At 37.3% G+C, this 60,918-nt stretch overlaps 1 protein-coding gene and 1 long non-coding RNA gene across 2 annotated transcripts; both read right to left on the reverse strand.

Moving 5' to 3' along the window:
* Window positions 1-23,568: 23,568 nt before the first annotated feature.
* Window positions 23,569-25,415, reverse strand: LOC127098470 (purine-uracil permease NCS1). Its single transcript, XM_051037079.1, has one exon. The coding sequence runs from the start codon at window positions 25,398-25,400 to the stop codon at window positions 23,661-23,663; it is 1,740 nt and encodes a 579-aa protein (XP_050893036.1). The 5' UTR covers window positions 25,401-25,415; the 3' UTR covers window positions 23,569-23,660.
* Window positions 25,416-33,828: 8,413 nt separating this feature from the next.
* Window positions 33,829-35,745, reverse strand: LOC127098471 (uncharacterized). Its single transcript, XR_007793365.1, has 2 exons — window positions 34,610-35,745; window positions 33,829-34,207 (listed from the first exon to the last, which is right to left on the reverse strand). It is a non-coding gene; the product is annotated as an uncharacterized LOC127098471 (long non-coding RNA).
* Between the last annotated feature and the right edge of the window lie 25,173 nt (window positions 35,746-60,918).

Here is a 60,918-nt window from a genome sequence, read left to right on the forward strand (position 1 = left end):
AGCCCTTCTCATGGAAGATGTCTTGGTTTAAGGATCCATGCTTGTGAATGGATGGTTGAGTGTTCTCCAAAGAATGACTTAATCAATTAAAAAACACCACTAACACTTTACTAACCCTTTATTAATATTTGATTAGCTCTTGTTAATATTGCTTTACTTTCAAGTCATTTACTTTATGTAATTTAACTTTCAATCATTTATCATTCATTTCCATTTACATTTCATTTAACTTGTTTATGTTTATGCCATTTTCACTTTGCTCATTTGAGCCATATCTTGTGATTGTATATATTGTTTGTGCATTTTGATTTTGTTTGTGGTTTTAGGACCTTAAAACACTTAATAAACAACAAAAACCCTAAAAAATATTTGGTGGACTGTTGATCTTGATCTAAACTTTTGGACTTAGGATTAGGCAACATTCCCTGTGCAAAAAGGACTTGGCCAATGCCAACATTTTGAATTCATCTGCTACTTTGTCTTGGCGCTAATTGTTATTTTGACCTTGTGTCTGATGCTTTGTTCTGAGTTGATCAAGGAATATTTCATCTGGTACATGAGAAGACAAAGAAGACTGCTAGCTATAGGATTTGCTTGCTTGAATGTGGCTATCTTTATTTGATGCCTTGATATTCATGATGTTTGGATATTGCTAATTTCTTGTTGATTATTGCTTGATTCAAAGTCCAAAGGGAAAGTGGATTTTCTATATGACATTCTTATCTGTTGGATTGCATCCCATTGGTCAGATCTTTTCAACTCTTAACTTTTAATTTTATGCTTAGGATAGTCTCTTCATCTTCTCCCACTTCTTAAATTTCAAAATCTCTCCCCCTTTTCAAAAACTTTTTTTTCTTGTGATTTCAAACATAGACTTTATTTCAAATAGAAACTTGTGCCTTATGCCAATGGATTTTTAAACCTTTTCTTAAATCAAATTTGTAAATAAACTTAATCATATTGACTTAAAAATTCAAAAGACAAAAAGAACTAACAATCTCATTCAAATTTTTGGCCCTTTGTGCCTTTTTTTTATTTAAACTTTTGTTAAAAGCAATTCACCAACTTTGAAATTTTTACCACGAACTACGAGGTTTTGATCCCTCATTTTTATGTTGGTACGTAGGCACAAGTCCGAAGGTCTTGTCAAACACAAAACTATAATTATTTAATTCTTTTCTCATCCCCACACTCTATTTTTCTCAAACATCTTTTATGCCAAAAACACATACACACATAAAAAAGGGCTCCCTAGAAGTACCTAGGACACTTTGGGTGCTAACATCTTCCCTATGTGTAACCAACCCCCTTACTTGTAATCTCTGGCATTTTATTAGTTTTGATTTGAAAACTTCTTATCTTTGGGTTTTGCTCGTACTTTCCCTTTTTCCTTTGGAAACAATAAAAGCGCGGTGGCGACTCTAGTTTTATTGATGTTAAGCTTATCCATTTCTTGATGGTCGTGAATTTACCACTACAAAAATTAAGGGGCAACTCGGCTGGGGAGTAGTCCTCAGTGGGTTTAGCCTACTTTTTGGTGTGTATATATTTGTATATTTGATTTTTGTATATTTGTTTGTGTGATATAATTTGTCTGTTGTCCTTGGTGATCTCTGAGTGGTGAGATAAGTTCTAACCCGAACTTGAGTGCAATTAAGATAGGAGGATGGCATAGTCATGTTCAACTTGTGTGAAGTAGTCCTTAACAAGTTGGCTTGAGACACATATGCTTAGTGGAGATCCTTTTGGAGTTACTAATGTCACACAAGTCATTTGTGGTTAGGCATTACTTTCTCTGATTTGGGGTCCGAGAAGCTGAGGACCGTAAAACATTTAACCCAACTTGGCCTATTTAGGACGTAGTGCGGAGACTGTTCAGGTGTAGACCAGATAACAGTTATTACACAATGCTACACTCATACGAGTTTCTCTTTAGAATATTATGGGTTGATGAGTCAGTCATCCTAACCTGTAATATCCGATAGATGGAATTAAGACTCTGGGATATTTTTTAGAACATGATCTACATGTTTTTATCCTTAGTACACTCCTTCGGGATAGTTCTTAACCTGACTCCATGCTCGTGACTCACAACAAACCCTTCGATTCTTGGCTGATTCGATCAAGTCTTGTCAATATCAATAGAACTTGGATGTTGATAAGGTGAAAACCATAATCCACCAAAATGGATGATTGATCTTGATGATGACTTGATCCATCCCTTGACCTTTGTTTGTGTTTGCCTTGTGTGTGATCCCTTGTCTATGATTATTGCATTCATGTATACATGCGCATCATAACATTCATTACAGAAAAATAAATTTCATGGAACTAAGGTCTTATTTGCAAATATTTTCAGACCATGGATTATAGACGAAGGAACACTAAGAAGTATGGTTTCAGATGTCCTGATTTGAAAGAGCTAAAGAAGTTATCATCCTTTGTATTAGATCCATTGGACTTCAAGCAACGTCATGGGAAACTCTTGTCTGTCTTATCTACTGATGTGGTTGAAGGACTTCTGAGTGTTCTGGTTCAGTTCTATAACCCTCTCTATCGGTGCTTCACTTTTCCTGGTTATCAGCTTGTGCCTACGTTGGAGGAGTATGCTCATCTCTTGGGTATGCCCATATCTGAAAAAGTACCTTTTAGTGGATTGAAGGAGATTCCCAGATCTCATATCATAGCTGAAGCTCTTCATTTGAAGAAATCTGAGGTTGATGCTCATTTAGTGAAGAAAGGAGGTATTCTTGGGTTGACTTCTGAGTTCCTCATTGGTAAAGCTATTGTCTTTGCTCAAGCCGGAAGTATGGATGCTTTTGAAGCCATCTTTGTATTGCTCATCTATGGTCTAACTTTGTTCCCTAACATTGACGGTTTTGTTGATGTTAACGCCATTAGAATCTTCTTGATTGGGAATCTTGTTCCTACTCTGTTGGGTGACATGTATTTCTATTTGCATTTGAGGAATTCTAAAAGTGGTGGGACTATTGTTTGATGTGTTCCTCTTCTGTACAAGTGGTTTATTTCACACTTGCCTCAGATGCCTGCTTTCCTGGAAAACAGACAATGTCTACGGTGGTCTTAGAGACTTCTGTCTCTCACTAATGATGATATTGTTTGGTATGATTCTGCATTAAGTAGTGTGGATATTATTAACAGTTGTGGTGAATTCTCTAATGTTCCTCTCATTGGTACACAAGGGGGAATAAACTACAACCCCGCTTTGGCTTGTCGTCAACTTGGGTTCCCCCTGAGAGATAAACCTAATAACACTCAGTTAGAAGGTCTTTTCTATCAAGAGGGTAAAGATCCCCAACATTTGAAGCAATGGATGATACATGCTTTGCATAAGATGCATAGGAAAGGAAGATTCGAGCTTGGTCTGTGTAATTGTGTAGCTTTGGAAGCTTACACTATTTGGGTGAAGAAGAGAGATTTGGAGATGAAGATGTCGTATGCTTGTGAGATACCTATGTCTTTGGTTGTGGTTGAGCCATCAACTCTCCCTAACCAAGATATAGAGGAGTTGGAAGACGCACTCACCAAGATGAAGGAAGAAAGAGATACGTGGGAAGAGCGGTTCCATGCTTTGAGCCGAAAGCACAAAGAGTTGCAACTTGAGTCAAAAGATAAAGATGCGCTTATTGAGATTCTTGAAGACCGAGTAGTGAAGAGATAGAGAGAGCTAGAGGTTTTATCTTCCTCTAGCATGCCTCAGCCTTCCGTTGCTTGGAAGAAGATTGTTGACCAGCTAGTCTTTAAGAAGGCTCAAATGAAGACATTCTTTGAGTCCGAGATTCGACGCATTCAAAGGAAATATGCGCCCGTAGCTAGATCGTCTGATACCGTTGCTAAGGTATCCTTAGGATGATTAGTTTCCTTTTCTCTTGTATTTGTACTTTGGTTTCTGAAATTGTACTCAATGTAATCCTTCCAAATATTATGAATAAAAGGATATTTTTATGATTATTCAAATTGTTATTATTGTTATTATTTAAATATGTATATTTGCAAATAGGATTTCATATGTTCCTTGAAATTAAATAAGAAAAAACATTGCACTTCATGCATCATTTGCATAGCAGGTTTTCTTCAGCCAGATGTCTTATCGGTTCTTCTTTTGTGCTTCAGCCAAGCTGACTCACCGATACAATACTCGTGCTAATCAACCAAGGATAATGGAGTGTCTAGAGCAAGATAACAGAGAGATAAAGGACGAGATTGCCAAGTTAACGGAGTTGATGGAATCTGTCATTGCTGCACAAAACCAATCTTCACCAACTCCTATAACTCCTCCCCAGAGGACTAGTTATTTCTGAGGTTGCTACCTCAACCGTTCCTGTTGATGCCAGCCAATCTGGTCCTTCTATGCTTGCTGGATTCCCTTGGAGAATTCCACCCAACTTTATGTCTGAAGGGTATGCACCCACTTTTGTTTCTCTGTCGGCATCTAGCCCGATCATGTCAGTGCCTCCTCCAGTTATTCACAATATTTCTCGTGTTGAGCACACTATCTACCATTCTGAGCCATCTGAGGGTCCAAATGTGCATGAGAAAATGGACGAGATGAAGGATCAGTTCCTCGAGCAGCGCAAAGACTTGAAGACTTTAAGAGGAAATGACTTGTTTGGGAAGAGTGCTTGTGAGCTCTGCCTGGTACCTAATGTAAAATCCCGACGATGTTCAAGGTCCCCGACTTTGAAAAGTATAAAGGGAACACGTGTCCGCTAAGCCATCTTGTGATGTATGCCAAAAAGGTGTCTACTCAAATTGATAATGATCCGTTGCTGATTCACTATTTCCAAGACAGTTTAACTGGTGCCGCTTTGAGATGGTATATGGGTTTAAACAGTGCAAGCGTTCGTACTTTCAACGACTTAGGCGAGGCCTTTGTTAAGCAGTACAAGTACAACATGGATATGGCGCCCGATATAGACCAGCTGAGGTCTATGTCTCAGAAAGATAAAGAGACGTTCAAAGAGTATGCCCAAAGATGAAGGGAATTGGCTTTCTAGATAAGTCCACCGTTGGAAGAGAAAGAGATAACGAAGATCTTTCTGAAGACGTTGAGTTCGTTTTAGTACAAACTTATGATCACAAGTGCCCCAAATGACTTTATGGAAATGGTAAACATGGGATGAGGTTAGAAGAAGGAGACCGTGAAGGGCGTCTATCTAAAAAGAAGCATCGTCTAGTAAGAAATATGGTGGGAGTTTCTCCAAGAGGAAGGAGGGAGAAACTAATTCAGTATCAGTGGGGAGGCAAAGGAGGCCTCATGTCATAAATAGTTCTCAACCTCATCAACATCAACATCAAGTTTCATCAGTGATTCCTGTATTTTCCAAAAATCAATCAGTTCTGATTCAGCAACAACAACGTCAACAACAACCGCAACAAAGAACCAACTACAACAACAATAATAACCAGCAAAGCTCTGAGAGGAAGAAAGTCTCCTTTGACCCTATTCCTATGTCGTATGCAGAATTGTAACCATGCTTGGTTCTCAAGAACCTCATTCAACCCAGAAATCTTCCGCAAATTCCTGAGCCACTTCCATGGGGGTTCAAACCTGAACTTCGTTGTGCTTTTCACCAGGGAGCCCCTGGCCATGACATAGAGAATTGTTATCCATTTAAGTATGAAGTCCAAAAGCTTGTGAAGAGTGGGATGATGTCCTTTGAGGATAGAGCGCCTAATGTGAAAGCTAATCCATTGCCTGCTCATAGTAATGCTTCTATCAATATGGTAGATGGTTGTCCTGATGAGTACAAGGTTTATGACGTTCTCTATATCAGACAATCTTTGGTGGCAATTCATAAAGATATCTATTTGGTCAGTGAATGTGAGAATAACCATGGTGGTTGTGTGATTTGCAGTGTGAACCCTCGTGGATGTGTTATTGTCAAAAGGGATATTCAGAGGTTGATAGATGAAGGACTTATTCAGATTTTCCAGTCAAGAGATATAGATGATGTGAATGTAATCATACGTGTGTTTAAGACCCCTGAGTGGGTAGTTATCTAGTTTGATAACAGCAACAACAACAATGTGAACAAATCGGTATCACCGTTGGTTATACAGTTAGCGGGCCATGTTCCGTATGCATCTGATAAAGTTGTGCCTTATCAATACAACACCACAATGATTGAAAATGATCAAGAGGTTCCTCTACCAGTTGCAGACTTCGTGGTGAACATTGTTGATATTGCAAAGGTGACCCGTAGTGGTCGTGTGTTTGGTTTGGTTTTTCCGAGAGAGGTAGAAGATGTTGCAGCAAGCAAGAAGGCAGAGATTCCAATAGCGAATCCAGGTAGTACTTCAGTGTGTCAGTCTAGTGAATCCAGCAAACTGAAGGCTAATGATGATGATGAAGTTTTTAAATTGATCAAAAGGAGCGAGTTCAACGTTGTGGAGCAGCTGCTCCAAACTCCGCCAAAAATCTTCGTGATGTCACTGTTGATGAACTCTGAGGCACATAGGGAGGCATTGCAGAAGGTGCTCGAGAAGGCTTATGTTGAGCATAATGTGAACGTGGATCAGTTCGACCACATTGTTTCCAATATTACTTCTTGCAATAACCTTAGCTTTTGTGACGAGGAGCTTCCTGAGGAAGGCAGAAATCACAATTTGGCGTTGCATATTTCAATGAATTGCAAGGAGGATGCTTTGTCCAATGTATTGGTTGATACTGGGTCATCTTTGAATGTACTTCCGAAATCAACTTTATCAAGACTCTCCTACTAGGATTCCCCCAATGAGATACAATAGCGTAATTGTTAAAGCGTTCGACGGTTCTCGAAAAACTGTCATTGGTGAAGCGGACCTTCCAATGAAGATAGGTCCGAGTGATTTCCAGATTACTTTCCAGGTAATGGATATCCACCCGACCTACAGTTGTCTATTGGGAAGGCCATGGATTCATGAAGCAGGAGCCGTAATGTCTACTCTACACCAGAAGTTGAAATTTGTGAAGAACGGCAAGCTTGTCATTATTGGTGGAGAGAAGGCACTATTAGTAAGCCATTTGTCATATTTTTCATATGTTAAAGATGAGGAGGAGGTTGAAACGCTATTCCAAGCCTTGTCTATTTCTGAAGAGAAGAAAACTGGGGCACCCATGTCTTCTTTAAAAGATGCACAAAAGGCTATTGAGGTCGGCATCATTGATCAGTGGGGCCATATGATAGAGATTGTTGAGAACAAGAATAGGGCCGGATTGAGATTTCAACCAGGGTCGTTCAGTGTTAGGACTGAAGTTATGCAACCAAGTTTCTGCAGTGGAGGATTCATTCATGAGAATGATCAACACTCAGCTGCTATGATTGAAGACAGGGATGATGAAGACGAAGCTTGCGCCAACTTTGTGACGCATGGCCATATTTGAAACAATTAGGTTGTTGTTGATGTTCCTACTGTTATTCATCGCTCTAAGTAATTTGTTTTTCATCTTAAAGAAAAATCCTTCTCCTATGCCTAAGGGAGAAGTGAACGTTGTTGGGCATTTCTATTATTATCATCAATAAAATACAATTTTATTCATCCACATCTATGGTGTTTTATTTTTACTTTTTGCTTTTCTGAAAATGGTAATCACAAAAAACATGAATAAATAATAATCTTCCATCTGCATAATATTTTTTCACACTCCACTTTTCTAAAATCAAAATATCAAATCATTATGCAGGTTGGTTCTCAAACCCATTAAATACAATGATTCTACTCCCTCTCCAAACTTTGATTTCCCTGCGTTTGAAGTTGAGGAAGAGATTGATGATGAAGAAGTATTTGATGAATTATCTCGTTTACTTGAGCATGAGGAAAAAGCCATTCAGTCGTTCGAAGAGCAGATTGAACTAGTTAACTTGGGTTCCGAAGATAATGTGAAGGAAGTCAAGATTAGGGCTCAACTGTGTCCAGAGGCTAAGAAGGGGTTGATTGATCTTCTTCGGGAATATTCAGATGTGTTTGCTTGGTCCTATCAAGACATGCCTGGTTTGGATTCTGAGATTGTGGAGCATAGATTGCCGTTGAAGCCAGAATGCCCGCCGGTCAAGCAAAAGTTGAGGAGACCTCGTCCTGATATGGCAGTAAAGATCAAAGAGAAAGTGCAGAAGCAGATCGATGATGGTTTTCTTGTAACCTCCGAATATCCGCAGTGGGTGGCCAATATTGTGCATGTTCCTAAGAAAGATGGAAAAGTCTGCATGTGTGTTGATTATAGAGATTTGAATAAATCTAGTTCGAAAGATGATTTTCCTCTACCACACATTGATATGTTGATAGAAAATACAGCTAAATTCAAAGTCTTTTCGTTTATGGACGGATTTTTCGGTTATAATCAGATTAAGATGGAACTTGAAGATATGGAAAAGACCACATTCATTACACCCTGGGGAACATTCTGTTATAGAGTGATGTCTTTCGGTTTAAAGAATGATGGTGCAACATACGAAAGAGCTATGACTACTCTTTTTCATGATATGATGCATAAAGAGATTGAAGTCTATGTTGATGATATGATTGCTAAATCAAGTGATAAAGAAGAGCATGTTGACCATTTGTTGAAGCTATTCCAGCATTTGAGGAAGTACAAACTCCATTTGAATCCCAATAAGTGTACGTTTGGTGTTCGTTCTGGTAAGTTGTTAGGCTTTATTGTCAACGAGAAGGGTATTGAAGTTGATCCTGCCAAGGTCAAAGCAATACAAGAAATGCCTGCGCCCAAAACTAAGAAGCAAGTCAGAGGTTTTCTCGGCCGCTTGAATTATATCTCGAGATTTATATCGCATATGACATCCACATGTGCGCCTATTTTCAAGCTTCTTCGGAAAGATCAGTCTTGTGATTGGACCGAAGATTTCCAGTAAGCTTTTGACAGTATCAAATAATATCTGCTTGAGCCTCCAATTCTGTCTCCGCCCGTTGAAGGAAGACCATTTATCATGTATTTGACTATGCTTGATGAGAGTATGGGTTGTGTTATTGGTCAGTAAGACGAATCTGGAAAGAAAGAATATGCAATTTACTACCTCAGTAAGAAGTTTACCGACTGTGAGACTCGGCATTCTATACTTGAGAAGATATGTTACACATTGGCTTGGGTTGTTAAGCGTCTGCGCCAGTATATGTTGAATCATACTACTTAGTTCATATCCAAAATGGATCCAATCAAGTACATTTTTTAGAAGCCTGCTTTAACTGGGAGAATTGCCCGTTGGCAGATGTTGTTATCTCAGTATGATATTAAATACCGATCTCAAAAAGATATCAAAGGTAGTGTCTTGACTGATCATCTGGCTCACCAACCAATTGAAGACTACCGATTAGTGCAGTATGATTTTCTTGATGAAGAGACTTTGTACTTGAAGATGAAAGATTGTGATGAACCATTTCTTGAAGAAGGGCTAGAGCCTGGTTCCCGTTGGGGCATGGTATTTGATGGAGTTGTTAATTCGTATGGTAATGGCATTGGGGCAGTGATTATTACTCCTCAAGACACTCATTTTCCATTTATAGCTAGGTTGACTTTCAAGTGTACAAATAATATGGCTGAGTATGAAGCTTGCATTATGGGGCTTGAAGAGGCCATTGATCTCAGAATCAAGTATCTCGACGTCTATGGAGATTCGGCTTTGGTGGTGAATCAGATCAAAGGTGAATGGGATACGAATCAACCCGGTTTGATACCATATATAGACTATGCGAGGAGGATTTCAACTTTCTTTACAAAGGTTGAGTTTCATCATATCCCTCGAGATGAAAACCGGATGGCATATGCTCTTGCAACGTTGGCTTCAATGATTATGGTGAAATTTTGGAATGAAGTTCCCAATTTGACTATAATGCATCTTGATAGGCCAGCTCATGTGTTTATTATTGAATAGGTTAAAGATGAAAAGCCTTGGTATTTTGATATAAAATGTTTCCTTTAAGGTCAGAGTTACCCATCAGGGGCATATTTGAAAGATAAGAAGACTTTGAGAAGATTAACTAGCAACTTCTACCTGAATGGTGATGTACTTTACAAGAGAAATTTCGGTATGGTTTTGCTCAGATGTGTGGATAGACACGAAGTAGACCTATTGATGACTGAAGTCCATGAAGGTTCCTTTGGTACTCATTCCAATGGACATGATATAGCAAAGAAGATGTTGAGAGCAAGTTACTATTGGTTGACAATGGAATCCGACAATTGTAAGTTTGTGAAGAAATGCCACGAGTGTCAAATATATGCAGATAAAATTCATGTTCCTCCGACACTATTGAATGTCATTTCCTCTCCATGTCCCTTCTCCATGTGGGGAATTGATATGATTGGTATGATTGAGCTAAAAGCTTCGAACATGCATCGTTTCATTCTGGTGGCTATTGACTACTTCACAAAGTGGGTTGAAAGGGAATCGTATGCAAATGTAACTAAGAAAATTGATGTGAGGTTTATCAAGAATCAGATTATATGCCATTATGGTGTGCCAAGTAAGATCATTATTGATAATGGATCTAACTTGAATTGTAATATGGTGGAAGCTCTTTGCAAAGACTTCAAGATTGCACACCATAACTCTTCTCCCTACAGACCCAAGATGAATGGGGTTGTTGAAGCTGCGAATAAGAAGATCAAGAAGATTATTCAGAAAATGGTTGTGATGTACAAAGATTGGCATAAGATGCTCCCATTTTCTTTACATGGGTACCGTACATCCATCCGCATTTCAACAGGGGCAACCCATTTCTTTCTTGTTTATGGCATGGAAATTGTGCTCCTAGTAGAGGTTGAGATCCCATCATTACGTGTCTTGATGGAAGCCAAGTTGACAGAAGTTGAATGGTGTCAAACCAGACATGATCAGTTGAATTTGAATGTAGAGAAGAGGTTGTCTGCCATGTGTCTTAGTCAGTTATATCAGCAAAGAATGAAGAAAGCTTTTGATAAGAAGGTCAGGCCTCGTGTGTTTAGAGAAGGTGACCTCATGCTCAAAAAGATTTTATCCTTCAAACCTAATGCCAGAGGAAAATGGACTCCTAATTATGAAGGCCCATATGTTGTTAAGAGAGCCTTTTCAGGCGGTGCTTTGACTCTTACAACTATGGATGGTGAAGAGTTCACTCGTCCTGTGAATGTCGATGCAGTCAAGAAATACTTTTCCTAAAAAAAAGAAAAGAACAGCTCGCTAAGTTGAAAACCCGAAAGGGCGACTTAGGAAAAAATTAGTGTCTCGGTGGATTGCAAACCCGAAAGGGCGATCTAGGAAAAAGTTAGAGACATAAAATAGAAAATTTATCCCGATAGATTGAGTACCCCACCTTGGGGAAATCTAGGCAAAAATTAGGGATTATGGCGAGTAACAGCATTCGGTTGGTCCTAGTCCTTTAGACAGTTTGGAGCAGGTCAATTGGTTATGATTCATTATTCTCAACCAAAGCCAAGAGCACAGCGGATATTGAAGTTGGTAGGAGGAGTAGTGATCATTGTATTCAATGTAGCCCTTTTCCATGTAAATTACCATTTTTCAACTTTTGTAAAGATCTATGGAGTCTTGTCATTTACAGACTACCATTCTATTAAATAAAGTTGAGCTTTTTATCCAATTATTTCTACTCTTATTTATTTCAGCTAAATAAAAATGAATTTTTATGATCATAATTTTGAAATAAATTAATAAATAAAGATCATTTTTCTTAAGAATATGAAAACAATTACTTTAAGAATAATCGATTTCAGCAAGGAATATCGACAACAGTCTGAGAACAGGTAAGTCTTGAAATGCGAAGCCTTGTTGGTCTTCCCCGAGCGGTTGGTTTAGTGTTTTTTCCCAACAGTTCATCAGGTATTCCCAGCTGAGTTGTAGGTTCACATCCCCAACAATTAGCTCAGGTCCCCGTGCAGAGTTTTATCTCTTGTGTTTTCCGGCGGAGTTCATCTTCAGATATTGAAGATCTCTTGTTCTCGGCAGTGTTTGGTTCTGAGTAACGTTTGGTCCTCCTGCGAGGTTGTCTCCCATTTGATATGGTGTTGACCTAAAAATCCCCGCAGAGTTGACAATTTAGATCCTTAGTAGATCTTCTCTCTCTCCCCAGCCAAGGTTGAGTTATTCAGAGTCAGATGATTTATGTTCATCCCTAGCATTTTTCTCCAGTTGGTGTTTCCATCTTGTTGAGATTAGCCGAGTGTTGCAGCGATAATTCAAATCTGTGATATTTGTATCCTTTGTGTTGTCTTGTCAGTATAGTTATAATCATATACATACATATTTATACATTAAACACAGCATCAGATATTTCATTATGCATTTGATTGCATTTGATTCCTTATTTCTGATCCCCTGCTACGGTGATATGATTTCCCCATACAAGTTTGGTGTGTCTGTCCTCCTTCAAATGTAGAGTGTCAACCCCCTTTAGGAAGAAAGAGTTTAACCTTTCTCATTCCCCACTGAGTTCTTTCCTCGTGGATGATCATTATTTCAGTTTTCTCCCCAGTTAACTATCTATTTGGAACCACTCCCCTTGATTTATATCCTCATTGATTTGAGTCTTTGTTTGACCGTTTATTTCTAGTTACTACCTAGATGGATATTTTATGGTTCCTCGAGAGTCTATTGCCTAATAACTGGTAATATTCTTCTCGATTTTTGAGTACTTTACTTTTTGCCCAATACCCAGTAAAGGTAATTTACTTTCTTTATTTTTCCTTAGCGGATTCGTTTTCATGTTTCCCCCAGGCAGTCTATCCTTGATATGTTCATCCTAACCGGTGACGGATATTCTTCTTGTGTTGGTTTTATACCCAGTAAAAAGGTAGTTGTAATCCCTACTTTTATTCCCCAAAGAGTTAATCCTTGATATGTTTATCTTAATCGATGATGGATTTTCTCCTCTTTGTGTTCTTCTGCCCAGTAACAGGTAATTGTAAATCATGCTTTCCCTTTATGAGTTTATCCTTGATATGTTAATCCTAACCGATGACGAATTTTCTCTTTGGTATTCTATCCAGTAACTGATAGATATAATTGAAGGAAAATTGCGATCCAAAACGCAGCGGAAATTAAAATTTTCTCCTTTAGAGATCCTTACGAATGGTCATGATCAGTGATAGAATATTTACCTCTTGTGACGATTGAAACCTTAGGTGCAGATCTCTTGTGACGATCAAAACCTTTGGTGCAGATCCACGGAGCGATCACGAACGTTGAACGAAGACAACATCTCTACTCAGTCCACACGAACGGATTCCTTCAATCTCAGTGCTAGCTGGTACGAATGAAGGCTTTGAGTGAGAGAGAGAGAGAGAGAGAGAAAACGAAAATAATGCAACCGCCATTAATGCTTCTACACAAGGGTTCTATGTATAGAACCACTTGTGTGGGCTTCAAGCTAAAAAGCCCACTTAAGTGTATTTTGGCCCATATCTTATAATATGCCCAAAATCACTTAAGCTCATGGTACCTTACCATATTTCGTATTCTACTTAAGTACACCGTACCTTTACGATGTTCTACAATTCACTTAAGGGCGCCGTACCTTATGGTGTTCCTTAGTTACTCTATCTCTCATCAATCCGTCCTTTGTGTGTGACCCTGTAGGTTTTCGCGGCATTGGCAATTATATTAAATCATGTATTTAACATAATAAACAGTGAGCGGTATCTAGCAACACATCACTGCTACCCAAGACACGAAAATGTCATGTGATCTGACAATTCCTTCTGTGATAATACTTATGTGTATAATTACCCTTTTGCCCTTATGTCTATATTGAACACAAGGCATAAACCATGTCATCCTTGTCCAGTTCAATATTGGGCCCATAGACATTTATCCTGTTATGCAGGATGGGAAAATTCCATCTAGGTCACTCATGTCCCTCAGCATGCTTCGTGGAGTACCCATCAATTGTCTTTATGGTTATCCAGTTACGGACAACGTTTGATCAGCAATAAAGCACTCGACTCTACATCTAGGGTCCATAGTGGTTTCAGGTTGAAGAGTGGTATACACCATTATCACCATGAGAATAACTTATGACACTTTGCATAACTTTCTATATAGTATTGTCATAGCGGGTCAATCCGGTATAAATATTACTCTTAATATTCATACCTATGTTTAAGACTTGATAACTCCTTATCCATGATCCATGAGATGTGATCATCAGTCTATATACATAATAGTCTTAATGCTTTAATGTCATCCCACTTCACAATAAAGCTCGACTACGGATACTTTAAGAATAGTGTCCTTATGTTTAATGTGATCTCATGATTAAGTCATACTTGATACATTAAACAGACTAGCTATTCTAGGGACTTTATTAAACAAACGTAATAAAGAAAAAGCCTTTTATTATTAATAAATAATTCGATACAAGTACCAAAAGTATTGGCCTCTAGGGCTTACACCAACAATAATTCCTATTTTTCTCTCCGACAGTCTATCCTTGATATGTTCATCTTAACCAATGACGAATTTTCTCCTCTTTATGGTCTTTTGCCCAGTAACAGGTAGTTGTAAATTCCATTTTTCCTTTCTGAGTCTATCCTTGATATGTTCATCCTAACCGATGACAGATATTCTCTTTGGTATTCTATCCAGTAACTGATATATATAATTCCTATTTTTATCTCCGAAAGTTTATCCTTGATATGTTCATCCTAACCGATGACGGATATTCTTCCTTTGAGTCTATCCTTGATATGTTAACTTTAACCAGTGACGAATATTGTCTCTTTGGTCTTCTGCCCAGTAACCGGTAGTTGTAAATCCTATTTGACCTTTTTTCCCAGCAGGTTGTTCTTACCCAATATCCGGTAACGAATACACCATTTTTCCTCAGCAAGTCATCCTTGATATGTTTACCCTAATCGGTAACGGATGTCCCTCTGTTAGAGTACATTATCTTCCTGTCCAGTAACCAGTAATAGATAATATACTTCTGGTACTCCTGTGGTGAAGTTCATTCTTCCCCAAATGAGTTTTAGTGCATATTTCCTCAGTGAAGTCGCCAATCTCCTGTTTGGTTCAGGTATTTCAGCCTTGTTCTAATTTACCCGTGTCCGCTGAATATTTTCCCTTATCCCTAACTGAGTCTGTCCGTTGATTTATTTTCATGGAAATCCCCCCTCGTGTCTCCAGTAGTTTTTAAGACATAGCCTGGCCTATGCATAACCTTTTATCCCCAGAATCTATGTCTCCCCAATGAGCTTTCCTTATGGAATGAATTATGCTCCTGTGGACTTTCAGTCTCTCCGGATTCTTTTCTTTTGTGACAATATTTTCCTCACAAAGATTACTTTTAACATTCATATCATATGCATCATGAGGTATCTTAGGGACCAAAATTTGTTTCTAGGTGTTGTTATTTAAGTCCATTCTTCCGAGTTGATATGAAAGTTTTAACCTTCACATCCTCAGTTAGAATGTCCTTAAATAGGGATTGCTGTAAGACCCCAATTTTGACCATAAGGTCCCTCATGTTATCTCATCATATGCATTAGCATTGGGATCACACCATGGCATCCTCCTTACCTCTAATTCACTGGGTTTTCATTGAGAGAGATCACCAAGCACATTTGATTGTAACATGCTTTGTTTTTAATTATTTACTAACCAAAATGCCAAAAATATGTCAATGCATAGTTTACCTCTTTTGTAGGTAGTGTATGCATCCACCTATGCTTCATCAAGCTCATATTTAGGGTTTTAGACCCTTAGTGCAAGGATACTAATTAAGAGATGCTTCACATTTACTCTATACATCATATATGGTTCCCCGTGATCTTCACTTATCCATTTGATCAAGAAATCATCAAGAGTTTGAAGCTTGTTTGCCTTGGAATCCCTAATTCATCTGGGTATCTTATGTGACTTCCTCAACAAGTTTCTTCACCATTTAATCAAATATTGCAAAGGATACTTCATATTACATCATCTTATGCATATATGATCCTTCATGAGTCCCAAATATCAAGAGAATTTCAATTTAGCAAGATGGTCCAAGGTGGTTGACCAGAGAAAGTCAACTGGTCAAAACTGGGGTTCACTAGACCCTATCTCCTACAATATTTGTCATATGAAAATGATTCCAATAGAAAAGTTACTCCTTATGACATTCCAAATAACTTGAATGTTGAAGTCAAGATCTAGTTTTTCTTGGAAAGTCATTTTTTATGATGGAAGATTATAGGTCATTTTGTTTGAACCCTAGTTAGGAGGTCAACTTCCAAGGATCATAACTTGCTCAATTTGTATGAGCTGAAATGATTCAAGTTTCATGATGAAATTCAAGATGTCCTCTATAACTTTTATTCTTGGAAGAAGTTTAAATTTAACTTGCAAATCCATATGCCAAGAGGAAACATTATAGGTCATTTTGGGCCATTACCATTGAACAAGTGATTTTCCTCAACTTCTAAAATGCATAACTCCTTCATGCTAAATACAAACAAGTGATTACCATTGAAGCGGTTTGAAGGATCTACAACTTTGATGAAGGAAATTTTTCCATTTGAAGCCCTTAGCAAAAGTTATTCAAGGTGGAAGAAGTGAACATTTAACTTGGTAGAAAATTTTCAAATATGTTTGATTTATCAATCTTCCACCTCAAAATTCATCATGATCCAAGCTTAAAATGGAAAAGTGTTCAACATGAAAGTTTATCCCATTGATCTCACCTTTCCAAAAAGTCAAATATCATCTCATTTGGCCAAGAAATGAAGGACTTGCGCATGGGTTCTTTTCAAAGGATCATTTGGATGGATTTCACATTCACTTTTAAATCTCCTTTGCATGAGTATATGACATCATTTCAGCATTGCACATTGGTGATTTTGGACCTGATATCATCATTTCATGGGCCTATCACACACCCATGCAAGCATGCAAGGGAATTACTAATTTTGGCCAATTTTGGAAGTGTGTGAAAATCAAATGCAATGCCTATAAATATAACCCTTTTGGCTCAGAATTAAGGACCTCGTGCCCAAGCTTTGAACCTGCAATCCAAACCCTCGCCATTAAAGGATAATCTTGAAGGTTTTCATTTGAAATCAAGCTTCAAACCCCATTCAGTTTTGAGATTGAAACTCCAAGAGTCCAAGCTTTTCCTTGATCCAATTCATATCCTACAAGCTTCTGAAGCCAAGCCAAGGTCAATTGGAAGCAAGATCAAGCAAATTTGAAGCTCACTCGAAGGTGATTTTTGTAGAATTTTCATCTCTTCGATTCTCTCTCAATTCTTCACTATTCTTTGTGATTTTTGGTTGGCTGAAGTCCTACCAATATAGGAAACAAGGTTGAGTTGCTTTGAGGTCAAATCGAAGCAACTTAGTTCATGATCCTCAAAATTCAAATCCCTGTATCTTTTTATATAACTCGAATTGGAGAATATTGAAGCCAAATTCGAGCTCCTGAGCATTTTTCCTTTAAATCCATGTCTTTGTTTTTCATTTTGGTGGTGGTTGGTGGTGAACCAGTCTGGTGAGATCCACCGAAGAAGAAGATCGGAGCCCTAGCTCCGATGGTGTGTTGACACGCCTCCTGACCATCAGATCATGTTCAAATGTTTTAATCTCAATTTCCCATTTTGATTACCATGCATGTGATGCTTTGACTGAGGTGCATCGTGGATAGTGCGCGTGTGACCATCAGATATGCCACCTCAATTAATGAGGGAGATCTGATTGCCCTTGTTTTTTCTATTTTTATTTTAATTTATAATTTTATGTTTAATCCTTTAATTTTGCTTAATTCATAATAATTTCATTTTTAATCCAAAAAATATGGGACTCTCACAAAAAATCTTTAAATATTTTTCTCTTTCATTTTCTAAATTAAAATTATTTTTTGGATTAATTTTGATATTTTTCATGAATTAAATGTTTTTGTGCATATTTTTAATTATTTAAAAATACTTCTGACTTTTTAAAAATCATGAATTTTTTTGTCTAAGGTCCTTTGACCTTGACTAACATTTAACTAACTCTTGTTAATATTGCTTTACTTTCAAGTCATTTACTTTATGCAATTTAACTTTAAGTTATTTATCAGTCATTGCCATTTACATTTCATTTAACTTGTTTATGTTTATGCCATTTTCACTTTGCTCATTTGAGCCACATCTTGTGATTGTATATATTGTTTGTGCATTTTGATTTTGTTTATAGTCTTAGGACCTTAAAACACTTAATAAACAACAAAAACCCTAAAAAATATTTGGTGGACTGTTGAACTTGATTTGAACTTTTGGACTTAGGATTAGGCAACATTCCCTATGCAAAAAGGACTTGGCCAATTCCAACATTTTGAGACCAAGTTATTGTGAACTGAGCCTTCATATGATGCAAGTCTTGGGATTTATTTGAATTCATCTGCTACTTTGTCTTGGTGCTAATTGTTATTTTGGCCTTGTGCCTGATGCTTTGTTCTGAGTTGATCAAGGAATATTTCATCTGGAACATAAGAAGACAAAGAAGACTGCTAGCTATGGGATTTGCTTGCTTGGATGTGACTATCTTTATTTGATGTCTTGATCTTCATGATGTCTGGATATTGCTAATTGCTTGTTGATTATTGCTTGATTCAAAGTCCAAAGGGAAAGTGGGTTTTCTATATGACATTCTTGTCTGTTGGATTGCATCCCATTGGTCAGATCTTTTCAACTCTTAACTTTTAATTTTATGCTTAGGATAGCCTCTTCATCTTCTCCCACTTCTTAAATTTCAAAATCTCTCCCCCTTTTTCAAAAAAATTCTTTGCTTGTGATTTCAAACTTATACCTTATTTTAAATAGAAACTTTGGCCTTATGCCAATGAATTTTTAAACCTTTTCTTAAATCAAATTTGTAAATAAACTTAATCATATTGACTTAAAATTTCAAAAGACAAAAAGAACTAACAACCTCATTCAAAATTTTGGCCCTTTGTGCCCTTTTTTTATTTAAACTTTGTTAAAAGCAATTCATCAACTTTAAAAATTTTACCACGAACTACGAGGTTTTGATCCCTCATTTTTATGTTGGTACATAGGCATAAGTCTGAAGGTCTTGTCAAACACAAAAATATAATTAATGAATTCTTTTCTCATCCCCACACTCTATTTTTCTCAAACATCTTTTATGCCAAAAACACATACGCATATAAAAAAGGGCTCCCTAGGAGTACCTAGGACATTTTGGGTGTTAACACCTTCCCTCTGTGTAACCAACCCCCTTACCTGTAATCTCTGGCATTTTATTAGTTTTGCTTTGAAAACTTCTTATCTTTGGGTTTTGTTCGTATTTTTCCCTTTTCCTTTGGAAACAATAAAAGCGTGGTGGCGACTCTGGTTTTATTGACGTTAAGCTTATCCATCGCTTGATGGTCGTGAATTTACCGCTACAATAATCAGAACCCAATCTGCATGCAAAGATATCCTATAACATGTGCTGAACATCTTCCTTGACAAATTTCCTTTAGAAATTAGACAATTACTTGGAATAAAGGCGGACATGAGTGGAAGTGAAGAAGAGTATTAATCAATCTCCTCCAGTGAAGAAACTTCACGTTTTTATCTTAATACTACCTGTGAATTTTTATTCAGGACTCCTTATAGAACGACTCCACTCCCAATAGTCAGAAGGATAAATGGGCTTACTCTGAACTCTCCTAATTCAAGGTCACTTTCCTAATACTACCCATGATGGTTCGTTCAGGCCCCCCTAAATAAGAGACCCCTCTCACTTTTACTCAAACAAACTCCCAATGTTTATAAAATTACAATAATAAGATGGATGGTGTAACAACCTTAAAACTCAATACTTTATTCAGAAAATTTAGATTTGAAGCACATGAATAGAGTGTACAAAATACAAACAAAAACAAAGACATAACTAAAACAAAATTCTCCTAATGAGTAGATATTTTCTCTTCAGGTATGAATCTTCACAAATGAGATGAACTCCTTATATAGCCACAAAAGTCCTCCTCCAAAAGCCCATAAGGATTTAGGTCATGAATTTTGTTGGAATTCCAAAAAACACATGAGATCAATCTTCAATAATGGTGATTGCCAATCTTGATTGATCTCCTTGATTAAAACTGAATCTCTTTATTATTCTTACTGTATTTGATTCAGATCACATCCTCCAAAAATTCACATAATCAATCAAATCTTTATTAGAAAGATTGAGATCCTTGATTGATACAAATTAAGCATTCCACATGCAATCTTGCTAAAATAAGATATTTTCCAAATCCGAACTCAAGCTAGCACACTTATATCTCTGATATAACATAAAAGGAAATAAATCATAAGAGGATAAGATATACTACAATTTATCTTGCTCACCAAGTAATAGTCCGAGACAGATGTCTCACAGATCGTGAAATATTTGGCCCGACATTTGTCCACGTAACAAAATTATGAATCTTTACCAAATAAAATAAAATCTTTACTTGATATAAAGCACAATTCAACCTTCTCAAGTAAAGGATTCAAAATAAATCTCTTGCAGAAACTGAATCAGACTTTAAATCTTTAATAGAGATTGATGATTTTCTCAATAAGTGCAAATCTAAATCTTGTAATTAAAACATATCTAATTAAATCTCTTAATAAAATGAATCTTCAATCAATATCTTTGCATATCTAATTTCAGTATAGCCTTGAATAAACTAAATATGAAACAAATTCTCCTTCAAGGTATATTCAAGTAAATCTTTTCTTTAAATCAAATTCAATCAAATCAAATCATCATCTTTTCTTCAATGAAAATGAAATCAAACAAAATCTTCATATTTGAATAAAACATTTTTCAAATTGATTTGGATTAACAAGCTTCTTCCAAAAGCAATCTTCTCCAACTTCTGAAGGAATTAAAACTGAAATAAATTTGAAGATAATCTAAAGATAATCAGAACTCAATCCTAACACAAAGATGTCCTACATCATGTGCTGAATATCTTCCTCGACAAGTTTCTTATAGAAATTTGCCAATTACTTGAAACAACAAAACTCGGTTTGAGCAACGCCTAAACTAGGATATCATACATGTCAAGATATCTTGTTCAACAAGTTGTCTTAAAAAACAAGCCAATCAAAAAATTTAAAAGACTAGACTCCAAATTTATTTCCTATTCGTAATTTAAAAGTTTTAATAGAACAAAAATCTATCTCAATGGGGATTTGAACACAAGCAATAAGTGTACAAGCAAAGTATCACACCAACTATGCTACTTATCCTTTTCGAAAATCTACTCCCAAGTTACATATTTATTTTAAGCTATTACTAATATTTTGAAACAAGCAAAACGAAAATAGTCAATCATATTTTGAGTACTTGATTGAGACGGTAATCTTTTCTTTTAATTTAATCAGAAGTATTGAATTTAAACTCAATTTTAGGTATATAGTAATGTTAAATTTGTTGAAAAATAATTTTGTCATCCATTTTGGTCTTCTCCAATATTAAGGATTAATCTCTAATAATATATTCAATTTTCTTTAATTTAAAAATGATCCATTATGGATTCAAATACAAACATTCAGGAGCAGTTTTAAGACGCAATCGGACTAAGCACATGTCTAGACTCTGGTCTTTTTTTAATCTGAGACTTATAAAAAAGGTAAATAATAGATAAAGAATGGAAAAAAAAAATAGATTTCATTATTTTTGTGATCCCATCACTCATAAATTTTAGTCTTTAAATTTTTGCTCAGACTTCATAATTTCTTTTGACTCCAAATATTGCATGTGTATGACCTGGTGTTTAACCATTTGAGCTATTAAAATCTTTCAAGAAAGCACTCCCATGACACAAATTTATCATACAATAATGTTGTTATCATAGTAAACATTATTTCAATTTCAAATCATGTTAATTTCAATTTTTTAATAATATTTAAATGTTTTTCTCAAATTTTCAACGCATATGGGAAAAAATTATGTATCTCTCAATTTTTTAGTAAATACATAATAGGACAAAAATACAAAAAATTGTGTTTTGGGTTGACCAAACTTGTCCCGCGTTATTTGGAAATCGAGATTAAAGATAGTTTATATACAACACCTTAACCCCTTAACTCAACGAGGCACTTTGTTTAAAGGACAAAGTCATGAGGGCTCTCACACTCAAAGCAAACAATACCTCGTAATCATAGTAACACAGACATGAGGTCGATCGGTATAGAATATTGGCACAGTATGTGGAAATTCAACGTTCAAACTGTGCTCTTCAATCTCGAATTGGGGCAACTATTTTGGATTGGCCAAAATAACTCCCACATTGCTTGAAAATCGATACTAAGAGTAGTTTATATACATCACTCAAACACCTCAACCCATTGAGACGCATTTTTTAAATGGGAAAGTCGTGATGATTCTCACATTTAAAGCGGACAATATCTTGTAGTTGCAGTGCCGCGAACTTGAGGTTGATCGGTGCAAAACATTGACAACGTTTATGGAAACTTGACATTCACACCGTACCCCTTAGCTTCGATTAAAAACAACTATTTTGGGTTAGTCAAAATAGTCTCACATTCACATTGCTTGGAAATCAAGATTAATAATAGTTTATATACAATACTTAAGCACCTCAATCAAACATTCAAGAATAAAGTCATAAAGTCATAAAGGTTCAAACACTCAAAACAATGGAACAACTATTTTGGGTTAGTCAAAATAGTCTCACATTCACATTGTTTGGAAATCAAGATTAATAATAGTTTGTATACAATATTTAAGCACCTCAATCAAACATTAAAGAATAAAGTCATAAAGGTTCTCACACTCAAAACCAACAATATCTCGTAGCCGCAATGACATGGACTTGATATTAGTATCAACCTCAATCAAACATTAAAGAATAAAGTCATAAAAATTCTCACACTCAAAACAAACAATATCTCGTAGCCACACTCAAAACAAACAATATCTCGTAGCCGCAATGATATTAGTATCAACCTCAATCAAACATTAAAGAATAAAGTCATAAAGGTTCTCACACTCAAAACAAACAATATCTCGTAGTCGCAATGATATGGACTTGAAACAATATCTCGTAGCCGCAATGATATGGACTTGATATCAGTACACCAACCTCAATCAAACATTAAAGAATAAATAAAGTCACACTCAAAACAAATAATAGCTTGTAACCGCAATGATATGGACTTGATATCAGTATCAAACAAAAGTGTATATTTAAACTTTAAAAAGTGTGAAATAATTAATTAAAACTTAAAAAAATTAAAGAAATTTAACACCGTTAATTTTTTTTAATTTAATAATATTTAAAATATTTAATTATGTTATTTAAATGTGTTTAAATATTATTTATAATTTTAATAATTATAAATTTAATATGTCAATGTGTTTCTCAATTTTTCAATAAATATATAATATAGAGTAATTTGTTATGGATTTCTCAATTTTTAATAAATATATAATAATGGAAAATAAGTTAATATATTAACTTTTTTGAGTGATCAAAACTGACTATCTTTTTTAAGGTTCAAAATAAGAGATTTTTCAAGAATCTCTATTCTTATCATATACATCATCATGCAGCATCTTTCATCCAAAGAAAATTGTCTTGAAAAGTTGGTTTATTGTGCATATGCCAATCTACAATGTTCATACCAAAATTGTTTGAAATGAGAATCTATAAACAACTTTGTATTCACTTTGTATCTGGCAAAAGAGCATCTATAGCATCAGATTCACCTAATTTCCTTCTCAAACTCAATAGAATCCAATACAAAAACCCTCCTAAAAAGAAACTAATAAACCAAGCATTGTTATAAACCACAACAAAACCATCATGAATTGAACTCACAACTCCAACTTTCTGCAAAAAACCAGGAACAACAGGTAAAATTCCAACAACTAAAGCCACAATTGCATCCACATTAAACCCCTTGTAATAATAGTATTCCCCAAAAGTACTTCTTGTGTATAAATCACTTATCCTCAACTTCATTTTCTTCACAACATAATAATCAACCAAAACAATCCCCCCAATAGGTCCCATCAATGCAGAATAACCAACCAACCAAGTATAAACAAAACTCTCACTTGACTTCAAAAGTCTCCAAGGTTGAAAAGCAATTCCAAGTATTGCTGTTAAAAAAGCACCTCTTCTAAAAGTGAACCATGAAGGGTTGAGATTAACAAGAGCATTCGCAGGTGCAACAACATTAGCAGCAATGTTAGTTGTGATTGTTGCAAGACTTATACCAACTATTGCAAGTACACTAGTTGAAAAGCCACCAATTCTACCAAGAAGTTGAATTGGACTTGAAATCACTTCACCAAAAATCACTTTTGTTGATGAAGTAACTACTAAACCAACAAATGTGAACAAGCCCATGAAAATTGGTAACCCTATTTGACCAATAACTTGATCTTTTTGAGATTTTGCATATCTAGTAAAATCAGGTATGTTAAGTGCCACAGTAGCCCAGAAGCTTATATTAGCAGTAAGTGAAGGGAAAAAAACAGATAAAAACTCTGAATTTGTGAGTCTAGAAGATAAAGAAAATAAGTGATTAAATCCACCAGCTTTAACATAAGACCAAACTAAAAGACATGAAGTGAGAAAAATGAGAATTGGAGCTGAAAATTTTTCCAACTGTCTAATTCCATCAACACCCCTCCAAACTATAGCCAATTGGGCTACCCAAAAGACCATAAAGCAAGAAAATTCAAGAGGTGAAGTACCAAGCCAAGGTAGATTATTTGACAAAAAAGTGATTTTTTTTAAGGAGTTTGGTAGTAGAATGAAGATTGCTTCACCACCAATCCATGATTCAATTCCATACCAACCACAACCGATCAAAGCTCTTAGAAGAGTTGGAATGTGAGCACCATGGATACCGAAAGAGGATCTAGCTAGAACTGGGAATGATATGCCATACTTTGTACCTGCATGGCCAGTTAAGATGAGAGGAAACAAAAGGATGATGTTGGCAAGAACAACTGTTGAGATACCTTGCCACCATGACATGCCGAGATCGACTAAGGAGCCGGCTAGGTAGTAAGATGGGACACCAACAACTAGTCCTACCCAAAGGGAAGCTATTTCTAGACCTGAAAATATTCTTTGGGTTGGTGATGTTGGTTTTAGATCTTCGTTTGTGAGAGATGGGTCGGGTTCAAATTCAAGGCTTTTGGGTGGTTGCATGTTGGTGGAATTCATAGAAGAGTTGGAACATTTCATAGCTAAAGAGATGTTTGAAGCATGGAAGGGATTTGTGAGTTTTGATGGTAATGGAAGAATGGGGGAAGGGTAAAAGGGTCTTAGAGAAGGTATGGTGGAGTGATGATGTAGGGTTAGAGATGGAGATTTGAGTAGCATGTTGTTCATTGTAGAATGAAAAGGTAGGTGATGGAGATAGATGATGAGTGGTGTGGTGGACATTGTTATAACCTCAATTTATGTGATTTTTTTGCGAACCAATTGAGAAAAAACAAAAAATTTAAAATTTTTAAACTAATTATCATATTAAGTTTAGTATGAGAAATTCATTTCTCTATTTTAGTCATTCATTTGGTGATTTCATAGATTAAATAGATAAAATTATTATGATTAACATATTTCTTCTCTTTCTTGAGAGAGTTATGTTTACCTCTTAAAAAAATATTAAATATATTTGTAGTCCACAGAAATCTGTCACAATTTAATTTTATCTCTTTAATTTTTTTTAAATAGTGATCTTGGTAACTTTTTCGTCTTCCATTTTAGTTCTTTATATAAATGTTTCTTAAAGACAACTACTTTGGTATGCTATGTGACAAATTCTTATTGGAAAAATGTTAAATGGATGGTTATTAAAGCTTATCTTCTTCCTACTTAGGACATTTCATCTTCCTCGTCCAAAATTTTAAGGATTCTCAAACAAATAATTACACAAATATTTTTTAAAGTTGTATGTTGCATGTCTATGCATCATCGGTTAGATGTTTTGATGGTTTGTCTTTTAAGTTTTTGGTTTTATTTACATTGTTATTGAGTTTTTTCACCGATTATGCATATCAAGGTTGATTTTTAAATTCGTTTTTGTGCAAATGCGTAAAGCAAAATATTTGGTTATAGTTTAAGCAATATGCTTCAAGTAAGTCTATTGAGCTTTTTTATCAAGAACAAAATTGGAGAATGATTTAAGTTATGACAATATTAGAATCCCTTTAAATTTTATAAAAATGAGATTATGAAAGTGTGATTTGAATCACATGACTCGAATCAAGAATACAGGGAGTTCATGGACCTTTTTCATGTTTTCATGATTCGAATCACATGCTTTATGATTTGAATCACAACACTTTGATTCAAATCACTAGACCGTCTGATTCAAATCACATTGAATTGAAATTTCTCTGTTTTACTTCTGAAATTCTAATTCAAATCACCAAACTTCATGACTCAAATCATGTGATTCGAATCATAGAATGTGTGTCTCGAATCTCATAAATTGGTTCTCATATGTATTTGTTTCTTGATTCAAATCACTTTATTTTATAACTCAAATCTTAACTCTTGTTTATGAATTGAATTATACACCATTTCCACTCAATTTTTGTGATAGATCTCCAATGTTGGCAAACATACACTTTGACTATTGATTTGAAAACTCACAATTCACTTGTTCTCTCATTTTATAAAGGATTAATGAATCTTTCTCGAGTGCTTGCAAATGATTTTTTTCATCTTCTACCTAATTCTAATTTCATTTTCGTGTCGATCTATATCTTATAATTGGATATTTGTGGTTGTTGAGGATATTTTGTTATTGTGTGTAATGATTCTTTGAATATTTTCTTGAGATTTCATAGGTTTGCAAGGTGTATGGTGTTGTGGTTGGTTTTGACAAGTCCAGTAGAAAATAAGGAGATTCTTCGCTCCATTATTACTTTGGTAGTGTTGTGTAGAAATCTAAGGATAAAGTTGGATTTCCTTTCAATCTTCGGACACGCCAACACTCAATATACTAGTAGAATCGAGGAAAGATCGCTGCATAATAGAGACTTTGGTAAAGAATTATTGGGGATGGAAGATTTAAGATGATTTCGAGTCAAGATTTTGCAAGGATTCAGTTTGGATACTGTCTACAAGTCAAAGAGATCCAGATAGAAGAATTTTATATTTTCAACATTATTTGGATATTGTGATTATACTAAACATTGTGTACTTTGTCACAAACTATAGTGGAAGACCAAAATTTTGAACGGGAAACCTTTTGAGAATGGAGTAGGATTAGCAGGGACGATGGTCGAACCACTATAAATTCGACGTACATCTCTCTCTCTCTCTCACACACACACATACACACACACACACACACACAATCACATTTTAGACATCACCTCACTTATTTTAATTGCATGAATGATTGTAAATTTAGCAAGTTTACTAAATCATGCAAGTAGTAAAATCGATAAATCCTGAGTGTAAAACTCAATTATCGAGTTTTGTTTTATGTTTCAATAGAACAAAATAATTATGGTGGTTGAATTTGGTTTGGTGTTTTAAAACTAAATTAAGACTAAATTTAATTCTTTTGGATTTAATTTGAATAACTAGTTTTAGAATACTAGGTTATTCAATTACATAATTCTTGATAAGACTAAATTTAATTACTAGGTTCTTGATCAGACTAAATTTAATTCTTTTGGATTTAATTTGAATAAATCGAGAAGCATAAGCCATAAACTTTCTATTTTGCATCAGTACACCACTCAAACCCATCATCGAAGCATCACAATACACAACAAAAGACTCACTCGGATTCGGTAAAATCAATCCCAGAGCATATGTCAACTTCTTCTTGAGCTCTATAAATATCTCTTCACACAAAGCATCCCACACATATGCTTGACCCTTTCGAGTCAATTGAGTCAAAAGCATCACCAACTTCGAAAAACCTTTAATAAACCTTTTGTAGTAACCATCCAAACCTAGAAAATTTCTAATCTCCGTAAACGACTTCGGAGTTTTCCATTGTAACACAATATCAACCTTCGACAGATCAACAACAATACCTCCACTAGAAATTACATGGCTTAAGAAACTCAATTCTTTCATAAAAAAACTCACACTTAGATAACTTTGCATACAACTTTTTTTCTTTCAAGGTTTGCAACATGATTCTAAGATGTTCTGCATGATCTTCATCTGACATCAAATATATTAGAATATCCTTGATGAGCACAACCACAAACTGATCTAGATATAGATGAAATATTCAGTTCATGTACTCCATGAACGTTTTAGGTGCATTAGATACAGCAAACGACATCACTGAATACTCATAATGATCATATCTTGTTCTTAATGTCGTCTTTGGAGTATCCTCTGGTTTCACTCGAATCTGATGATAACCTAAAAACACAAGTGTCAATTAACTGATCCATCTGATCGTCGACTCTCGGAAGTGGATACTTGTTCTTGATTTTCACTTTATGCTATTGTTGATAATTGACACACAACCTCATGTTACCATCCTTCTTCTTAACTAATAACACAAGTGCTCCTCACGGAAAAACACTCGTTCAGACAAACTTCTTCTCAAGCAACTCTTCCAATTGCTTCTTCAGTTCACTAAGCTCTGAAGTCGACATTCTATAAGGAGTTATTGATACATGACTAATACCAAGTACTAAGTCTATAGCAAACTCCACCTCACGCTCTGGCAAAAAATCACTAATATCTTTTGGAAACACTTCGAGAAAATCACACACAACTGGAAGCTCTCCCATTGCAACTTTATTGTCGATTCCTAAAGCAGCAAACAAGGCAAACATTTGTGCCTCCTATTTCAAGAATTCCTCTACCTGCTTAGCAGATACAAATATCAACTATATGGAAACATCACATCTTGGAAAAATAGTTGATATGAACACAGTTAAACTCCAACCAGTTCATTCCAAGGATAACATCAAGCTGACTCAACTGTAGACAGACTAAGTCCAACGCAAAACTCTTACCATAAATAGTCAGTGGACACTTCAAACACACCAATGTAGTAGTTATTGAATAATTGGTTATGGCATCAATAATCATACTTCCAACCATATAAGATAACTTTAAATCTAATATATTAGCACAATCAAGCGAAATAAAAAAAATGTGTTACACCCATGTCAATAATAGCAATCATAGGGATACTATTGATAAAACACGTACCTCGAGTCAACCTGACAACAGTAGTAGTCTTTGTCCCAGACAAGCAAAAAACCTTTCCTCCAGACTGGGTCTTCTTCGGCTTCTGGAAATTAGTAATAATATGGCCTTGCTCCCCATAATTTTAGCAAGTCACAACATTACCGTTACAGTCAGCAATGAGGTGCCATGTCTTCCCACATTTGTAACACTTCTTCTCAGCATTGGAGCACTCATTGGCACGATGACCTATCACACCATACTTGTAGCACTGGACCGAAGAAGGAGCTCCTCCCCCACTTGGCTTCTTGTCAATTTTAGCTTTTTGTTTTCCTTTGTTAGTAGTAGTCACATACGACTTTCCTCGAAATTGTCCCTTCTCTTTCTTTTCACTAATACTCTTGTAATGAGCAGATCCGGCTCTGATGTCTTCATCATAGATTTTGCACTTATTCACCAATACAAAAAAGCAACGAGTCTCCTAGTAACCAACAACTTGTTTGATCTCGGGACGCATCTCACTCACAAACTTGATGCACTTCAAACCCTCTACAACAACATTATTATGATGCAGACAAAATTTCAATAGCTCCTCAAACTTTGCAGTATACTCTACAACCATTGAATTCCCTTGCTTCAACTCAAGGAATTCAATCTCCTTCTTGCTACGCACATCCTCGGGGAAGTTCTTCTCCATAAATTGTGCTCTGAACACAGGCTAAGTAACCTCAATACTAGTAACCTATAGTATCTGGTGTACGTTATCCCACCAATCTTCAGCTTCCTCGGAAAATATGTGAGTAACAAACAATACCTTATGCTCCTCAGTATCGCGCCACGAAAAATAACTGAGTACATCTCACACTCGAAATACAACAGAGTCGTCATTGAATTTTATTTATTCTAAGAGAAAACAAAAATATCAATAAACCTCAAAGGGACGAGAAAAAGGATAAGGAAGTCAGTTATGCAAGAGGAATGTATTAGCACCCTTTCACACCATTTATACTCAAACAGAACCATTTTGATTGTTCTTTGCGCACATGGGTATTATTATCTACGGGTTACTTGCGATTGGTTTTAAAGGGAAAAATAAGTTTTTAATTAATGTGCTCGCCAAGATTTCAAAACCTTGTGCCTACGTATTCTCATGGTGCAATAAGATAATCATAGCTCTTTAGTTCGTGGGGGTAGAAAACAAGTATTTGTTGGTTGATTTTAGGGAACGATGTTCTAATCGTATCCTGGAAGTGTTTTGACGTTAGGTGTTTGATCCTGGTTCGGATGCTCTAAGTTGTTAGTCTGACTGTTAAGGAATAGATTATAAAAGTTCTTTTATGAAAAGAAATTTTTGTTTAGCTTGAACCAAGGACAAAGAATTGTAAATGTGGTGTCTAAACCAAAGACAAAATTGTAAAAGTGGTGTCTGAACTAGGGGTAGAAATTGTAAAATGGTGTCCTAACCAAGGCCAGAATTATAAAAGTGTTATCTTAACCAAGGGCAGAAATTGTAAAAATGGTGTCTTAACCAATGATAGAGTTGTAAAAGTGGTGTCTTAACCTAGGATAGAAATTAAAGGTGGTGTCTTAACCAAGAACAAGAATTGAAAAAAGTGGTGTCTTAACTAGGGACTGAAATTGAAAGTGGTGTCTTAATCAAGGAAGTGGTGTTTAAACCAAGATATGGTGTCTAAACCAAGAGATTATGTTTAACCCAAAGATAGGTGTTTTAACCAAGAGACAATGATTAACCCAAATAGAGGTGTTTTAACCAAGAGATGGTGATTAACCTAAAGAGAGGTGTTTTAACCAAGAGATGATGATTAACCCAAAGATAGGTATTTTAACAAGAAGATGATGATTAACCCAAAAATAGGTATTTTAACCAAGAGATAGTGATTAACCCAAAGAGAGGTGTTTCAATCAAGAAATGGTGATTAACTAAAAGAGGGGTGTTTTACCCAAGAGATGGTGATTAACCCAAAGAGAGATGTTTTAACCAAGAGATGGTGATTAATCCAAAGAGAGGTGTTTTAACCAAGAGGTGGTGATTAACCTAAAGAGAGGTTGAGAGAGAAAGATTATGAAATGTCCTTGATGTTGGTTGTGATTAATTTTAGTTCGAAGACGAATGTTGAAAATTGTCTTGATTTGAATTGCACTAAAGTCTATGAATGGAGGTGAATACTTTGAATAACTTGGTCATGTGTCTTGTATCCAATAATATTTAGAATAAGGATAGGAATGCTCCCTCTTATTAATTCTCCATTTCTTAAGGCTCGTGCCGCATAATTCACATTGTAGTTGTTAAGTGTTTTGATTTTATGCTTGACGTTCGATCAAGTTTATTTGCAAAAAAATGGTTTTAGTATTGAATAGATAAAGAGAGAGAGATGATTAAAAGAATGTGATATGGTACCAAAGAAAGGGTATGAAACTTGATGTTGTGAAGTATTTAATTTTACCTATTTCTAGGGTTTTAAAATGGGAATTTAAAAAGAGTTTTAGTCTTATATGGATGAGAAAATGACATGGTGAAATTATAATATCAAATGAGAATAATTCCTAATGTTGTCATGCATTTAATCAATTAATAAATCAAAATAAATAATTAAATAAATAAACAAAAAATAGGGGAGATGAATCACATAACAATTGAATTACCTTAAGTTAAAAACTAAAATAAAATTAGTTGTCAAAATTAATCGTTTGAAAGTTAGTTCATCTTTATTAGCAAAATTAATCACCTAAAGAATAAAATTTAGTCACATAATATTGCTAAAAAAAATGAATAAAAGGATAAAATGAGTCAAACAAAAGCATATAATTATTTCTATCATTTAAACTCATTACCAATTAAACTAGGACATGTAGTAAAATAAAAAAAGTTGTCCATGTGTGATAATTTATCAAATGCGTAAGTGTTATATATATATATATATATATATATATATATATATATATATATATATATATATATATATATATATATATATATATATATATATATATATATATATCACTCACATAATAGAAATATAAAACTCAATAAGAATAATTAAAGAAAAATAGGAACAAACATTATGTACACGTAACTCAATTAAGATTTTATGAGTTCAAAAATTTTCTGCGTTTTGTGTAGAATTTTTACGTGTGCAGTGCATAATTTTTTGGTTCAATGCATAATTTTCCGTGTGTAGTGCAGAATTTTCCGCGTGCAATTCTGTCCCGGTTTAATGGTTCTCGTTCTTACATTTTTTATGGTTTTGATATAATTACGGGTTCGAATTATATGTAATTCGGGGTTGGTTTTGATGCAAACTTTTATTCAAACACAACAAACAACAAACATACAATTCTTTATTGATAAATGAGATGAGAATTCATCGAAGGAATTGAAGAAAAATATAGATTTCGCTATTGTATGCAAGATTCTCGATAGAAATATTTCAACCAATTCGGAAGCGATAATGTAAAATGCAGAAGAAAAAAAGAGGTGAAATATCTTACCTGTCATGCCCTAAAATCCCCCCCCCCCCCTTTCAATTTTCATCTAACCTATGACTTGAGATTCATCTACGCTCATTCACGCCTCATACATATGCATCATTCGTTCATAATAATCATCATAAATTCAAAGTTTATGGTTATTTATACCTCACCAAAGCTAGAGTTTTCTTTAGGATCAAGCCCTAGGATTGTGGTAATGCTCAACATTTGGAATCAAGGAGTGAAACCCTAATGTCTTGATCCTTGAGACCTTGGTTTTATGGAGATTTCATTTCATATGGAATCAAATGGGTGGAACCCTGATTTCTTATGCTCGGGACCTTGGTTGGTGGAAGTTGTCATCATGGTATTCACCTATGCACAAAACCCTAACTCTTGATTTTGGTACTAACGAAACTTGTGGTTGACTTTATGAGTTTGTGTTTCATCCCTTAAACCCTAATCTTGGGGCCATTTGTTGGAGATTTGATTGTGGAGCTTAGTGTTTAGTTTGAGGTCCTTGATTAGGTGGTTTTCATCTTGAAACCCTGATCATGGATATTTGACATTGGTGGACAATGTGGTGTGTCTATTGATCTTATGATTGACTGAAACCCTAATTTATTGGAGGTTGGTTCTTGATCACTTATGGTATGCATCATCAATCATCAAGTTTTCTATGTTCATGGAAATCATTCATCAAGATTGACCATTTGATCTACATTCCTACATGATTGAGGATTCATCTGATCCAAGGCCTTGTCCAAGATTTTATCCATGTCATGTGCATTCAATTTTGCTATCCAAGTCCATTGATCCTAGGACTAAGGTGCATTCTCCTAGTCCACGAGTCTATGCTTAATAGTCTATTGGCTCATGGTTCATTATTCATTCAAAGTCCTCATTCTAAGGGGGCATATTTCATTCAAAGTATCCAAGTTTGTTTAGTCAAATCCTTGTTGCATTCATTGCCTCATACTCCACTATTTTAAGTCTCTTGGGGAATTCATCGGTCCATGTTTCACAGTGCGTTGGTTCTTATTACCTAGTCTATTGTTCTTGATTCATAGTCCATTGTGTTTTAGTCCATTAGATCATGTATTATCATGCATTCATAGTACCTTTGATTCAAGTGTTTTAAAGATGTTGGTTCATTCATTTCAAGCTATGACCTAAACATGGATTTTGGGGAAAAGTTCAATTTGAAGTAAAATATGTTTTCATTCAATCATAAAGATCATTTCCATTCAAAGTAAAGGTTTATTCATCATACATTTGCTATCTACATTGTCCATACAAAAGAAAATACAAAAAATACAAGTTTTGCAAAAGTTGACTTTTGGTCAACTGTTGAATTTTTTATCAACCAATTGACCAAAGTCAACTAACATATTTTTTCATGACCTAAACCCTAATGCTCATTGTATCTTCATTCTTGCCTTTCCATGAGATTCCATGATCATTTGCTTCATGAACAAGAAAGCCACTTTTTGCATCAAGTTTCGTCATGCCTTGAATGTTTAAGTGTCATGCCTTTTGCCTTGCCTTGCCTTGAGGTAATAGTCCACAAGCCAACATCCCTGAATTTAAGCATGCATACATAATTATTCAACCATACATGAACCAAACACAAACATGCAATGAAAAATGGACCTACTTTGGTGTCATGTTGTCATGATCATCCAGACAAGTGTCCAACATAAAACCAAGCAATGCAGCATGTACCATAAAGTAAATCAGTCATAAAATCATATAAAACACATTTCAAACAATGCATATGGCAGCCCTAAGTCAATTCCATACTTAAGCCAAAGCAAACATCTTATAATAGTCCTAACCTAAGCAACCATGGGTTCAATAGAAAATTGAATGGGGTTCGAAAAGTATGCATCATAACACATGCCTACACCAACATGTAATAACAATGCTCAGGAAATAAAAAAAAGTGAAGGAACATGACTTCACCAAGTCCAACTAATCACCTGCAACTTTCAGTTTCCAAACAAGCCATGCCTTGCACCAAAACTGGATGCAGCCTGTTGAATTATTACATAAGTGCTAACAACAACACCTTGCAATTTCCAGACAAAAGCAACCTGCAACATGTCATCATCATCAGCCAGTTACTTGCATTAACCATAATCTGCAAAACCTGCAATGTGCAACTGAACATAACTACAACATGGTCAACAAGTCATCAACACACCATGTTACATAACTCCAAACCTGTAATAGCCAGTTACCATTTGATTTACTAACTAACCTAACTAACATCTGAACTAACAGAAAAACACTTTGAACTAACTGAAATTCCTGCCTAACAGAAAATTCAATCCCTAACTGAAATCATGCACCTCAAGGTTTAATAGAGTTAGAACCTCTAAATAACTTTCTACATTGAGCATTTAACATAGTTCATGATTCAGTTAACTTCATTCTCTTATAAATAGTTCATCACCCTGCAATTTTATTTTACACCTTGGATTTTCCTTTGAACTCAATTCAACCTTGACTTCTCTCAATCACGCACATCTACGCACACCTCAATCACTTTCCATAGTTCCATCCATTCATTATCAGAACACGAAGGAGAAGAAGAAGTTTCGAAGACCAGAAGAAGAAAGAAAAAGATTAAAGCAGAAGACGTGTAGAGTGAAGAATCTTGTCTGAATCCTGTTCAAACATCTTTATTTTCTCTAATCTCGGGCCTTCATCTCCGGAAGGTAAGTGGCGTTTCTTCGCCGTTTGGCTTCATTCTTATTACCACCATGTAGCATAAGGGCCTAGGAATCAAAGCCCTAACTTTAGGGACTTTGATTCCTCCATTCAATCATTTAATTTTAATTCTCGTGGCTAGGGTTCTTGAGTTTTCTTACTCGATTTGGAAAATTTAGGAGGATTCAGAGAAAATTGATGTGAGATGTAGTTAGAGCATGGAAATTGGAGTGTATTTGCATATGCAATTTTGATGTCTGATGCCCCACCGCCGCCGTAGAGGAGGAGAGATGAGAGATGAACTTTGGACTTAGTTTGGAAACATGTGGAAAATGTGTTAAACGTCTGTCACGTGCATTTTGTGAAGCTGAGTCCCTCTTTCATTCTCAATTATGGAGCGGGCTTCATTACTCCCATAAGGCCCATTTTTTGTTGTTCATACCTGGTTTCCCATTACACCTCCATGTTTCACAAACTGACTGAGAATGGGCTCAGTAAATCGGCCTTGCGCCAACTCTGTTATGCACCCTATTTTTAATTTAAACCCCTTGTTTTTTCATTTCTTCTATTTTTGTTATTTTCAATTGGTTTTTGTTATTTGTTTTAACATTTGTATTATATTTTAATTAGTGAAAAATAAATAATTGTTTTAATGCATATTTTAAGAATTAGGGATATATAGTTCTTTATTTTTTAGAATGAGATGATATTTGTTTTCTTGTTTTGGGGAAATTAATTGAATAATCATGTTTACCATGTTAATTAAAAGTTTTTTTCTTTTTAAGTTTAACTCATGTAAATAATTGATAACCATTTTATCTTTAACATGCTCCCTTAGATTTAGGTGGATTTTTAGAATCAAGATTAGCATGATTTGATTCATTCATTAGGGTTTCTAGATCCTCAATCTATTATACATAATTCAATTGATTTTCATCCCCACTGATTGAGTTGATCAAAGTTCACTTTGGTCAACCAAATCCTTTGATCGGTGCTCATTCCCTCAGCCTGTCTAAGTGATCAAAAGTCCCTTGATCACTTGATAGGGAAAGTCCCTTTTATTGAAGTTGCACTAGATCTCACAAGCTCGAGACTTCAAAATCAAGATCAAGTTCAAGACCTCAAGTCAGTATAAGTTAAGCACTGCAGACATACTAGACTATTATTCAAGCACAATAAATGTGTATCAACACTTGTCAATCATGATTCAGATTTTGGTACCCATACTCTTGTGGGTCCTTTTGTGTTTGTTACTCTAGGCATTTTCTTAATATGTTCCCTTGCCTTAGAGGAATGTCTAACCTTATTTCAGACTTTCTTCTTATAGAAATTTTGTCATGGATAAACTTTGACATTAGCTTTTGAACATTTCAGAAGCTTGGATCCAGAAGTCTTAGGTACTGAATTCCCTTGACTTTTTGACTTTTGGATTTTAGTATCTAGTTCATCAAAACCGACTAACTTTGAGATCTCAGGTTCTAACTTCTGCAGAACTTTTGACCTTGAGGTCTCTAGTTCTATCTGAACCTTTGACTTCTTTGTTATTGATCTTGAGATCCCTTCAATGTCAAGCACCAATAAATCATAAGCATGACTTGAAGAAGATGGTTCTGAGATATTCTTCCATGTCAAGATTCTAAAAACCACACATTTCATGGAAGCTCATACCATCTATTTTTCTCTTGCTTACTCCATAGATCATGGATGCAAGCAAAGTTCTATTAAGATATATTTTTAATAAATCTTGGAGAGATATATCCTTCTTAAGCAGTTGCTAGATTTCTTTTTAATGTCTCAACAGTTTCTTTAGAAGATTTCAATTCTTCTTTAAGAAACACAAGTTGTTTCTTAACAACATTCACGTGTCTTGCCTAACCTTGACAAAGGCTCATGGAATCATGAATAATATCAGACCAAGATAGGTTAGAATATACCATATCTTCTTCATCAGATTCAGAGCTAGAACCCGACTCAGACTCTGAATTAGAGAGTGTAAGAGCCACCAGTGCAAGGTTGGTTTCTTCAACTTCTCTGTCTGAATCTTTTTCATTATTAAGTTCATCCCATGTTGCCATGATACCTTTCTTGATCTTGCTCTGAAAATTTCCTTAAATGATTTGTCCTTTTGTATATTAGGACAATCATCTTAGAAGTGACCAGGCTTGTTGCAATTGTAGCAGATCTTCTGATCATATTCTCTGTTCTTGGAACAAAAAACTTTGAAGTTAGAGCTTCTATAAAAGAGTCCCTAGTTACTCTTGGTTAGATGTTGGAATCTCTTGAAAAGGAAGTACATTTCCTCATCATCAGAATCCCCATTAGAATATTCTCAAACAAAAGCTTCTTCTGGTTTTCTTGAATTTGTAAGATCTGCAAATCTGATCAGTCTTCCTTTTAAACAAGCAGGTCAAGATTAAACATTGATTCCTGCAGCAAGCACATTTACCCCACGAGTTAGTCTTAACGATTAAAAATCCTTTCATACTCACAAAATAAGTGACTTAGAGTAGAAACAAGTTTATTGGTCCTCTTCAGCTCAACTTTCTTTACCTTATGTAGTTTCCATTTTGTAAATAATGGAGGAAACTTTAAAGAAAGCTGAATCACTGCATGAGTAGCTTTTTCTCAACGGATCTTTTATGTTTCACTGTTAAGTGAAATAAGCACATTCGGGGTCTAATACCAATTAATGGTGAAAAAGTTATACACAAGAAAGAGGTTTGAATTGTGTATATGGAAATTTACTTTTTTTTTCTTCTTAAACCTGTTCAGAACCTGAGATGTCAAGCTCAAATTCTGATCCAAGTAAGAGTCTGAATCAGAACAGAGTCTGAATTGAGAGTTTGTTGAAAATTGTAATGTAAATGCAGAAGTAAATAAAGAGACACACAATATATCATGGTTTCTCTTAAACTGAGAGTAGTCCAGTCCCCCTGTAGCACAAGAGATTTTCACTATAATCAACAAATTACAATTTGTTCAATCAAACTAGAAAGAGACTTCTGATCAAGCCCTCAAGCAAGAGACTTCCTTTCCTGAACTACCCGTTCATGACTTCTTGCTTAATCCCACAGAAAGAGACTCCAATGCTCAATATATCCAGAAATAGACTTTGTTATGCCCGCAAGCATGAGAATTCACTGCTCAATCTATCTAGAAAGAGACTTATGCTCTACCCGCAAGCATGAGACTTCAATGCTAAATCAATCCTTGAAAGATACTTATTTTCTCAATAACCCGACAATAGACTTCTTTTCCCAAGCACCCAACAAGAGACTTCTTTGCTCAATCTAATAGAAAGAAACTTACTCTAAGCACATCGACTAGATTCTTCAGATTCTCTTAACAATAGATTGTAGTATTAACCTTGTGTTTAAATATGTGCTTCTTAGATAAGTAGATACACAAAGATTTATACTTTTGAGCATAATATGAATTGTTTACTCCTGAGTGTAGAAGAATGAAGTTTTCATTCTTCTTCTCTCATTGCACATATTTTCTTCTTGTTGTGCCTTTCTGTTCTGTTTAACATATTCAGATATTCTTTCTTCAAAACATATGTGAACACGCTTTACTCTACTCTCACACACTTAACCCTTATGGTTATATCTTCTTTTTTAGTGTGTTAGTCTCATCTGTGTTTTCTGTGTAACACAGATTCTCTTAATCCATTTATGTGAACTGGTATCACATCCTTGTGAATACAGTTACATATTCTTCAACTCACATTCATTTTCTTTAAGAGATCTACTTGATAGCTCTTCAGCACTTGATTATTTTCAATCTTATTCTTTAAATAGATGCTAAGAATAGATCTATTGAAGATTGAAACTACCTATAGTACAAGTAGTCGTTAAAGGTCTTTAGCTAGTGTACAATAGAGTAGGCTAAAAACTCAACTAGCATAAAGACGTTGAGAGGAACATAGTAGAGTTCATAGTAGTTGGAGAGATAAGATACTGACAATATTAATTTATGTTGATTAGACATAAAGAAGTGTATCATTGTCATGTGATCTTTTTTAGATAACTTCTGACTGAAGACTTCTTGTAGATATTTGTTGAAGCTTGATCTGAGTCATTGTTATCTTTATACTTGACTTCCTAAATTAGAGGGTTTTTTATAGAGTTAGTTAAAGTATGATCAAAAGTTAAAGTATGTCTTCAAAACTTGGTTGGAATGAGACTTTAGAGTCTTGGGTTCATAGGTTCTGAACTTGCCTTCATCAAAGTCTTGATCAGAACTAGTATGGTTGAACACTTTCAGAGTTAATGACTTGATGTAGACAAATTCCTTTGAAGCGGTATCTTCAGAATTGTTGATGAAGCTTGTTCAGAAGATGCAGAGTCATTCCTTTAAAATAGAGTATTATTGCTTCAAACGATTCTAGTCTTCAGAGCTTTGTTGATCTTTGTATTTCAAGTAAGCTTAGGTTCAATATCTGAAAGACTTGAGTAGACTCTTCGGAATCTAAAAGCTTTGTTTTGATCCTTTAGATTCATAACAACTTTGCTTCCTTTTAATGATTCTTTTGAGTGATTAAATTGATTTATATCAAGGTTAATGTCTTTTGATCCTGCACACTAGAAAAACCATTGATAAACCCCATTGTTCTTTAAATACTTTGTTATCATTAAAATCTTTTATGAGTATGAGTAAATCTTGTTCCAACAGGTTGATGGTTAACTTATGGGGCTGAAACTCTAGAGCTTACAGAGGTGACACAAAATTTATTTCTCAACTGACAAGTAGCTCTTCGGATAAAAGATTTTGGAGTAATTATTCATATGTTCATAATGTAAAGTGGAATCAATTTAATTATGGAAGAGCAAATAAATTGGTGTATATTCACTCAGATATCCGTTTACGGTCACAATCTTTTTAGAGCTACAAAAATGGTCCTTTAAAAAACTAGGATTTAAATTATGATGGAGGTCAATGTCATGAGGGATGATTTCTAGTTCAAAGCTTACAATAATAAAATTTTATATGCATAGACACCTCTTGTATTTCTTTGTGAAAGTTTTGACAAATATTTTGTTAGTTAAAATAATTAGGAAGTTAGTGACTATAAACAAAATATGCATAGATATAAATAGATAAAAACAAATGACTTAAAATGATAAAATTATCGTAATGTTTTAAAATTTAAAGCTAATCCCTAACAACAATGCCATTTTTGTTGTTGTGAAGTTAACAAGTGTAGTTTTTATCATCTTCAAAGGGACTGGTTGCCTTTTAAAGACAATTAAGTAGTTTCTATGATTTTAAAAATGGTTTACTAGATGATTTATTGTTTGAAAATACTAAAATATAAAATAACAGAAAATAAAATGGTCTTTGGTTGATCGCGACTTTATGAGTCGATTTGGGATACTAACTGCAAGTGCACAGTTCTATCGCGTAGTTTTAAAAGATATCGATCCCACAGGGACTTATGAATCGATATACCGTTTTCTAAGGTTACTTCGTAAAGCTAAGGCGGATGATACTTTGATTGTTTGGGGGAAAAGTAAAACTAAAATTAGATCTAAATTAAATATCAATTAAGCGGATATCGGTATGTAGTTCGTCGTAATTAGGGAATCAAATCTTCGTTGGTTTCTTGGTTTTTAAAATAAATCTTTTTGGTAGATACTATTGATTAAAAGTCTTATCTCAAACTCTCGCTCTGTTGAATAGACTATGACTTTATATTAACGTAGCTGTCACTTATTAGTTAAGTCCAAAATCACTTTTTGAAAACAACAGAATCTATAGAAACTCTTTTCATTAAAATAATAACCGTTTAAACGCCCTCGTCTCAAACTCTCGCTCTATTGACTTAGATTATATAATTAAACTTAAATGCTTAACTCTCGTCCTCACATTTAACCTTTAAAAATACTTTTTGAAAAAGATTAGAATTTAATTAACTCTAAAAATTGCTTTCGCCCTGATTTAGAATTAATGTCCAATTTACACTGTCCAGTTAAAAACTCAAACTTTCGTTATATTGATTTTAACTTCTTTACGTCTTTTACTCTCGTACAAAAACTTTGGGATTAACCCTGTAAATTGAGACCATAAAAAGAGTGACTTTATTTTTAAATGAAATTAAACCAACTTAGTTTTGATTCCTTCATTCCTCTTACTTTACATACCGGTATCTAAAATACTTAGCCGGACATGCTAAACGGGTCTAAACAATCATCATACTTAAATAAAACCATATCAGGCAAACAAGATAAATAAACAGTAATGCAGGGCATATATAAATTAAAACAATAAATTAAAGAACCTGAATAATTAATAGCAATCTTGAACACTCCACCACAGACCGGTTGGATTTGTTCTTGAACTCTTCAATCGGACAGGAAAATAAAAGCGAAAGAATAAAATACTATGATCTAACGTAAGGTTAGATCCAGTAAAAGATACACAATAGTTTCCGGTGTAGAAACTATTGTGTGAAAAATTAATTAAGTGCTTGAAAGATTTACTGGAAAAGAAAGAAATAAAAATTGCTAATGAAATAGAAAGCTGTAGAAAAGTAATGTTGTAAAATATGCTTGCACGGCGGAAAGAGACGGGGCTTCAGGGTTGGATAAAAGCAACTATTTATATTAATCCACTTTTGTAACGGTTTCCAAAAATGCCTTCCGTAAGTAGTCTTCACGTTCCAAGAGTCAAGCGGAAGAATAGGCTTCAACGTGCCTCTGTTGCGCGTTAAAAGCCAAAAATATAGGAGAGGGGTGTGACGTTCGTCACACCATGTGTTACGCTCGTAACACAAGGTAGTAGGGCGTGACGCTCGTCACACCTTGTGTGGCGGTCGTCACAGGTTCAACGCTCCTGGCTTGTAATCGTGGGCTGAACTTTAGTGGAATTTGCTTCTCATCATCTTTTTGCACCCCCTTTTCTTCCTTTTTCACTTATGCTTCAAATAAGTTACCTGAGACAAATAGAAGGAAAAATACCAAGTAATATCGAATAAAATGAAATAAATCGAAACAAATAATAATAAAATTTAATTAAATCGAGTCCAAAAATGTGATATTGTTTCATGTTATCAAACTCCCCCATACTTAGACCTTTGCTTGTCCTCAAGCAAGATACAGTATAGAAATCGTTTAAAAATTTAGTCAGATGAAATTTCAAAACACACATCAATTCGTACTAGGTTGCAAGTAAACCTTGTTTAGAAGTAACCTCGGTTTAATCTTGACATCAACAACTAACGTTACAACCTCAGATAACCTCACCTTATGCAAACCAGTTCGAGTCATGCTATTATAACTAGCCTAGTTCCTTTACTCTTATTTCACCCGTTTTCATTCTAGCGAAATCACATTAAGCCCTTTATCGTTTCGCGCACATAGTGGAGTGACCGGTTAGTGATTCTGATCCCCTTTTTAGCTTGAAGTTCTGGTACATAAGTTGGATAACTTCGTTATTTAGTCCATTGCAAATTGCGGGGGATCATACCGTAGTCCGCCCTACCAAGTTCAGCACCAGATACCTGCTGAACCAACTCATAATGGATCTTTCGTATCATGCTTTTGTATGATCTGCAACCTTTAGATTAAATGATCTGGTAAGGATCACCTAACTTAATTAGTGTATTTCCTGATATATATATATATATATATATATATATATATATATATATATATATATATATATATATATATATATATATATATATATATATATTTGTTTTGGGAATCATTCACTTATATTCATCGGCTCTCCACGTAGTTTGCTATTAAGATGGTGCTGACTTCTTGTATAAACTACTCGGGGTTACTATAAAACTAAAAGTTCAAGGGATTGGTATAATAGGTACTTTTTCCTGATCTAACATATTGAGGTTTGTTTAGAGCGTTGGGGCGGTAATAATTTTTGTCTTAATTTTACTCAAGTTTTGTAAAATAAGCAACCTTTATATTTACTGAGTGTGTTGAATTTTTTTGTTATGGCTCAAGAAAATTAAGGGGAATAGATAATAAGAAATTTTTCACACTAGGGACTTAACTTAAAATAAATATGTATTATAAATTTTTTTTTCTTCATAATAATAAGAAAGGGAAATAACTATGAAAGGGAAAATAACATACTTGAAAAGGGAAGGTTGAAAGAACAAGGTTTTCCCCCCCACACTTAACTGGAACATTGTCCCCAATGTTTCAAAGAAAACAAAAGAAATAGAAAAAAAAAAAAACTAAAGTCAATACTGCCTACCACCTCTTGTTCTTGGACCTGGTGATCGTTGACGTACTTCTAAGTCATCAAACCTGCTGAGCAACTCAGTGAACCGCTGGTCGGTTATGGCATTTCTCGCTTCCTGTTGTTGTTGCATCTGGCGCATCATTTGCATCACTTCGAGATTCTGCGCTTGCATACCATCAATAGCATTCATGATGTCGTCGTTGGTTGCTGGCCTTCTTCGTCGACGACGTCGTGAGGATGGACCAGCTGCGTTATCGGAAGGGTTGAGCGGGACTGATTGTTGTGCAGGAACCTGATCACCTTGCTCCATTTCTTCAAACTCGTATGTAGGCGGGTTTGCGTGCGAAGGCTCGGTAGCTTCGGGAGCATTAAGGTCGTAGATGAAGCGGTTGGGGTTGGTGACATCTGTGAGGGCAATGTTGGGTAAAACAACGCTTGGGACTTCGTGGTTACTCACCATAAGATAATACCTTCCACCTACCTTGTTTTTGATTAGGCGGCTGGACCGACAATAGCTTATATCCATAAATAGGGGTGGGAGAGCTTGTAAATTTTGAAGTCGGTCCCCTAGATTCAAACCAAGTGCTATGGAGGTTATTAATCCTCCAATCACGAAAGGTTGGTGGCCTCTAGCACATAGGGTGCGGATATGATGAAATAAGAAAGAAGCAGCGTTTACCTTTGTATCCATTTCAAAGACGCAGTGGAGGAAGAATAATTCCTTGGCGTTGACTTTGCTGTTGTTCGGTCTTCCAAAAACTGTGTTTTGCAGGATGCGGATAAAATACCGGATGGTTGGGTTATGTATATGGGAAGCAAGTAGTGCATCCCAATTATCGGTTTCCACACCGGATATTTTCCTAAAGAGGTCGAAGGCGTTTATTTGCCACTGGGAGTTCGGAGGGATTCTTGGGTGGACTCGGTCTCCTACAAGGAACTGTAGCATGGCACTCAGCTGATCCTGGGATAGTGAGTATTCGGTGTTGAACATGCGGAAGGTTGCGGTGCCGGTTAAGTACTCGTCTTCACTGGTAGGAGTGTTGTACGAATAAGAACTTAAAAATTCTAAGGTGAGAGATGGGTAGGTAGGTTGGTTATGAGTGCATAGAAAGGTTAAATCAGCAAGGCGGAGCATCCATTGTATACCTTGAAGTAATCCTAATTCTTGTAAACAATTTAAATCAGGATACCTGGTAGATAGGACACCTCGCTGTTGGAAACACTCGAACTGCTCCCTTTGATAATTATCATCTTCGGATCGGAAGATGATATTTTCGAATTCTTGGTTTCCCGCCATACTGATAAGTGGGTTGAAAGAAGTAAAAGGAAAGAAAATGAAATGTATTTTATAGAATGGTTTGTGGTGTATGAAGAAAGGTATGGTGGGTATTTATAGGAAAAAAATTTGGAAGTTGGAAAGGGAGTGGGTGAAAAATAAATAAATGTGGGTAAATGTGAGTAAATGGATGAATAAATGGGGAAGGTAAAAAGTGGGGTGGTGTAACGGTCGTGTCTCCAACGGTTACTAACGGTCACCTAGTCTGAAGGTGTCACGCTCGTGACAGAGGTGTTACGGGCGTCACAGGAACTTGGTGTGACGACCGTGATGGAGTGTGTGACGCTCGTCACACAGTAAGTTTGCAACGGTCACTGCTTGCGTTCTTCCTAATTTGTTTTTTTTACTATTATATTTTATTTTTTTGTTATTTTGTTTTGCTTCTGTTTATTTTATTTTGCTATTGTGATACTTTTAAATTTCCTTGCATGCTATTCTACTACCATAATATGTGTATTTGTTTAACAGGCATAGTAATTATTAGCATATAGTGGATATCATTTTTTGTAATTATAGAAATTGCATAGATCAAAATAAAATAAACCAATAATGCAATAGCTTCATAAAATAATCATAATGTAACATTGGAAGACCAAAAGCAAACATGCGAAAGAAAAACAAATACTAATATTAAAAATAATGTGAAACAAAATTAATAAATAGCCTAAACTAAAACTAAGTAACTAAGAAAAACAACTTCTAGCCACTTGCATGATCTCTGGCTGGAGGAGCAAAGGAGTTAACACGGTTTAGCAACTCGTGGAATTGATTTGTCATACTGCTCATGTATCCCAGAAATTCTTGTCCCATGTTAGCTAACTCTTCTCTGAGGGCGTCTTGTTCTGACATCAAGGCTTGAATGATGGTGTTATAATTATCTCCGGGCATATGATGTCTAGGATCGGGTATTGCCGACTCTTCGGTCGGGATGGGTTGAGGAGGAGGGTCAATATCATAATAACCAGATGGTGTCTGAGGGTCAGACTCAGCATAAGGAATCTGGTCGTCACAAATCTCATAGTCCTGGGTGGATTCAGTAGATCTAGTAGGAGAAGGTGTTCCGTTCAGGTTGTAGAGCCAGTTATTGCGGTTATGAACACTAGTCCTCGGACTAGGCAAGGTGAATAGGCAAAGAACTTGGTTGTTAATTATAAGCTCAAACTCTTCAGGCCCGAGGTTTGCTATAAACATAATGTTGAAGAGGAAGGGTATACTCATAGTCGCAATGCCACAGAAAGGGCTTAGGTCAAGCATAGGTTGACGTAATCCGATAGCATTACCAATCATGGTTATCAATCCGCCTATTTGAATTGGTGCTCGTTCATCTTGGATAAGGCAGTCAAAGTTCGCCAACATAAAAGTGGCACCATTCACAGGACGGTTCTGGGAAGCACAAAACATGATGAAGAGTTCATCACGTGATACTGTAGTAATATTTGACTTCTTCCCAAAAAGGGTGTGGGCCAGGATCTTATGGAAATAACGAAAGGCCGGGTTATGTATGTTTCCAGAGAGAAACTCATGTTCCTCGGGGTCGTCATTTCCAGTCAAATTTCCCCAAAAATGTTCAAGTTCTCTATATTCAAAAAGGTCTTCTTGGCTCACTGTGAATGCATCAAAAGAGGTAGGGAAACCTAAAAGGTTGGTAAAATCTTGAATGTTAAATTGATACTCCATATTGAACATTCTGAACTGAATGAAACCTCTGCTTATTCCTTTTCCATGGCTGGGTAGATAGATCAGGGAGCTAAGGAATTCTAGCGTTAGTCTCCGGTAAGTGACGAATTGTCTTCGGATAGGAGTGGTTTCCCACCCTATTTGACTCAGCAAATACATGACACTCTCTCTTAGTCCAAGGGCAGTCATTGCCCAATCATCAGCATACAAGCTAGGAAGCATCTCTCTCTCTGCTAGTTCCTCAAACTTTTGTTTCTGAGCTTTCCCTCTGAATTTGATACCCATACGATCAATTTGTCCCATCAGGTTAGTGTTAGCTAGAGAAAAGAAAAACAAGAGTTTTAGTCAGGATTTGGCCAAATGCCGAAAGAAGAAAAGAAGAAAATTTTTATAAGTTAAAATAAATTAAGAATGAATACTAAATAAAATTTAAAAGAATAATTAAAGAAGAAATAAAAATAAAAATATTTGTGGGTTGTCTCCCACGAAGCGCTTTGTTTAATGTCGCAAGCTCGACATAAAAACTATCAAATATAATCTATAAATTCTGGAGGCATTACGTCTAAGTGCAGGACTTGCAAATCTTCATTGTTCTCTGCATAGTGATAATGTTTTAGACGCTGCCCGTTTACGAGAAATGGTTCCATAGATTTGCCTTTAATTTCCACAGCTCCACTTGGAAAGACATTGGTGATTTGGAAAGGGCCTGACCATCTAGAACGTAGTTTTCCTGGGAATAACTTAAGTCTAGAGTTGAACAAAAGGACTATATCGCCTTGTTTGAAGATTTTTCTTGATATACGTTTATCATGCCATTTCTTCGTTCTTTCTTTGTAGATTCTGGCATTTTCGTAGGCGTCTTGTCGAAGTTCCTCTAATTCGTTTATGTCAAGAATTCGCTTTTCACCAGCGGACTTATAGTTTAAATTTAGATTTTTAATAGCCCAGTAGGCCTTATGTTCTAATTCTATCGGGAGGTGGCAAGATTTTCCATAAATAAGCTTAAATGGGGTTGTCCCTATGGGAGTTTTGTAAGCGGTTCGATATGCCCATAAAGCTTCCGGTAGTTTCGATGACCAGTCTTTCCTTGAGGTGGCGACTGTTTTTTCCAATATTTGTTTGATTTCTCTGTCAGCGTACCATGGTGTAACACATATAGCTAAGGTGGTCTCTACCTGTTTATCAGCTTTATTTTCTTCCAAAGTAGCTATAAGTTTATCGTACGAGAAATCATCGTTGATCGATGTTCTTTCCGGTTCCAGGTTTTCGAGTCTAGAGAGGTGATCTGCTACTACATTTTCAGTTCCTTTTTTATCTTTGATTTCCAGATCGAATTCTTGTAGCAACAAGATCCACCTTAGGAGTCTAGGTTTAGCGTCCTTTTTTGTTAAGAGGTACTTAATGGCGGCGTGGTCAGTGTAAACGATTATTTTAGCTCCGACCAAGTAAGAACAAAATTTATCTAGTGCAAATACTACTGCTAAAAGTTCTTTCTCGGTCGTGGCGTAATTCATTTGTGCTTCATCTAGAGTTCTACTTGCGTAATATATGACATGAAGCTTTTTATCCTTTCGTTGTCCTTAAACAGCGCCTACGGCGTAATCACTTGCGTCACACATTATTTCGAATGGTTCATTCCAATTCGGGGTCTGCATTATGGGTGCGGAGATCAATGCTTGTTTAAGCGTTTGAAATGCTTCTAAACATTTATTGTCAAAGATGAATTCAGCATCTTTCATTAATAATCCGGTCAAAGGTTTAGTTATTTTATAGAAATCTTTAATGAATCGTCGGTAAAAACCGGCGTGTCCTAAGTGTCGCAACCTGAAAAATACAGTGCGCGAAAAAAACAACCGGCGAAAGAAAAAGACAGAAGAGTCGCCACCGTGCGTTATTCATCCCAAAGGAGGGAAAGGAAACGCTCGAAGTAAACCTGAAAAAGGAAAGGACAAGACGGGGTCTCGCAACCAAATCTTGGGTTCGGGAGTCGGTTATGCGAAGGGAAGGTATCAGCACCCCTACGCATCCATAGTACTCTACGGGATCCACTTTTGTGGTTTTTGTCTAAAGGGTGTGGGTTTACCTAATGTGTTTATTTACTAAAAAGGTTAAGAGAAATGACTCACGCGGATGTCGCATCCACTGCATACGTATCTCATTTGAATATGAGAATCAGAGTCTTCGTAGCTCGGCTGACCTATGGGTTGGGGGATGTGTGCTCGCTAAGACATCGCGTCTTATGCCTACGTATCTCATCTGGAATGAGAATCAGAGCAAGCCGTAGTTCGGCTAACTACGGGGTTGTGGATTGGGTTTTGGACGAACGACGTCACTACGCAATCTACCGGATGCTCGACCTTTGGAGACTTACTCGCCTGTAGTAGAAGGAGTAAACGTGTTGCTTTGGGTTTTAGGGTTTGGGATGCTCGAGGGCAAACAGGCAGTCCTTGACGAAGGAACCGCGCTACATGTGGGGATATGAATACAAAACACAAAACATGTATCTCAAAGTAAAATGCCACCAAGGGGCTCAAACATTGCCTCCTATCGAGGTCTTCCAGCTAAGAAAGCGATAAAGTACGAGAACAGGAAAAAATTACCACACGGATAAAGATCCGAAGTTACAGCAATTAAAGGATTAGCAACCCTGAGATCTCTCCAGCTAGACCATCAAAGAAAATCAGTCAATACGATTAATCAGGATAAACCTCCGGATGGTATCCCTGCAAGAGTATGTGAGCCCTCCCGAAAACTCAACAGAAAGGTTAGACAAACAGGACAAAAAGATAGGGTAATCAAGGGTTGCCCCCAAATCAAAATGTAACCACATGAATCATGCCATTAAAATTCACAAAAAGGACATGCATCAAAAGGTATCAAATTCACCCATAATACCTCATACATTTAGAGCATTCAAATTAAAGGCATAAAGGTGATGGATATATGGCAAACCTGATGAGAGAGATTGATTAAGATTGAATGGTACGGCCGGATCTGCAAAGTAATACTAGGGTTTGTGTGAGACGGAGTGAACTTCTCAGGGCTGCCTGAAGGTCGCTGCAGAGTAGTTCCTAGGTTTCCTTCTCTCAAAATCTTTCTCCAGTGAATCTCCCAATGTAACTCCAAGTGTGTTTTCCTCTACTGAAACTTCAGTATTTATAGACTGATTTTCGTGGGTAGTGGGCTCAAATGAGGGAGACCCAAGTCCAAAAAAATTTGTTATATTTTATTTATTTATTTATTTTTAACCTTTTTTTTTTTCGTTTTTTTTTTTGTTTTTTTTTTTCATTTTTTTTTTCCAGAAAAAATGAAGGGTAAATTTTGGGGTATTACAGCTGCCCCTATTCAATCAACTGGAGACCCGGAAAGAAGATGGCAGCTGCTTTCGTACTTTCGAGGTATCAAGGGATTGAATACAATAAAAGCCCAAAAATTTGCACTGAAGTGAAGTGAAGTAACAATGTCTATCAGAATCGGCAAAGAGGTGGTTTTGAAAGAAGAATCCGTCTGGTACGGTGAGAGTCAGTCTGAATACCGAAAAAGAATGTTAAACTGGATACCAAAATAAATGGTAACACAGAAATAATCATGGCCTGAATGCCGCTCATCAGTCTGAATACTGGAAATGACTTCGATCTAAAAATCGGGACACTGGCCTGAATGCCACAAGTCGCATTGACCTGAACGTCGGAAACTTCTTCGATCTGAACATCGGAAAGACTTGGCCGGAATGCCACTTCGATATGAATATCGGAAAACTGGCCTGAATGCCACTTCGATCTGAATATTGGAAAACTGGCCTGAATGCCACTTCGATCTGAATATCGGAACACTGGCCTGAATGCCACTTCGGTCTGGATACCGGAACACTGGCCTGAATGCCACTTCGATCTGAATACTGGAACACTGGCCTGAATGCCACTTCGGTCTGGATACCGGAATACTGGCCTGAATGCCACTTCGATCTGCATACCGGAACACTGGCCTGAATGCCACTTCGGTCTGGATACCGGAAAACTGGCCTGAATGCCACTTCGGTCTGGATACCGGAAAACTGGCCTGAATGCCACTTCGGTCTGGATACCGGAAAACTGGCCTGAATGCCACAAGTTGCATCGACCTGAACGTCGGAAACTTCTTCGATCTGAACATCGGAAAACTTCATGCCTGTCAACATTGGCAGAAATAGGGATAATAAAGGCGACGCATGGGCCGATGACACTTGCTGGGGATAACCAAGATGGGTCATGAACAATCTTCAGTCTGAGTACTGGAAACAACTTCTAGCTTATCACTTGGGATACCGAGAATGTTTTATGCTTACATGCGTATGTTTGAATCTTTCAATGGCGTAATGCTCCATGAAAATGGAAATGCTACGCGATTTGGGAGGATGCAATGCAATATCATTCTACATGCAGGGATGCGAAATGCTGGGTAGAATGCCAAGCTGAGGCAAAGGGATCTACTGGGGAAATGATCACCATCTTCTGGACCCTGGCAAGGCTGTTGGAGATGCACAACGCAAAGAATTCTGTGGGGAAATGACCCGCCACACGGTGTTCTAGCAATGACGAAATACCGAGATTCTGACTGGGGAGAGAACGACACTGAACACCTGCTGTTGGGGAAAGCGATAGTGGTTCTGGCAACCACGATCTGCGAGAGATGACTCAACAGGGGAAGCAAACACCGATACGGTACCGAGATTCTGCTTCAAGGAAAGAGACCATGGATCTGGCGTCGAGATCATCGATCTGGCATCGAACCCTGAGGAGCAGCCGCTTCTGCTGGGAAGATACAGTCTGGCACTGTCAACTCCGCTGGGGGTATATAGTCTGACACTGTCAACTCTACTGGGGAGTGTATAATCTGAAACCACCGCTTGGGGAAGTACAGTGGTGAGAACCTGCTGGGGATTGAAGAATCCAACACTCTGATCAGCTCTGCAGGGATAAGACACCAGATTCGTCTGTTGGCAACTTCACTGGGGAAGATATTCATGATCATCTGCGGGGGATTTTAAGGAAATGCCCCGAGGGTATCTGTTCTGAATAGACGATCCAAAGCACTTAAAATTTACAGCAATTTTAAATGTTTATTGAGCATGTACCTGTAAAGCCCTTATGTGTCATGATGCAATGTTTATCAAAAATTTGGACGTCATTTTTGCAAACAAAACAGTAAAATGAAAACAGAGATATACTGAATAACATGATTTTATTGATTGAATGGCCTCTGAATAGGCATTTATATCAGGAAGCAATCCCTGGAAAGAGGTAATCGCACAAAAGATAAAAATAGAAATTAATCTAATGGCAATGTGAAATGGATTTCTATTGGGTTCCAATTCTGCTATGACTTGCTCGTCTTCAAGATCCTCCAGATGATCAGCCTTCTGAAAAGGTGATTGGACTGTTTCCTACCTTTCGAAAATTTCCAGTCATCGACATGAGATGAGATTCAGAACTAACTCAGAACGCAGTCATTCGCTTAATCCCTAACTTTTGCCTGGATCGCCCTTTTCGGGTTTTCAATCCACCAGGATACCCATTTTTGCCTAAGTTGCCTTTTCAGGTTTTCAACTTACCGGGTGTACGATCTTTTCATTTTTAATCCCTAATTTTTTCCCGAACCTTTTCATTTTCTTGGTTCGTCGGGATGCCCATTTTTTGCCTGGACTATTCTTTTTACTGTCCAGCGGGTCTATTTTATGCGAAGTATTTTTTAACTGCGTCTGAGTTCACAGGGGAAGTGAAGTTTTCACCATCCATAGTTGCAAGCATTAAAGCCCCACCATCAAAAATCTTGGTGACAATATACAGTCCATCATAGTTAGGAGTCCACTTGCCCCTGTGATCTGTCTGAGGAGGAAGGATCCTTTTCAACACTAAATCTCCGACTTGGAAACAACGAGGACGCACTTTCTGATCAAAGACTCTCTTCATCCGACTTTGATACAACTGCCCATGACAAATGGCTGCCATTCGCTTCTCTTCGATAAGACTCAACTCATTGAACCTTGTCCGAATCCATTCGGCTTCGTCTAACTTGACATCCAACAAGACTCTTAGAGAAGGAATCTCCACTTCAACAGGTAGGACTGCTTCCATACCATACACCAGGGAGTAAGGGGTTGCCCCGGTCGATGTACGTACTGAAGTGCGGTACCCATGCAAGGCGAAAGGTAACATCTTATGCCAATCTCTATACGTGACGACCATCTTTTGCACAATCTTCTTTATGTTCGTATTTGCCGCCTCAACAACGCCGTTCATCTTAGGGCGGTAAGGGGAAGAATTGTGATGCTGAATGTTGAAGTTCTGACACAACTCCTTCATCATTTTGTTGTTGAGATTAGAACCATTATCAGTAATGATTCTTTCGGGAATCCCATAGCGACAAATGATTTCTTTCTTGATGAAACGGGCAACCACATGTCTGGTGACATTCGCGAACGACGCTGCTTCGACCCACTTGGTGAAATAGTCTATGGCAACAAGGATGAAGCGATGCCCATTGGAAGCAGTCGGCTCAATCTTTCCAATCATGTCAATGCCCCACATAGCAAACGGCCACGACGAAGTCATCACATTCAGAGGATTTGGCGGCACATGCACCTTATCAGCATAAATCTGGCATTTATGACACTTCCGAGCATATTTGAAGCAATCTGATTCCATGGTCATCCAATAATAACCCGCTCTTAACAAATTCTTAGCCATTGCATGTCCGCCGGCATGAGTACCGAAGGAACCTTCATGAACTTCCTGCATTAACATGTCCGCCTCGTGCCTGTCCACGCATCTGAGCAAAACCATGTCGAAGTTCCTCTTATACAGCACATCGTCTTTGTTCAAGAAGAAACTGCCTGCCAATCTTCTCAAAGTCTTTCTGTCATTGTTGGATGCCCCTGCAGGGTACTCTTGATTCTTCAGAAAGCACTTGATATCGTGATACCAGGGCTTGTCATCGACTACCAGTTCAGCAGCAAACACATATGCGGCCCTGTCAAGGCGCATCACATCGATCCTGGGAGCATGGTTCCAACGAATTACCTTGATCATGGAGGATAGAGTAGCAAGTGCGTCTCCATCTGGTTCTCATCACGAGGTATATGATACAATTTTACTGTTGTGAAGAAAGTCAACAGTCTTCTCGTGTAGTCTCTGTAGGGGACCAGAGTGGGCTGGAGAGTATTCCAATCACCATTCACTTGATTGATCACCAGAGCTGAATCTCCGAAGATGTCCAAAGTCTTGATTCTCAAATCAATGGCTTGCTCAATACCCAAGATACAGGCCTCGTACTCAGCTTCATTATTTATGCACTCAAAAGTCAAACGAGCGGTGAAAGGTATGTGCGCACCTTTCGGAGTTGTAATGACAACACCAATTCCACTTCCTCTGGCGTTGACAGCCCCATCGAACAACAAAGTCCACTTTTCATTTGGATCAGGTCCCTCCTCAACAACTGGCTCTTCACAGTCTTTCATCTTGAGGAACATGATATCTTCATCTGGAAAATCAAACTTCATCGGCTCATAATCATCAATCGGCTGCTGAGCAAGATAGTCCGACAGAATACTCCCTTTGATGGCTTTCTGGGATGTATACTGGATATCGTACTCTGTCAGTACCATTTGCCAACGGGCAACACGTCCGGTGAGAGCCGGCTTCTCAAAGATGTACTTCACTGGATCCATCTTAGAAATCAACAAGGTAGTATGGTTCAACATATACTGTCTCAGTCGGCGAGCAGCCCAGGCCAAAGCACATCAAGTTTTCTCAAGCTGCGAATATTTAATTTCACAGTCGGTAAACTTTTTGCTAAGGTAGTATATGGCATGCTCTTTTCGACCAGACTCGTCATGCTGTCCCAATACACACCCCATCGAGTTCTCGGTCACTGACAGGTACATTATCAGAGGTCTCCCAGGAACTGGAGGTATAAGGATTGGAGGTTTCTGTAGATACTCTTTTATCTTCTCGAAAGCCGTTTGACAATCTTCATTCCACCTGATAGCCTGATCTTTCCTCAGCAATTTGAAAATTGGCTCACACGTGGTTGTTAGGTGAGAGATGAACCTTGCAATGTAGTTCAACCTCCCTAAGAAACTACGGACTTGCTTCTCTGTTCTTGGCTCTGGCATTTCCTGTATCGCTTTTACTTTGTCGGGATCCACCTCAATCCCTTTTCTGCTAACGATAAAACCCAGCAACTTTCCCGATCTCACCCCGAAAGTGCACTTGTTCGGATTAAGTCTCAGTTTGAATTTCCTCAAACGCTCAAACAGTTTCTGCAAATTCACCAAATGTTCTTCTTCTGTCTGAGATTTGGCAATCATATCGTCCACATAAACCTCGATTTCATGATGAATCATATCATGGAACAGAGTCACCATAGCTCGTTGATATGTTGCTCCAGCATTTTTCAGACCAAACGGCATCACCTTGTAGCAGAAGGTGCCCCATGGGGTTATGAAAGTTGTCTTTTCCATGTCCTCTGGTGCCATCTTGATTTGGTTATAGCCAGAAAAGCCATCCATGAAAGAGAATACCGAGAACTGAGTTGTATTATCCACCAAAACGTCGATGTGAGGTAATGGGAAATCATCTTTAGGGCTAGCTCTGTTCAGATCCCGGTAGTCGACACACATCTGTACCTTTCCATCCTTCTTAGGTACTGGGACGATGTTTGCAACCCATGGCGGATAATTGGTGACTGCTAGAAACCCTGCATCCAACTGCTTTTGCACTTCTTCCTTTATCTTGACAGCCATCTCCGGTCTTATTCTTCTGAGCTTCTGCTTGACCGGAGGACAACCTTCTTTGAGAGGCAAGCGGTGTACCACGATGTCTGTGTCCAGCCCGGGCATGTCCTGATAAGACCAGGCGAAGATGTCAACATACTCTTGCAGCAATCCAATCAGCCCTTTCTTCACATCATCTCTCAAAACAGCCCCTATCTTGATTTCTCTCTTGGCGTCCTTGGTGCCGAGATTAATCACTTCAACAGACTCTTGATGCGGTTGAATAACCCCTTCCTCTTGTTTTAATAACCTGGTAAGCTCTTCAGGGAGTTCACAGTCTCCATCATCCTCTTCTTCAGCTTGAAAGATTGGATTTTCAAAGTCGAAGCGAGCCATAGCAGAAACGTTATCAATAGGATCCGGTGATGTGCATCTGCATGAGTGATGGTATGTGCTTATGAGTGTGAACAAGAAGTGAAAACTAAACAAAACATTGCCATTTTTTTATTTTGAAAAACTGCAAAAATAGAAAGACAGGGAACGAAATATTTGAATGCAAAAATACGTCCTTTATTTATGATAAAAAATGCAAGTGTCACATAGATGGGCCCTACAATGAGTCATTACGCCCTGGGCGGAACGTAAGACTTGGATATGCATGAATAAACAAAGAAAATTACTCTTCAAGAAGAGTGACTTGGATAATCTCTTCAGAAGACCAATTGTTGATGACTTCACCCGGGATCCTCGGACGCACCCAGTTGTCAATGTCACAATCACTATCCCCATCTTCCTCGTTGACCGCAGAGACATGGCCATATTTCTCAAACGCCTCTTCAACAGACTCTTGGGCAGACAAATCTTCACCCTGGAGGACACCTTTGTCGAGCAAGGCCTGGATACCCTGCTGTAGCTTCAAACAACCTCCACTCTGAGTAGCACAATCCAAGCAACCCTTCCCACAACCGGGGAAAACATCGGCCTTCAACAAGTAGCCCTTGATATCCAACAATGGAGTCTTCAACTTCAACACATCCTTAATGGACTTGGCTTTTCCTTCCATCATATTAATGTTTGCACCACCATGCTGTGGCATGGGATTGTTGACGACATTAGGAGCCGGTGCAAGGTCGATGGCCTTTGAATCTATGAGGTCTTGAACTACGTGCTTAAAAGCTTTGCAGTTCTCAATATTGTGGCCAGGTGCCCCAGAGTGGAAGCTACACTTAACGTTGGCGTCGTAACCCACCGGAAGTCTACCAATAGGAGGAGCCAGAGTGCGCAGTTGCATAAGTTGTAGTTGTTGAAGACTAGAAAGCAACTGAGCGTACGACATTGGAAGGGTGTCAAAACGTCGGTCCATCATCCTTTGCCTCTGTTGATAAGCGGGTCTGTTACCCGGTTGCTGCTGCTGTTGATACTGAGCTGGTTGACGTTGTGATTGTTGTTGTTGTAGTGGTGCTGCAGCTGGAATGGTCACAGCCGCAACATACGGTTGCTGATGATAATTCTAAAAATTATTCCTCCGGTTATCCCTGTTCTGATAAGAAGATATGGCATTTGCATCCCCTTCTCTCCCCTTCTGTCCCTGAATGAACGGCTTCTTCACCCCTGATGAGGATCCACCTCCACTCTGGCTCTTATAGGTCTTTAGGTAATTCTCCACCCTTTCTCCAGTAGAGACCACATCAGCAAAGTTGGAAGCATTGCAACCTACCAGACGCTCCAAGTAAGGTCCGGGCAGAGTGTTCATGAACATGTTGGCCATTTCCTTTTCCAACATCGGAGGCTGAACACGGGAAGCTGTATCCCTCCAGCGTTGAGCGTATTCCCTGAAGCACTCATTGCTTTTAAGAGACAGATTCTGAAGTTGAGTTCTGTCCAGAGCCATGTCTGCATTATACTGATACTGCTTCACGAAAGCCTCTGCCAAATCCCTCCAGCAACGGATGTGGGCTCTGTCCAGCCTCATATACCATTCCAAGGATGCCCCAGCTAGGCTATCCTGGAAGAAGTACATAAGTAGCTTCTCGTCATCAGAGTATGCAACCATTTTACGGAAATAGGCTTGCACGTGAGTTTTGGGGCAAGAGCTGTCATGGTATTTGTCAAATATCGGGACCTTGAATTTCGGTGGCACTCTCACACCTGGGACCAGCCCCAAGTCAGCAACATCTACTCCCAGAAGATTCTGTCCTTCCACTGCTTTCAACCTCTCTTCCAATCTTCTAAACATGGGGTCCATGCCAAAGTCTTCCTGAAGCAAGGGGAACTGATCATCCTGACCATCCTGAATGGGTTGTTGATCTAGGTTGACATGCGGGATCGGGATAGGCCCCGGTCCATTGGGACCATTAGCCTCTCCAGCTGGAGGATCAGCCAACGTCTCCGGTTGAGTAATAGGGGGATCCCTCCGCATCATCTGCCTGAGCTCTTGCTGCCCCTGAGCCACCCCTTGAACCAAATCCATAAATTGATTCATGCGAATCTTCATCTCGGCGAGCTCTGCTTGTAGGCTCTCCATCGCTCTCTGTTGATTCCTTCGGGTACCGTATCGGTGAATGCCTGAGTCAGCTATCCTACTAGTGGGACACCAAACAACTGAGAACACTGTGGCGGTACCTGTTATGCAAGACATGCTATGGATATGCAAATGCAATGGCATGTTTATCAAATCCAAAAGGTATTCTACCCCCTTGATTCCAGTCTCTCATCAGATAAAATATCCCTTTTAAAAAGTACCAGAAAAACCCCGACTAGAATCAAGAAGAAGATATAAACCCCACAGAAATGGATAAACATGTGTTAAATGATATGAATGCAGAATGATGTGATGCAATGATGTGAATGCAATGCAGTGGCATGTCAATCAGGATTGTTGTATCTGCTTGAACATCTGTCGGGTTACACTGTCTGAAGAGAAAACCACTGAGGAATATAATACAAGATCAAAGCTCTGCTCCAGAAAACCGGGTTGGTTGGAGGTTAAGGTTTCCTGAATTTAGCCCGCCCCTCACTGGTAGGTTCTAAGAACAGAAGTTCGTCAACTTCAATCCTTCAGTCGCGAATAATACGTTTACCACTGAAGGTTTGGCATTATTACGGGATAAAAGACCTCCACTGACTCCCCTCAACAGGACATCCTAAAGCAAGTTCCCAGTCTCGGGGTCCTCAGATTGATCAGCGAGAATGCGCCCACCAGAGCTAACATAATCACGTCTCGGAGGAGAGGCCTCGACTGAGTTCTCGGGAAATGGTCACCAGAGTCGACGATTTCTAAAGGAACATCATGTCGTTACGGAACATCCGTAGGACATAATATATCCAAGAGAAACCTCGTTTGGGTGTGGTTCTTCACGAACGACTTAACGTAGCAACATGCCATGCAAGCCTCATGATCATCCATTCTAAAACCTGTGTGTACACTCAAGCCTGGGTAATGGGCTTATCTCTCGTAGAACATCCCATCCCAACAAACAAACAACAGCTCCAACAGATACAACAGATGAATGCAAGCAAGTAAGTAAATAAATGTACAAAAGCATGAACACCCAATAAACAAGAAAATCACACAAGCTAGGAGGGACTCGCTTAGGGAAGATGGACCAGCAAGAGGTCAACTTCTATACACTCCCCAGTGGAGTCGCCAGCTGTCGCAACCTGAAAAATACAGTGCGCGAAAAAAACAACCGGCGAAAGAAAAAGACAGAAGAGTCGCCACCGTGCGTTATTCATCCCAAAGGAGGGAAAGGAAACGCTAGAAGTAAACCTGAAAAAGGAAAGGACAAGACGGGGTCTCGCAACCAAATCTTGGGTTCGGGAGTCGGTTATGCGAAGGGAAGGTATCAGCACCCCTACGCATCCATAGTACTCTACGGGATCCACTTTTGTGGTTTTTGTCTAAAGGGTGTGGGTTTACCTAATGTGTTTATTTACTAAAAAGGTTAAGAGAAATGACTCGCGCGGATGTCGCATCCACTGCATACGTATCTCATATGAATATGAGAATCAGAGTCTTCGTAGCTCGGCTGACCTATGGGTTGGGGGATGTGTGCTCGCTAAGACATCGCGTCTTATGCCTACGTATCTCATCTGGAATGAGAATCAGAGCAAGCCGTAGTTCGGCTAACTACGGGGTTGTGGATTGGGTTTTGGACGAACGACGTCACTACGCAATCTACCGGATGCTCGACCTTTGGAGACTTACTCGCCTGTAGTAGAAGGAGTAAACGTGTTGCTTTGGGTTTTAGGGTTTGGGATGCTCGAGGGCAAACAGGCAGTCCTTGACGAAGGAACCGCGCTACATGTGGGGATATGAATACAAAACACAAAACATGTATCTCAAAGTAAAATGCCACCAAGGGGCTCAAACATTGCCTCCTATCGAGGTCTTCCAGCTAAGAAAGCGATAAAGTATGAGAACAGGAAAAAATTACCACACGGATAAAGATCCGAAGTTACAGCAATTAAAGGATTAGCAACCCTGAGATCTCTCCAGCTAGACCATCAAAGAAAATCAGTCAATACGATTAATCAGGATAAACCTCCAGATGGTATCCCTGCAAGAGTATGTGAGCCCTCACGAAAACTCAACAGAAAGGTTAGACAAACAGGACAAAAAGATAGGGTAATCAAGGGTTGCCCCCAAATCAAAATGTAACCACATGAATCATGCCATTAAAAGTCATAAAAAGGACATGCATCAAAAGGTATCAAATTCACCCATAATACCTCATACATTTAGAGCATTCAAATTAAAGGCATAAAGGTGATGGATATATGGCAAACCTGATGAGAGAGATTGATTAAGATTGAATGGTACGGCCGGATCTACAAAGTAATACTAGGGTTTGTGTGAGGCGGAGTGAACTTCTCAGGGCTGCCTGAAGGTCGCTGCAGAGTAGTTCCTAGGTTTCCTTATCTCAAAATCTTTCTCCAGTGAATCTCCCAGTGTAACTCCAAGTGTGTTTTCCTCTACTGAAACTTTAGTATTTATAGATTGATTTTCGTGGGTAGTGGGCTCAAATGAGGGAGACCCAAGTCCAAAAAAATTTGTTATATTTTATTTATTTATTTATTTTTAACCTTTTTTTTTTTCATTTTCTTTTTTTTTTTTTTTTTTTTTTTTCATTTTTTTTTTCGTTTTTTTTTTTCGTTTTTTTTTTCCAGGAAAAATGAAGGGTAAATTTTGGGGTATTACACTAAGAAGCTTCGTACTTCTCTCACAGTTTTCGGAGGTTGAAGGTTTTCGATTACTTCTATTTTGGCTTTGTCTACTTCAATTCCTCTATTTGATATGATGTGTCCTAAAACAATTCCTTCTTGTACCATAAAGTGACATTTTTCCCAATTAAGTACTAGGTTTACTTTTACACATCGCTCTAGAACTCTTTCTAGGTTTTCAAGACATTCTTCAAAGCTTTGTCCGCATACGGAAAAATCGTCCATAAATACTTCCATGATATTTTCGAGAAAATCGGCGAATATTACCATCATGCACCTTTGGAAGGTTGCAGGAGCATTGCACAAGCCGAACGGCATTCGTCGATAAGCGAAGGTACCAAAAGGACATGTGAATGTTGTCTTTTCTTGGTCACCAG

Source organism: Lathyrus oleraceus, chromosome 6, assembly GCF_024323335.1.
Source record: "Lathyrus oleraceus cultivar Zhongwan6 chromosome 6, CAAS_Psat_ZW6_1.0, whole genome shotgun sequence".
Taxonomy (NCBI): domain Eukaryota; kingdom Viridiplantae; phylum Streptophyta; class Magnoliopsida; order Fabales; family Fabaceae; genus Lathyrus; species Lathyrus oleraceus.

What these genes read in the sequence shown, in the direction of transcription:
- LOC127098470 (XM_051037079.1), bottom strand. Translation starts at nt 25,400, where the DNA reads ATGTCCACCACACCACTCATCATCTATCTCCATCACCTACCTTTTCAT.